At 38.9% G+C, this 53,068-nt stretch overlaps 1 protein-coding gene across 3 annotated transcripts; it reads right to left on the bottom strand.

Annotated features, from left to right (window-relative positions):
- Nucleotides 1-20,672: 20,672 nt before the first annotated feature.
- LOC108695941 (sialic acid-binding Ig-like lectin 14) lies at nt 20,673-49,775 on the bottom strand. Of its 3 annotated transcripts, none has more exons than XM_041569707.1 (11): nt 49,445-49,775; nt 46,448-46,621; nt 43,145-43,513; nt 38,499-38,792; nt 31,470-31,532; nt 28,668-28,898; nt 27,503-27,544; nt 26,640-26,897; nt 23,164-23,272; nt 22,717-22,810; nt 20,673-20,842 (listed from the first exon to the last, which is right to left on the bottom strand). In XM_041569707.1, the coding sequence occupies exons 2-11, from the start codon at nt 46,521-46,523 to the stop codon at nt 20,696-20,698; spliced, it is 1,683 nt and encodes a 560-aa protein (XP_041425641.1). In that variant the 5' UTR covers nt 46,524-46,621; nt 49,445-49,775; the 3' UTR covers nt 20,673-20,695. The 3 variants fall into 3 exon arrangements, with proteins under 3 accessions (XP_041425641.1, XP_041425639.1, XP_041425640.1); XM_041569705.1 differs by having other exon boundaries at nt 20,673-20,845; nt 49,445-49,774; XM_041569706.1 differs by having other exon boundaries at nt 20,673-20,845; nt 49,451-49,774.
- Nucleotides 49,776-53,068: the final 3,293 nt, after the last annotated feature.

Below are 53,068 nucleotides of genomic sequence, written 5' to 3'. Positions count from 1 at the left end.
AAACAACTCTTTACACACACATACTGTATATACATAATGACATGCTCATATAAACTCATAGGGGCCCATTTACTTAGTTCGAGTGAAGGACTAGAGGAAAAATAGTTTGAATTTCGAATTGTCGAATATGGCTACTTCGACCATCGAATGGGCTACTTCGACCTTCGACTACGACCTTTCGACTTCGAATCGAATGATTTGAACTAAAAATCGTTCAACTATTTGACCATTCGATAGTCGAAGTACTGTCTCTTTAAAAAATTCTTTGACCCCCTAGTTCACCACCTAAAACCTACCGAGGCTAGTGTTAGCCTATGGGGAAGGTCCCCATAGGCTTCCTAACAATTTTCTGATCGAAGGAATATCCTTCGATCGATGGATTAAAATCCTTCGAATCGTTCGATTCGAAGGATTTAATCGTACCATCGAACGATTATTCCTTTGATCGTTCAATTGTAGGAATATCGGTAAATCCTTCGACTTTGATATGCAAAGTCGAAGGATTTTACTTCAACGGTCGAATATCGAGGGTTAATTAACCCTCGATATTCGACCCTAGGTAAATGTGCCCCATTATATTCAGTAGGCTACTTATTCAGCATGATAACTAGTTAGGGTCAAAACCATCAGGAGAAACAAAATCAGGAGAAGCAGTACAAATTCAGGAGACGAGAGAGTAGTCAAGGACACAGCCAAAAACCAAACAGGAACACTGTACACAATCAGAATTCAAAGAGCGATCAAGAACAGGCTAGGGTCAGGTCACACGGCACACAAGAGAGGGTCAGGGACAGGCAGGTTAAGAACAGGTTTAAACAGACTTGGAAATGTACCCAGGAACGATAGAAAATAGATACGTCGGGCAGCAGGTCAGCAAGCTCAAACCCTGTAAATATTTGAATTTTGCTGCAATGCGCGATGATGTCACGTGACGCGATGAATAAGGCTGGGGAGACCCGAGAGCCCGTGAAACTGGAAGCGGCAACATCAGGTGCGGCGCACGGAGGAAGAAGACAGCGGACGTCACCACAGTGAGTGCAGCAAGCGTCTCTGCCTCCCCACTGGACCACCAGGTATTCTTACACCCTCAGTTTATATTTTTTCAGGGGTTCAGAAAAAAAGAGTGTAAACCCCAGGAAAATGTAAAATTAGGGAAATGTGCAAAAGTGGGCATGTCACTCACACATAAAAATCTGTATAATGAAAGTCCTTAATGAATTAGTGATGAGCGAATCTGTCCTGTTTCACATCGACAAAAAAAATTGTGAAACTCCAAAAACATTTGCAAAACGGTGAAAGATTTCGACCCGCGGCAATTTAAACGTGAGTGACAATTGTTGTAACGCGACTCTTTTATCCAAATGCATTAAAGTCAATAGGGTCCAAATAATTTTGACATGAGTCAATATTTATGCGCGTGACAATATTTACAATATTTTTTCTATTTCTGAATGTAAACTTACTTGTATTTCTGGTCTTTGACAGACTGTGCAGTCCGACTAAACTAAACTTGAGTAATGTGAGTTAAAATGCAAAAATTGGTTTCATCTTAAAACTTTTGCATTACTTGTCCATTAATTTTTACCAGGGTGTGAAAAAAAAGCAACTTCAGACGTGTTGCATGTTAGATGTGCAGTATTGATGGGTCTTTTTAAAAAGAAGCAAAAGCACAAAATCAGGCATAAAATAGTAGATATCTGAATATATCACACGTACTAGCACCTATACACGGTCCTATAAAACTTCACCTAGTGCCAATCTGCCAGTTCATTCTACTTTAATGCATTTTGTACAAGGTTCTAAGGATGGGGCTCAGTGATACAAGGTAACCCTGGAATTAACACCTCTGGAAAAGTTGCTTCCATCACACGCTTTTGCGTTGCACCGACTAGTGATTGGCAAATAAATTCCTCAGACACAAATTCAGCAAATAAATTTGCGAAACTGTGGCGAAAAATCCGTCACAACAAAAAACTTGTTTTGCGTCAGAATAGTCTGGGGCATAAAATTGAAGCGTGTCAAAATTATTTGGATGCCCATTGACTGTAATGCATTTGGACAAAATAGTCGCGCATATAAAAATTGTCGCTCCCGTCAAAATTATTTTGACACCCATTGCCAAATTTTTCTGTAAATTCACGAAATTTTTAGGCGAAACGGCCCAGATTTGTCCATCACTAGCACCGACATACTCAACTGACTTGAAACTAAAGAAACACACAAAAGCTTACATGATATTTGTGATTTTAGAGGAAAAAAAAACACTACGGGGGTTATTCAAGTTTTTTTAAGTATAAAATCTGAATTGTTAGCATAAATAAAACTCGAAATCTTTTGATTTTTATTATACCCGAGGATGATAAAAGTCTGAATCTGAAAATCTGGCATCTGAGACCTGCCATGGTTGTATATGTCAATGGCAGAGGTCCCTATCCTATTTGGAAGTTTCTATGGTCAGCTCTAGAATTAGCCCTAAAAAATCCAACATCTGACTGTTCGGGCAAAAAAAAAAAAAAAAATGCGGACTATTTAGAGGAGAAAGTAAATATTTTTAAGTGAAAAAGGTGAGTAAAATCCATCCATTAATAGCCTGCAAATACATACAAGTAATACACTTTGTTAGCAGAAGCGACACATACACTTTATCTTGAACAAAAATAGTCACAATTGTAAAATTTGGATTTTGAGAAATATGTCCATAAAATGAGAATGCCGATAAATAGTCCTCCCAATGTATAAATAGATCCTGCTGCATCCAAACAGCAATAACCATGTTCCATTCTAGTAAAAGTAGAAATAAAAGTTGCTAAAATACAGACAATTGTGTATTACAGGTATGGGATCCGTTATCCAGAAATCCATTATTCAGAAATCTGATTTCTCCCATAGAATCCATTTTAATCCATTACATATTTTTAAAAGTATTTAATTTTTCTCTGTAATAATAAAACAGTAGCTTGTACTTGATCCCAACTAAGATATAATTAATCCTTATTGGAGGCAAAACCAGCCTATTGGGTTTATTTAATGTTTATACGATTTTCTAGTAGATTTAAGGCATGAAGATCCAAATTAGAGAAAGATCCGTTATCCAGAAACCCCCAGGTCCCAAGCATTCTGGATAACAGTTACCATAATATATCTCTAATGCAAGTGCTAGCATAAGGTTCTACTAGACAGAAGTTAATGAGCGTAGAATCCATATCTCAAGCTGTCTTCATCTAACAACTTGATAATGATTTCTAAAATCAAATTAACTGCCCACTATTGCCCATTTGGTGGGAATTTATTGAATTAAATAAAACTATTTAACATATATACAGGTATGGGATCCGTTATCCGGAAAACCACTATCCAGAAAGCTCATAATTAAGGAATGGCTGTCTCCCATAGAACAACTCAACAAAATCTGATGGCACACAGGACTAAAGGAATTCTTCCAAATTTTATTTTGAAGAAGCCAGATCCAATAACACTTTCTTTGGAGTAGCAGCCTTTTACTGTCCTTGCCTAGCAGTGACTTTCTCTAATATCTGCCATCTGACTTGTGACACCTGATGTCCTTGAATAAAAAAATGTTTTATTTATTAATTGAATAATTTATCTGTCTATATGTATGCACTTTTTTTCAGAATTCGTATGCTTGACAAAGGGGTTTTATTCCCCGAAATGTTGCATTTGCATTCCGCTTTGAAATAAAATTGGGTGGGAAATTATTGAATTAAATAAAACTATTTAACATATATACAGGTATGAATTCCTTTAGTCATGTGTGCCATCGGATTTTGTTGAGTTGTACCCTGTTGTGAGGTGGCCGAGCTCTACCCTTGTGCACCAGGGGTCTCTGTCATTCTACAGGGTGCGCGAGGTCCTGCACTGCTTTGAACCTTGTCTCCCATAGACTCCATTTTATCCAAATAATCTACATTTTAAAAATGATTTCCTTTTTCTGTGTAATAATAAAACAGTAGCTTGTACTTGATCCCAACTAAGATATAATTAATCCTTATTGAAAGCAAAACCAGCAGTTTGGGTTTATTTAATTTTTACACGATTTTCCAGTAGACAAAGTATGAAGATCCAAATTACCTAAATATCCCTTATCCGGACAACCCCAGGTCCCAAGAATTCTGGATAAGAGTCCCCATACCTGTAACATAAAACATGTTTTTTTTAGGTTAAAAAAAGGATTTTAAGACCCAGTCTGAGCAAATAGGTTGGAGCAAATTAGCTTAGTTTTGAAAATACATTTAAAAAACATTTGCATAAATAAGAACTGCGACTATTTTCAGGAAGAAAGTTTGTTCCCTTTCCCTATTGACAAAAAACCAACTGCATGAGAACTAATCAGCTCTGACTTTGTTACATGGGAGTATTTTTCTCTCATTGTTTCTACTCTCTCTCCTGGACATGATGCTCATCTTATTTTTTGGATTAGATTTGTATTGTCTCACTTTTATCTTCTCTAGCTTTTTCCCCTTATTCTCCTGCTTCTCGTATATCCCCCAAATAATATCCTCACACTTGAGCTCCCTATGTATTATCTGATCAATGTAAATGCAGAAGAAGGGCAGTAACCACTGTGTTCATCACACATTCATTCCACTAACTGCTCCGGAATCAAGTGAATGATTAAAAAGAAGAACTCACTCAGCAGATGTTGCTGTATTTATAATAAGGAAGTGCCAGATCTGTTCCTGCAAAAGAGTCAACAATTTAAAAGTTGCTTAGTGATGTCTTAACAAATATGCCTTTTTACCAATTATTTGGAAAAAACTAAGTTATGGTTAAAAAATATGGTCATTCAGTGTTAAAATTGCACTTTCCACTTGCATTTGTAAATGACCCCTTATGACTCAGTAAATAAAAGCATCATTTGTTCAAATTGGTATATAGCCCTGGCATATTACCATGTGTGTGTGATAAAATCTACTCACCCTGGTGGTCCAGTGGTGCGGTGGGGATGCCCGCCACGCCAGTCTGTTTCTGCCGTCATTGTGGTCTCTTAGGGTGCGCGCCCGCGGCTCGTTCTATTTATTGACGCGGACGCGCACAAAAATCTGACTTTATAAAAAGCTCAGTGGGGTTTCTAGACCTTGCCCGTGATAGGATCTGTTTCCTGTGGTTCCTGAGCTTAAAGCTATCTGTTATTCTGTCTGATTCCTGTTTTCTCCCCTGCCTGGCTAACAACTATTCTGAACTCCTGTTTCCTGACCATTGCCTGTTATATGACTACCTCTTCCGCTGAATCCCGTCTGATTGATTACCCGGTTTGACCCTTGCCTGCTCGACTATGCTTGTTCTCTGCCTGCCCCAACCCAGCCTGATCTGACTATGATTCTTCTTTACACCTTGTACTGTGACCTTCTGCCCAAAGACTTTAGTTTACGGTTGTGCCCCTTTGCCTGTTTAGAACCTCTTGTCTTACACCTCTCGTTTTAAGACCTGGCGGCATCTGAATAGCTGAGGGCTCCTCCCAAGGCCAAAGGCGGCTGCTAAAGGCAGAAGTATGAGCCGAGACTAAAGTGCTTGGCATTGGTTCTAGATTTAGGGTGCCAACCGTTACAGTGTGTTTTTAATATCTTTTGCTCTCTCTATATAAAATATCTAATTCCTTTTACCTGTTCAATAATGGATTGTTCCAAATTTTATATATATATATATATATATATATATATATATATATATATATATATATTATATTGTGGTGAGATCACTATCAGGATACCTGGCAGCTCAAGCCACAGTGGAGAGCCACATGTAAGCTGCTGCTCACTGAGAGATTTTTAATTGCTACAAGGTTACAAGGTAGAAACAGGAAATTTCTAAATTTGGTTCTGTACATTATCACAATGAATTTTAAATAAAACATCTCAGATGCAGTTGAACTGCAGACTTTCAGCTTTAATTCAGTGGGTTGAACAAAAAAGATTGCATAAAAATGTGAGGAACTGAAGACTTTTTTTTAACGCAATCACTTCATTTCAGGGGGTCAAAAGTAATTGGACGAATTAAAAAAAATTAGAATAAAATGTTCATTTCTAATACTTGGTTGAAAACCCTTTGCTGGCAATGACAGCCTGAAGTGTTGAACTCATGGACATCACCAGATTCTGGGTTTCCTCCTTTTTAATGCTCTGCCAGGCCTTTACTGCAGCGGCTTTCACTTGCTGTTTGTTTGTGGCCTTTCTGTCCCAAGTTTAGTCTTCAACAAGTGAAATGCAGCTCAATTGGGTTCAGATCAGGTGACTGACTTGGCCATTCAACAATATTCCACGTCTTTGCTTTAATAAACTCCTGGGTTGCTTTGGCTGTAAGTTTTGGGTCATTATGAAACGCCTCCCAATCAATGTGACTGCATTTAGCTGGATTTGAGCAGACAGTGTCTCTGAACAGCTCACAATTCATTCTTGTGCTTCTGTCCTGTGTCACATGATGAATAAACATTAGTGTCCCAGTGCCACTGGCAGCCATGCACACCCAAGCCATCACACTGCCTCCCAAATGTTTTATACATCATGTGATATGCTTTGGATCATGAGCTGTTCCACGTCTTCTCCATACTTTTTTCTTGCCATCATTCTGGTAGAGGTTGATCTTGGTTTCATCTGTCCAAAGAATGTTTTTCCAGAACTGGCATTTTTAGATGTTTTTTTAGCAAAGTCCAATCTAGCCGTTTTATTCTTGATTAGTGATGGGCGAATTTGCGCTGTTATGCTTCGCCGAAAAATTCGTGAATTTCCTGCGAAATTCGCGAAACTGTAAAAAAATCTCTAAATGGCGAAAAATTCTCAAAACTGTGCCGGAGACTCGTTTTTTACACCGACGCCAGCAAATTTTCTCGGCCGTTTCGCTAATTTATTCTCCGGCAACGAATCGTCTGGCGAATAAATTCGCCCATCTCTTTTCTTGATGCTTATGAGTGGCTTGCACCTTGCAGTGCTCCCTCTGTATTTACTTTCATGCAGTCTTCTCTTTATGGTAGACTTGGATATGGAGACTCTACCTCCTGGAGAGTGTTGTTCACTTGTTTGGCTGTTGTGAAGGGGTTTCTCTTCACCATGGAAATGATTCTGAGATCATCCACCACTGTTGTCTTCCATGGATGTCCAGATCTTTTTGCGTTGCTGAGTTCACCAGAGCTTTCTTTCTTTCTCAGGATGTACCAAATTGTAGATTTTGCCACTCCTAATATTGTAGCAATTTCTAGGATGTTTTTTTTCTGTTTTTGCACCTTAAGGATGGCTTGTTTCACCTGCATGGAGAGCTCCTTTGACCGCATGTTGTCTGTTCACAGCAAAATCGTCTACATACAAGCACCTCCCCCCCCCTCAAATCAACTCCAGGGCTTTTATCTTCTGCTATACCCTCATTCTAGGACCCATTGAAAGAAATTATTGGCTGCCCTGGTGGTCTGGACAGGCTCCTGTGTATCTTGGGCAGGGTATAAATCAAAGGTCTAATGGGGTGTTTAGGCAAAAAATAATCAAACATTTCCTTTGTGATCCAACCATTTTTTACTGCCAAATCCAATAAATTCCACAGTTCCTTCTGGAAAATGTCCGTAGAGTCATAAGGTAATTTACCATAACTGATTTCATTGTTCAATTGCGACAAGATTTCTTGCCTATAATAACTGTAATCCAGTACCACAACTGCTCCTCCCTTATCAGCCTATAGAATATTGATTGTATTATTAATTTTAAGGGAGCGTATGGCTTCTCTTTTCAATACAGGCAAATTCCTCCCCCACTTATGCTTAACTCCGTGCCAATCAGCCATGTCCATACTTAGCATTCGATTGAAGGTTGAAAGGGTTAAATGGCCAGTTGGTTTTAAGTTGCTTCCTAAACTAAGTTAGTTATCACAATCTACAAGCAAAGATGACAGAATAGGATGTGCTTCAGTATAGATTGTCACAATGTTAACAGTTAATATGACAATTGTAACTATTTTTGTTTAAGATAAAGGGGGTTATTTATTATGCTCCGAATATCTTAAATTCAAATAATTCGTAGTTTTCGGACTAAAAAAAAACTACGATTTTTTTTTTTGGAATTTATAAAGCCTGAAGGTCTTAAAAGTAAGACTCAGAAAATCCGGCATCTCAAAGCTCTTGAGGTCCTGTATAAGTCAATGGGGAAGGTCCCAGTGTCTGCATTTGCTTTCCATATTGATAGCCAATAATTTCAGGGATTTTGGACCAAAAAAAATCGCAGTATTTGCGAAAAAGTACTTTCGGGCAAAGCTCTGAAGTTATCAGATTTTTGCCCCGATCAAATTTCTTTTGACTTTTTTAATGATAAATAAGGTCCATGATAAATAAGGTCCAAAGTGAGGATTTGTTGTCGGATACTAATTCTTTTCTTTCCTTTTTTTCTAGGGCTGTTCGTGGGTGTGATGACGTCACAGAATGCGCCAATAACCGAACACAAGCTGAGGCTACTTTTACAGGTATGCAGTGGTGTTTTCTGGATAAGATCAGCATTCGTGCTGGTTGTACTTGTGAGCTGTCTCCCCTGCCTAAGCTGCAGTCTCTTGGGCAGGTTGTAAGGTAGTTGCTGAGACTGGAGGGAGTGTACTAGGTGTGTTCCTAGGGAGCATTAAGTTATTCACTGTCTGCTAATTATTGTTTTTCAGATGTCCACCCCTCCTCAGCAAGAGATTCCTGTTGCTAAGAAGCAGAGGAAATCAAAACACATTCAGTGTAGAGCTTGTGATACTCCACTTCCTGATGAATGTTTGGCGAGCTTCGCTCAAAAGGAGTTTACAGCTGCCACTACTCCTTCTACAGATTGGATTAAGGACGTTATTAAAGCTGGCCATAGACGCAAAGATCCGATCGTACGAATCAACGTACGATCGGACTTTCCCATCTCCCGACCCTCCACTAACCATTCAGATCAAAGTCTTTACCATTCCGATCAAATAAGAACAGATCACCCAATGTTCTGCCCCTGACAGCAATCGTACGATACTTATGTCTGACAACACTAGTGACAGTCTCCCACTGAAAATCGTACGATCGGCAATACACGCAGAGATATTATCGGCAGCCGACAGAAATTTTCTAACCTGTCCGATCGACCAAACGACCGATCTCCGACGGACGAAAAATGTCGGGACTCCCCACACATGGTCCGAAAATCGTACGAATCCACGATTCGTACGATCGGATCTTTGCGTCTATGGCCAGCTTTAGAAGAGATTTTAGTCCAGATGCGGGTTGATCCGAATACACAGTGCAGTGCTATTGCTGAAGCTTCTTCTCCCCTATCCAATCAGTGGCTTTTGGGGGATACAGAGGAGGATTCATCATCAGAGGAGGAAGATGAACTAGCTTTTTTCTCTGCTGAGAATACGGCAAAATTAATTATGCTCTGAGCAGTGAGACTGACACGGACTACATGGCGCACAGGACACACATTACAGCGAGGAAGTGTAAATTGTAACCCGGATCTGCCAACACTTGCGTAGGAAAAACAATCCAAAATCACAGGGGGTCGCTTTATCGGTACTAATGAACAAATTGTGCCCATCGCTCTCCTGTGCACAACACTCTTCTACGCGCAAGTGCTGGCAGATCCGCTTGTAATGTGTGTCCTGTGCGCCGTGTAGGGATGTCGCGGACTGTTCGCCGGCGAACTTGTTCGCGCGAACATCGGCTGTTCGCGTCCGCCGCAAGTTCGCAAACGTCGCGCGACGTTCGCCAATAGGCGTTCGCGTCAAAATCGTTCGACCATGCGACCATTCGATCGCTAAAATCGAACGATTTTCGTTCGATTCGAACGAAAATCGTTCGATCGAACGATTAAAATCCTTCGATCGTTCGAATCGAACGATTTTCGGATGTTCGAAGTTCGCAAACTGTTCGCGAACTGTTCGCAATTTTTGCCGATGTTCGCGAACGGCGTTCGCGAACACATTATCGGCGGTTCGCTACATCCCTAGCGCCGTGTAGTCCGTGTCAGTCTCACTGCTCAGAGCGACAAGGAAGGAAAGGAAACATCTCCGCTGGGACAGTCAGAAGGAAATCGTCCTGATCCTGCAAAGAAAGAGTATGGCATAGGACAGCACACGCCGATTTCCTGCCAACCATGACTGCTCCATAGACCAGTACCAGCTGTCAATCTTGCCGGCAGAGAAGAGCGCTCCAGACATAGGGCGGCCAGGAGAGGTAGCCAGGGAGAAGAAATCAACTGCTGCAGTATGGATGGTGGCCGTGTTGCCTTTTCTCAAGAGGACAGGAAGTGGAGTTTCAGTGAGTTATTTTTTAATAAAGGCTTTGCAATTTAAAAGTTTAACTTGTGTTTGTGTTTATTTTTCGATGTATACTAACCAATTTTTTTTTAAAAAAAATGTTGGTGTTACTGGTCCTTTAAGAAAGTAAAGTCTACTATGGATATTGCTGATTCTTCTTCAGCTAAAAGATCAAAATCTTTCCCTGTTCATCCTGTCATGAAGAAACTTATGGAAAGAGAGTGGAAAAATCCTGAGAGCGCTCCATCTATTACAAACAGACACAAGTTATTGTTTCCTATCCAAGAAGAGGAGCTGGAGAAGTGGGAATCTCCACCAAAAGTGGATATTGCGGTAGCAAGGCTTTCAAAGGCAAGGCTTTCCAGTCTAAAAGACCCTATGGATCTGAAAGTGGAAAGTTTGCTTAAATGCTCTTATACAGCGGCAGCAGCTTCTTGTAAGCCAGCTTTAGCAGCATCAGGGGTAGCTCGCGCCTCAATATTTTGGCTAAGACAGTTCCATGAAGATATATGTAATAAAGTTCCTAGAGAGGAATTACTTGAATCACTATCTAAAATTTCTACAGCAGTGGATTTTCTGTGTGATGCTTCTATTGAAGGGATAAAATTAGCAGCCAAGGCTATGGCATTATCAACTGCAGCCAGACGGGCTCTATGGCTGAGAACATGGCCAGCAGATGTCACTTCAAAGAAAAGTCTCTGTGCTATGGCTTTTGAGCCAGGCCATCTTTTTGGGTCAGAGCTAGACAAGCTTTTAGAGTCACTGTCAGGAGCCAATGGTAAACGTTTGCCTCAAGAGAACTTGAATAGAAGAAAGAAAAACTATTTTTTTCAGAATAGATTCTCCTCACCGAGAAGAGATTTTTTTACAGAGGGATAAAAAGAAAACAGAAGTTAGTTCTTTTCGTCCCTTCAGAGACAGAGTCAACAGATACAGAGGAGAGAATAAGTCTGCAGGGCAGAAAAAGAAAACATCCCTCTGATGCCAGAAGTTGTCTTCCTGTCGGAGGAAGATTGAAGGCCTTTTATCAAGAATGGGAAGAAAGAATTTCAGATGTTTGGATCCTGAAGTTGACACAAGAAGGATACAAAGTAGAATTTCTTTGTTTTCCTCCACACAGAATTCTCATAACGCCAATTACATCGCCAGTAAAACAAGAAGCTTTAAAGAAGGCAATAGCAGAATTCCTCGCCGCCATGGTTCTTGAGCCAGTGCCTCCATCACAAATTTTTCAAGGCACCTACTCAAGGGTTTTTTTGGTACAAAAAAAACACACAATAATAGATTTGAGGTTTGTCAACCAGTTCATCCGGAAGTTGGCATTCCATATGGAAAATATCAAATTGACTTTAAAGGTCTTAGATCATGGAGACTATATGGCTTCTTTAGACCTCAAAGACGCCTACATTCATGTATCACTTTTCAAGGACCACAGAAGATTTCTTCGAATAGCTCTGTACATGGGAGGGGAGCTTCGTCATTTTCAATTCCAAGTCCTGCCTTTAGGTATAACAACAGCTCTCCCGGGTATTCACCAAAATTGTAGAAGCAATAGCAGCTGTATTGAGGGAAGAAGGGATTACAATAATCCCCTATCTGGATGATTGGCTTGTCACAGCAATATCAACATCACTGCTTCTGAAACATTTGGACAGAGTGATTGCCTTTCTTCAACAGCTAGGTTGGATAAAAAACTGGGAGAAATCATCATTACTTCTATCCAGGGTGATACAATTCAAGGGGATGGAAATCAATTCATCCAAGATGAAAGTTTATTTACCACCAGAGAAAGTTCTCAGGCTCAAGCAATCAGTGCAACATATCATTGCCAGACCTCACTCCTCTCTCAGAGAATTAATGAGGGTGCTAGGTCTGATGACAGCAACTATAGATGCTGTACCATTGGCGAAATTTCACATGAGGCCTCTTCAAGCGGAGGTTCTCCTCAGATGGGATCGCCAGCTTTTCTCCTTGGAGAAAAATATTTTTCTCAGCAGAGAGACAAGACACTGGCTTCAGTGGTGGCTTCAAGATCACAATCTTGCACAGGGATTGTCCTTTCAGCAGATAAATTGGTTGGTTCTGACAACAGATGCTTCCCAATCAGAATGGGGGGCCCATCTGAACCAATTCACAGCGCAAGGTGTCTGGAGTCCAATGGAAAGGACTATGTCCTGAAACTTCAGGGAAATGAGGGCAGTCTTCAAGGCAATCTTGGAGTTAGAACGGTATCTGAGAGGAAGACATCTGAAAATCATGTCAGACAATTCCACCACAGTGGCATATATAAACAGCGGGAACCAGAGCTCCCTTACTGAGCAAGGAGATATGGAAGATCATGGAGTGGGCAGAGAGCAATGTGCCCAGTATTATGGCAGTGCACATAAAGGGAGAGAACAACATGTTGGCAGATCATCTAAGCAGGAATGCATTCAGACTGGGGGAGTGGTCTCTGAATCAAGAAATATTCTTGAAAATTATGAGACGTTGGGGACTTCCAGCTGTAGATTTTATGGCGACCAGGAAAAATCAAAAGCTGAGAACGTTCTGTTCCCTCAACAGGCAAGATCACCCAGATTTCTTAGATGCGATGTCAATCAGGTGGAATATTCACCAAGTCTATATATTCCCACCATTTTCCATGATCCACAGAGTCATTCAGAAGATCAAGAAGGAACAGATGAAGACCATCTTGATAACCCCTTTCTGGCCAAGGAGAGTCTGGTTCTCGCTGTTGATGAGGATAGCCAGGAAGGAATATTTTGTCCTTCCTCAAGTTCCGGAACTTCTGACTCAAAGACCAATTGTCTGCCACGACCTTCCCAGACTTTGGTTAACGACCTGGAATCTGATAGGTCCATTCAAGAGTCACAGGATATTTCCCCTGAGGTGATCGATATCCTTGTACAGTCTAGAAGAGATTCTACGAATTAGATTTATGGCAGAATCTGGAAAGTCTTTAGAGCCTGGTGTAGCGGGAAAAAGATTGCAAGTGACCAGCCTTCAATTCCTAACTTGCTAAAAAATTTTCAGAAAGGTTTCGACAAAGGGATTAGCAGTTAATAAAAAGTACAGACTTCGGCTCTCTCTGCCTTTTTGAGTAAATCCCTTACTTCTATTCCACTTATTAAGAGGTTTTTGAAGGCCATATCTAAGATTCGACCTAAGATTTTTCAACCCCTTCCCTTGAAGCTTGTCCTTAGGAAACTATGTGATTCTCCTTACGAGCCATTAGAGAATTGCTCAATAAAATGTTTATCCTTCAAAGCTCTCTTCCTAGTGGCCATCACTTCAGCCAAACGAATTGGGGAATTACAATCTTTATCGTCCAAAGAACCACAGTTGGTTCTTCTTCAAAATCGTGTAGTTTTGAAACCTCTTCCTTTCTTCAGACCTAAAGTGGCCTCTTTATCCAATATTGACCAAGAGATTATACTAACGTATGTTAACCAAGATGTACATGTTGTGCACTGTATGAATAAAATGAATCACTGAACTATTATCTTGGTTCTCCGGAGTTCTATGTTATAATTGAGTAAGTCTGCAGGTCTGGCTGGGCCCTGACTCTGAAGTGGAACCAGACACAATAACGAAAAGGATTACATCATCCATAATAATATATCTTTGGAGTAACCCAAATACTTTTGTGCAACACTACAGGGTGGACATCTTAGCTGCTCAGGAAGCTTCCTTTGGCGGTAAGATTCTCCAGAGGGCGATGTCACCTTGAAACCCGCCCTTATTGCTCACTAGCTCTCATGGTTGCTGCAGTACAAGGACGTAAGGGAATGAGTAAGTTTAAATTTACCATAATTTACATTACCCTTAGTCCTTACGGCAGCAAGAATTTCCCTCCCAAATAATAAAAGATATTAAGCATTATAGGTGATACTCATTGTTCACTGGTGATCTCTAGGGGGAGTGCCTATTTATGGTGGGGTTAATTAACCTTTTCTCTTCATTGCCCTACATAGCAGGTTGCAAAGAATAAATCTCATGGTTGCAGCCGTAAGGACTAAGGGAAAAGTAAATTACGTAAATTATGTTGTTCAGTTTGGTTTGAAACATAACATACTATTTTTCACCTTACAGAATCTTAATCTGTGTCTGAATATGCCTTCAATACACTTACACCCATGTGAGTAAGTTGTATCCTTCATTGTCTGCTTGTAATATGAAGTATCTGTATTGTATATACAAAGTTTCTATTTAAGGACAATTTGATGGACATTTTTGAGCACTGAGTGGGAACACTGGTGGTGTGAAGTGATATTACACTTAATATCCTACAGAAAAAGCACTGGAACCTAACAAGCTTTGTATTGACACTTCTATATGGACATATAACGTCATCAGGGCGCCAAAAACCACTAACGGGGGTGGGTATTTAAAGGCCACTTGGCTAACACATTATATCCTTGAGAAAGGTCCCCAGGAGGGACCGAAACGTCGGATTAATATGTAACGCTGCACGCAAATAAAGCCTTTCTTCACTTCAACTACAGTGTGTGCTGATCCTCCATCTGCTATATATATACAGATGAAGCCAGAATGGATTGTACATCAAGATAAACGCGCTGGTCGGGTTAAGTGCAGGGAAACACGCTGTGCCGATGTTTTGAAATGATTATAGTGAATATTAAAATAGGCGCAATTCAAGTAATGGACGCTTGAATAACTTTTCCATTCTAAGCGCAAGGTATTGCTATAGCTACCGGCTTGCTTTAGTGATTCACAATGAAGAAAGATGGTGGCATGCTCTCAATCTAGCCTGGAGAAAGGGGGCTCTTCATGTGTTCAGAAACAGGTCAAAATTATTTAAATAGAAGTGTGATTTTGTGTACATGGCTAGGAAAGAAGATCTGCAGAGTTTAAGTGCTGAGGAACCTCTAAAAAATTCATTAAAAAAGAATTTAAAAAATATATAAATAAATAATCAAAATTAATTCCCAATGCCTCCTCCATCCACCCCTATTTTTTTTTTTCAATGTGTGAATTACATCACAGATAAAGGAAACTTCTGAACAGGCAATTATCAGTGGTACTGTGGTGGTGCATTTAGTAAGGCATTTTCTTTTGCTGCCCAAGGTTTAATACCCATCTATACCCGAAGTCTCACAATTTTCTGTAATTGATATTTAAAATTATAATGTACATTTTACAACATATTAAGCCCAATCATGGTGTATTACAGAAAATAAGGAATGAAAAGACACCGTGCCACCATCAATTTGGTTCAAAAATTTCATAACATTTATCCCCACCAAAAAAGTCCATTCCTGGATTATCAATAATTCGATGGTGCCACTATATCTTTTCATTTCTAAACTGCTTAATATGTCATAAAATGAAAATTTTACATGTTAAAACTAATAAGAGAAATGAAAAAAAAATCAAGGCAGAAAAAGGAATTGAACTCATGATCTCTTATTTTAAAAAAAGCAAACACCTAAACCATTTGGCCACCAATAACTTAACTGGTGGCCAAATGCGAATTTTCGCGCCTGTTTCGCAAATTTATTCGCAGGCAGCGAATTGTGCAAATTTGCCGCGAATTCGCGCCTGCCAAACCACAATACCTGTAAAAACTTAATCCACACATAAATGAATCAACAAAGAGAAACTTAATGTGCTGCTAATACTTGGCCAACTACCGTGTGTACCGTATATACCCGAGTATAAGCCGAGGTACCTAATTTTACCTCCAAAAACTGGGAAAGCTTATTGACTCGAGTATAAGCCAAGGGTGAGAAATGCAGCAGCTTCTGGTAAGTTTCAATCTCGTTTTTAAATGACTATTCTTAGGCGAATATTCTTAGGCGCCGGCTACTATTCTAAGGCGCCGGCGAATATTCTTAGGCGCCGGCGACCGTTTTTGCGCTTGACCCGAGTATAAGCCGAGGTAGAGTTTTGCAGCATATTTTGGGGGCTGAAAAACTCGGCTTATACTCGAGTATATACGGTATGTGGAAATGCTGGTGCTGAAATTTTAAAAATTACTGTTGCCACTGTTGGTGTTTTATTCCTCACTAGGGACAGGCTTTACAGAAAATTTGCAAAACAGTGGGTGAAGCTCATTGAAGTCAATGGCCATTCTTGCGGGTGACTTTTTCCAAACCACATGACTTTTTTTACTGTATATTACAGTCTGTGAACATTTTTTCATGACAAAAAATTTCCCCCATCATTTTTCCTCAACTACTGTATCATAAAATGTTTAATACACTCCACTGTGTCTGTAAATAAACAGCGGAGCGTAGGTTGACCCAGAATTTTGATCAATTATTTTGCAAAGACGCACTGACATAGTGTAAAACTGTCATAATTTTAATCACTAGAAAATCACTAGAAAATGATTAAAATGATGACGATTTTACACTATGTCAGTGCGTCTTTATAGAGCGGTGGAGTTTGGAGCTGCACGGAGAGGCTACTGCTAAACATTTCCTTAATGCTCATTCCTTCTTAAACGTTTGTGAGTACCCCACCACATTATTTACTACACTGCACGGATCAAAGTAGTGTAATAAGTGGCACACAGATGAAATAAGCGCAATCAAAAAAAGGGCACCTAACTAATGATATCTGAATTTCACTAGGGGGCTCATTTACTAAGCTCGAGTGAAGGATTCGAATGAAAAAATCTTCGTATTTCGAAGTATTTTTTGGGTACTTCGACCTTCGACTACGTCTTCGATTGGAACGATTCGAAGTAAAAATCGTTCGACTATTCGACCATTCGATAGTCGAAGTACTGTCTCTTTAAAAAAAAACTTCGACTACCTACTTCGGCAGTTTAAACCTACCGAGGTACAATGTTAGCCTATGGGGACCTTCCCCGTCACTTTTCTAAGCTTTTTTTGATCGAATAAAAATCCTTCGATCGTTCGATTGCTTAATATCGTTCGAAAAACGTTCGATTTTAGGATTTGCGCTAAAATCCTTCGAATTCGATATTCGAAGGATTTTACTTTGAGGGTCGAATTCGAGGGTTTATTATTCCTCGATATTCGACCCTTAGTAAATGTGCCCCTAAGTGTTGTACCAATACTATTGATAAATACTACACTAAATTGGAATTATCTCTTTTGTTTCCTCATTTGTCTAACCTCGTGCTGGTGAGCGATGTTTTTTTTCCAATATTTATTGGATTTTACTACGAGTCTGAGGGAGAAAAAACAACATTTAACCGGCAGAGGAAACGGACTACCGGAATATTAAATATCCTTTTTTACTGTTTAGCAAAAAGTCTTCCCTCAGGTGTAGGTGGGTTTTTTTATCACATTTAGTAATAGATGTTTTATGCTTCCCGATCCTCACTGTTACCGTACATGAAAATTGTTTTAGTAACAGTTTATCACAGGGGCATTTCAATACATACAGATGAGCCATCCCAATTCACATTTTGTTCCATCATATCCAGACACCATATGGGACCTATTATCCAAAATGCTAAGGACCTGGAGTTTTCCAGATAGGGGATCTTTCTATAAGCTAGATCTCTATGCCTTAAAGGAGAAGGAAAGATAGCAAAGCAGTTTATTGCCAATAGATTAGCCACAATAGTGCAAGCAATAACACTATATTTATTCTGCAGAATGTTTACTATACCTGAGTAAACTGCTCTAGAATCTCTCTCTGTTTGTTTAGGATAGCAGCTGCCATATTAGTTGTTGCCTGAGTCTCTTCCTGCTCGCGCATAGCTCTGAGCTCAGATTACAGCATGGAGGGGAGGAGGGAGAGGAACAAACTGAGCATGCTCAAGCCCAAGCCCTGGAGGTATAAGCTGAAAACAGGAAGTCTGATACAGAAGCCCATGAGTACACAACAGAAGGAAAGAAATGTGGTGTTTCTTTTCACAGAAGTCTCAGAGCAACATTACTTTGAGGGTTTACTGGTGTATTTATATAGACCTTTCTGATAAAGCTTACTTAGTTTTAACCTTTCCTTCTCCTTTAAGTATAATTTAATTATTAAATAAACCCAATAGTACGGTTATGCCTCCTCTTGGATTTATTATTACAGAGGAAAAAAGTAATCATTTAAAAAAAAATGTAGTTATTTGATATAAAACATTATTTATAGGTCTGTTGGTTGTTTCTGTTCTACACAAAGGATCTAACAGATTTTAGATCTGTTTCAAGAGCTATGGTAACTTTTGTTTGGGCCCTATACATTGTACATTGCAAAATGGGGGCCCCCTACCTTAAAAAGGGGTCAGCCATGGCTGGTGGGCACCCATTACGGTATAATTTATAAGCACAGCCCTTGCTGTAGAAAGCAGACATACTCACACAGTTGTAATGAACCAAGGCACACTTTATTGGTAGCTTCCTGCAGGGAAGTACAAACCGGGGCACTGGCAGCCAACTCAAAGGTACAGTTACACAAGAACAATATTTCTGCAGATTCCCCCTCTCTAACAGCTTTTCTCACACACTCACAGCTTTTCTCTCTTGAAGCCTCCAGGACCCCGGTCATGAAGGAAATGTACAGGCAGAGTGCTGTTAATAGTACAGGGGCCTCCTCTTACTGTAATCCTCCTCCCCCAATTCTTTTCAGTGACCTCTCATACAGTGCCCAAGCTTCTCCCATACACCCAATTCCCTACCTGGCGCACATACGTCCCAGGGGCTCAATCCCAGTCTAATCACTCCTCGTTGAGACTAGTGATGGGTGAATTTATTCGCCAGGCACAAATTTGCAGCGAATTTGCGCGATTCGCCACGGGTGAATTCATTCGTGAAACGGGCACGAAAATTTGCTGGCGAGAAAACGGACACTGGCGTCCAAAAAACACATTTTTGCCGTTTCGAGAATTTTGCTAATTTTTGGCGAAACGGCGCAAATTCGCCCATCACTAGTTGAGATAACAAACTGACCTTTCTCACTAGGCTAACTATCTTTCACTACTTGATTGAACTCATACCACCTTCTACCACTAGCTAGCCCTGAAGGAGTCAGTCTACCAAAATTGGTCCGGCCACATTGGTCTTGGTTCTGCCTCTGGATGTTACTAGACTGAAGACGAAGTGCACAGTTCCTGCACTAATTTATATAGGTTCCTGACTACTGAGGAATTCTCCTATAGTCCAACCTTAGTGGATGGCGCCAGCTGCTGGCTGAACTGTAACATTACCCAACTATTTACATAAAACTTATTTTTCACCTTTTTACAACATTCCTTTGAACAGATTGTCAATATTATTTCAGCAATTGAAATGTATTTAAGGAAAACTATATCCCCCCCCCCCTGAACAATGTAGGTCTCTATAAAACTATATTGCATAAAACAGCTCATATGTAAAACCCTGCTTCATGTAAATAAACCATTTTCATAATAATATACTTTTTTAGCAGTATGTGCCATTGGGTAATCATAAATAGAAAATTTACATTTTAAAAAAAAAATAAGGGCCGCCCCCTGGGATCGTAGGATTCATGGTGCACACAAACATACCAACAAACCATACATGTTAGGTCACATGAGCCAATTAACAGACAGAGTTCTGTCTTTTGCTTCAACACTTCTTCCTGTTACAGTTACAGCTGCAGTATTTCTGGTCAGGTGATCTCTGAGGCAGCACCCGGACCATCCCGAAATGATGGTTCAAGGCAAGAGATACAAAAGGACAATATTAACTTATATATACCAGTATGGTAAGATTCTTTTATATGCCACTTAGTATGATATAAACTATTTTTTGCTTAAATATTAATTTTGGGGATAAAGTTTTCCTTTAAAGGGATATTCATTAATATTCTGAGCTGCAGTTGCAGTATCAATATGGTCACATTAGTGGCACTTCAAACAAATATACCTTTGCACATGCAAGCTTGTTAATTATGGAATTCTGTCCAATTATCCGTTCCATGAACAGTCACTAATTAACACTGGATCTAAGTGATCTGATCAGAATCCCATTCTAGTTATGACGCTATTGTACATAAAACCCCAGCAGTGTTGAAACACTGAAACACATCTGTTAGCACATTTGTTTTTCTATTGACGCTTAAATATTTTGCCTGGGTAATTTTTCAATTGAAATGCAAGGACTCACATAAAATGGCAATCTGCCCACTTGCTATAAATATGAGAGGGGTAAATATGCCTAATAAAGAACGCACTTTTACAGTCTATGAACAAAGATTATCAAGAGTAAAGATCATCAAACAGAAAGTTCCCAATATCATTACGGCTTGAAGAAAGATCCAAATAGTCCGTTTGCAGGTTCTTGTCTTATGCCAGAGATCGGTACAAACTTATAAAGATTGAATTACTTTTTCTTGTGAATAATTTGTAATAGTAAATTGTTCCTGAGGCTAGACTGTTCTCTGTCATGTAAATACGATTTATGGCAAGTACAGATCATGGTATCATTAACTACAAAATTCCACTCCTGAGCTTTTTCTCTAATACCACTCATTCCTTGTGTTAGTTTCGTCTGACTTCTGAATATAAAGTCTCTTGTGGTTCTCGAGACGTATTTGGTTTTGATCTTGAGAAATCAAGGGTCACATATTGCAGGTCTTCTTCACGGTTTTTACATTCATTGGGAGAGCTGAGACTTGTATTGGGTTTCTGCTGGAATGTAAAAAATATATTATGAGTTATATAATGAAGGATGTAGGGAAAGCTGGTATGTTGTACTAGCTCGGTGAACACTAGGGGGCACATTTCATTAGCTTGAGTGAAGGAATAGAATAAAAAAACTTTGAATTTCGAATGTTTTTTTTTGGCTACTTCGACCATCGAATTGGCTACTTCAACCTTCGACTAAGACTTCGAATCGAACGATTCGAATTAAAAATCTTTTTACTATTCGACCATTCGATAGCACTGTCTCTTTAAAAAAACTTCGACCACCTACTTCGCCACCTAAAACCTACCGAGCATCAATGTTAGCCTATGGGGAAGGTCCCCATAGGCTTTCTAACAAATTTCTGATCGAAGGAAAATCGTTAGATCGATGGATTAAAATCCTTTGAATCGTTTGATCAAACGATTTTTCCTACGATCGTTCGAGCGAACGAATATCGGTAAATCCTTTGACTTCGATATTCGATATTAATTAACCCTCGATATTCGACCCTTAGTAAATGTGCCCCCAAAACTTGCTCAGTTAGCACTTTAAAGCTTCCATTTGGCAAACACTATACAGTCAAGCTAAAATGAAATCATGTGACATTTCTCAATTCAATCAGATTATGGACCATATTAGAGCTTCCTAGATATTCTAGAAGGTTAATGTGATAAAAAGTGCAAGCGATGTGTAAAATCACATTTTAGCGAATGTTTAGCTCTGCTTGCAATGTAAAATCGTCCGCTCATTATTGCTAAGCACTTGGTTAGCATGAATACCTGATCTGAAGTTTTGTTAAATAATTTGTTGCAAAAAAACACTTTGCAATTGTGAATTTTTATTGCATACACTGTGCGTGTTCACAAAAACAGTTTTGTTGCAAATTTTGCAACAGGGGTCGTTGACTTATGAAATCAGTCAAAAAGGACTCAACCAATGAAAATGTCGGTCCCTAACATTCGCAATGGCCTTTGCCAACTTTTTTTGCTCTAATGAAACATATTACATTTCCCCAAAACTATTCCTAGTTTCTGTTTTACTGGACCACCTCTTATTTTCAATGTCAAACCCAAATGTGCATTTTCAGATCTATCAAAATCCCTAGATTCATATTTCTGAAAATTAAAACCATACACAGTGATCTGGCCCGGAAACCACAAGAAGCTCCCTAAATTCTATCCATTTCTAGGCAAACTCCCCTCCGTGCCCCAGTTGGGAGGTGATTTACTAGATTTAGGGATGGCTATAATGGGGTTTGCCAGGCTGAGAGTGCTGAGCAGATTTCATTGGAATTTCCAAAATAAATTTGACAAAAAAATGTATAAATAGTCTGTGAAAGGATTTGAAAATACATTTTGTTAAAATTCTGGTTTGCCAGGCTGAGATTGCTGAGCAGATTTCATTGGAATTTCCAAAATAAATTTGTCAAAATTTTTTATAAATAGCCTGTGAAAGGATTTGAAAATACATTTTGTTAAAATACATAGTTTAGATGAAATATTACTTGTAGATGTAGCTGGGATAGGGTAGCAGGAAAATAGTCAATTTAACTATTTCCATTATATGAAAAATGTATCACGCAAACCCCTTCAGTTATGGGCAATTCCCTATAAATTGCAAAGCATACAATAAAGCATTTAAACTAATTACCCTAGACGCTTGTTTGTAATACTCATGTCTCATGACAAAATATATAGGCCAATATCAATAGACTCAAGTGCCATTAGCACACAATATCTACACTAGTTTTCACCATTTCAGAGCTTCAACTCAGTGGTCCAACTGGCCTGCAAGAATTTTGTTTTAATCCATGTTTGGTGTATTGCTAAACATAAACGATTAAAAGGCAGAAAGAACAATAAAATAATCTTACTTCTATATTTCTTCTTTCTATATTGGAATAAACCACTTCAGAATTATTTGGTGGTGAGCTTTCATTTTCTTTGGCCTGCTCTGGTGGCCTTCTCCTGGCAAAATGAATCCAAAGATGTATGTTAGTTGATTAGTTATGATTATTCAGAATTAAAAAGTTAAATTATGCTTTAAATCCTCAAAATAAAAAAATTCTAATTTATTATATTATTTCATTTAAATATACACTAGACTTTTTTTGAGTTATCACTCTATACAGATAATAGACAGACTGAAGGGTATTGTTCCTGACCTTAATTTCTTGAAATATCAATATTTTAAAAAAAATAATACTAATGGCACTTGCAACTGAAAGTAATTCTATTATCTACAGTATTTTTTTCAGAACATACAAGGGTTAGCAAACCCGAAGAACATTGTATTTATGTCATCAGGAAGCAGGACTTACCTTTGCTTGCATTTCTTGACCATTAATGCTGTAATAACTATGACAGTGAGGAGTAAGACCAAAATGCCACAAAATGATCCTACAAGATGGAATGCATCATTTGTGGGAGCTAAAAAAAATACATTAACAAATTAGGAGGAAACCTTAAAAAAAAAAAATTTAGAAGGATAAGCTAATTCAGAAACTGCATGCCTTATGTCTTTCTCCAAAGAATAAAGATTCTCCCAAGAAGGAGAATTCAAATGACTTTAAAAAGTAACTTTGTTTCCTTGTATACCAGGAGGCAAACAGCTAATTACATTGTAGTTTAGGACAAATGTTTAACCCTTCGGGCATGTAACGCTTTCAAAACAGATTCAGGGAGGCAAAAACAAAAAAACCTCGAAAATTTCTCTAATTTCTTCCTGACTCTAAAATTAAACTTTCCCAACACAAGATATTGACAACCCAATTGATTGCTTGTTTCGATCCTCTACGATACAGCCCTCCATCTAACTTATATATAGAATTATAAAACCTTCATTATCGGACAAAGACTTTGAAAGAGGTATAGGAAAATGGCTACACTAAATTCCAGATCTTACGCTAGATAAGATATTCACCAGCATTGATGGGGTGGTCTGATTCTGATGCATGTCCTAAGTGCCAAGCTCAAATAGCAGACATTTATCATTGTTCATGGTCTTGTTTATTAATCAAACAATTGTGAGAGATGGTCATTTCCTACTGTAAGCTCACACTAAACATCCAGGTCCACCTTACACCTTAGTTTATAAACAAAAGTTTAGGTGGTATTGAAAAAATCTTAGCAGAACACATCAATGCCCCCTTTCCACATTCTACTTTTTTAGGCATAAGAAGTCTGACATGAATTGTACTATATAAAACCAGGCTGGTAATATGTATACAGAGTATCAGAAATAATTACATATAACTGGTTTTGGAGTGCCCACTATAATAAAAATATTTCCATTTTTAATAACCCACAAGTCTTAAACCACATATTTTTATTGTCAAAAATATACTGTTTCGAAATTTCAAAATGTTTTGAAATTTGTCTTTGCATGTGAGCCAATCAATTCCTCATCAATGACCTGTTCCCTCTGATTTGTAGATTTTACTCTTGTAGGTGAGCTACAAGAAAGGAAGTTATTTTAGCTTTAATAGGTTCCTCATTCAGGACCAGCATCAAGGGGAAGAGAAAGCAGGGTTGTCCTGGCCTGGTCTGATTCTGTGCTGTAGGGGGCCCAGTTGCATAGCGCAAAGTTGCATAAATTGTGTAGGTAACATTTAGGGGCCCATTTACTTAGATTGAGTGAAGGAATAGAGGAAAAATAGTTCAAATTTCGAATGGTCAAATATGGCTATTTCGACCATCGAATGGGCTACTTCGACCTTCGGCTACGACCTTCGACTTCGAATCGAACGTTTCGAACTAAAAATCATTTGACTATTCAAACATTCGATAGTCGAAGTAATGTCTCTTTAAAAAAAACTTCAACCCCCTAGTTCACCACCTAAAACCTACTGAGGCCAATGTTATCCTAAGGGGAAGGTCCCCGTAGGCTTCCTAACAATTTCCTGATCGAAGGAATATCCTTCGATCGATGGATTAAAATCCTTCGAATCATTCGATTCGAAGGATTTAATCGTAGGAATACTGCAAAATCCTTCGACTTCGAAATTTGAAGTCGAAGGATTTTACTTCGACGGTCGAATATTGAGGGTTAATTAACCCTTGATAGTCGACCCTAGGTAAATGTGCCCCTTAATATTGAAATTAACTACATATTATAGAGTAACACCATATTTTTATATTGGGATGTATTTACTGAATTATATGAGCTATTATCTACATGAACATTTACTAGTGGAATGATTAGTTATTGGACCCCACAACAACCTCATTGGGCCCCCTAAACCTACACAATTTATGTTAATTATGCAAAACCTTCCAAAACTTCTGTTTAAATAATCAGAATGAAGAGCAGTGTGATGGGTCATGTAGGATTGTAGGGTTTAAATTTAGGACAAATTCCACTGCCCCAATATACTGTTTGCCTCATTAGCACATTAATTATTGAAACTATTTATATGAACAACTTATTATAGAGTAACATCAGCTGTTTATATTGAGATCTACTGTATATACTGAATGATATGAGCTATCATGTACATGCATTGTCTAGCAGTTATTGGGCCCCACCGCAAACAAATTGGCACCTATACTTTGGGAAAAAGACATTTTCCCTAATCGTATATTGCAGTAACTTATCGGTCACTGCCACTGGGCCCTAAAGCAGTTACATTTTCTGTTTCCTCTGTAGAAATACCCTGCTTTTCAGTAAAATTATTCATGGGCTTGTATCACAGTTGTGTAGAGCACACAACGAGCATAACCAAAAATATTGATTCTACACACTTTTGTTCATGGGGGGTCCAGATAAATAACTTCAACTAGGCATAATGTTTCTGATGGCAAATTGTCCCCATTTATCCATTGATACACAGCTTCTGGTTCTTTTTACTTTGCTCACGCCAAGGGCAGTTGAACCCTGATGAGAATTCAACGACTGCATTGTATTAAAAAGATGACATTTTGACGTTTGTGCTCTGTAGTTTAAGACACTTAGGGGCCGATTCACTAACTTCGAGTGAAGGATTCGAAGTAAAAAAACTTCGAATTTCAAAGTATTTTTTGTGCTACTTCGACCATCGAATGGGCTACTTCGACTACGACTTTGAATCGAAGGATTCGAACTAAAAATCGTTCGACTATTCGACCATTCGATAGTCGAAGTACTGTCTCTTTAAAAAAAACTTCCACCCCCTAGTTCGGCAGCTAAAAGCTACCGAAGTCAATGTTAGCCTATTGGAAGGTCCCCATAGGCTTTCCTAAGTTTTTTTGATTGAAGGATATTCCTTCGAATAGTTAGATTTAAATCCTTCGAATCGATCGTTTCGAAGGATTTAATTGTTCGATCGAAGGAATAATCCTTCGATCGTACGATCGCAGTATTTGCGCAAAATCCTTCGACTTCGATATTCGAAGTCGAAGGATTTTAATTCCCAGTCGAATATCCAGGGTTAATGAAACCTCGATATTCGACCCATAGTGAATCGGCCCCTAAAGATGTGTAAGATGTTTACCAAGATACTTTCACTCCTCATCATGTAATAGGCTAATTTATAACGCATAAAATCATCAAGTGAGCCATGTTTATTAGTTTACCAAGCTTTTCCAGAATTCCAACTAGTGATGGGCGAAATTATTCGCCAGGCGCGAATTTTGCGTGATTCACGAAACGTGTGCGAAAATTCACTGGCGAAAATTAGCCGGCGTCAAAAAAAAATTGCCGGGCGCCATTTCACAAATTCGCCCATCACTAATTCCAACATATTTTTGGACACCAAATAAATCTCTTCTATATGGAGCCTTGACTACACCACATTTCAGAGATGTATATGTAACTTACATTTTATAACCACAAAGATGGATTTACTTTCATTTCCAACTATGTTCATCGCCCTGCAGGTATAATTTCCCCCATTTTCAAATGCTGCTTTGGTCACATTTAGGTGCAATGTGGGTGAGGTTTGGATGACTGTGCTGTTCTGTGTATGTTTTATCCAAGACAATTTTGCAATTGGGTTACTGTCAGCTTTACATTGCAGGTACAAGGAATTTCCTTCAAAGACTTCTACTGAAGAATGTTCATCATACACAGAGCAACCTGAAATGAGAATTCACCATTTTATTAAATTATTGTCTCAATTGTTGTTTTTAACCGTAAACAATTCTTACATGGGCTGTTGTAAAAATGTCATTTTGTTAAGGAATTTTGTCTTATTGGTTACACAAGCCTTTTTCTTCTTTGTTGCCTTGCCACTAGTATAGTGTTTCACCAGACAAAAAGGTAGTAACCACACCCAAATTCCTCTCCACCCTGTAATATTTTTGAGTCTGTGACTAAGGGAAAGCTTCGTAATGATTTCCCACCCAAGATACCATGAGATTTTTCATTGACCAAATGTCAAGTTCATGCACATGAGTGTAAAATGTATTTCATCATTAACACTGGTTTCTTAATCTGACTCCTCTCTCCACTCATATTCCTGGAACCCAGGCCATGATATTTTATACTGAACCACTCACCCAACATCAACTTCCAGTTTGTGAATTAAGACTTTGAAAGAAATCTTAGTCTATTAGCAGGTTGAAGATTCCCACATTTTATTTAAAGCCTGCCTTGAACCATAAATCTACAGTAACCCCAGAAAGGTGGGAGGTCAAAGTGCTCAAAAACTGAAATATAATCATTATATAAGACATAATTACCATTTATGTTGCAGGATTTAATAGTTAGTCGCTTTGGGGCATCTAGAATGAGAAAGAGAGAATTTTAAAAAAATGTTTGCAATTTTAACATTGTTGCATTTGTATTCTTTTTTTTTTTTTTTTTAAATATACAGAAAACAATGCCAGATTTGGGATTCCTTTAAAAACGATAGGCACTAACCCATGCAGATATGTTCTCTAGGAATTAATAAAAATTGGGAAAAAAACCCCATAAAACATTTGTATTTGAAACACATACAGCAAGTTCTCCCTGTAGTACAATGATTAAAGTAACTATATCTAAAACCTCAATTCAAATCCCCCTTGGTAACTTTCTTGACCTTTTGTAAAATGTCCTGTGGCGTTACTTGCTAAGTAAATGCCAAAACAATTCCACTTGAAATTAAATTAAAAGTAAAGTTTAATTTGGTGCAGTTCAGCAGGACACCATATTCATCCACAAACATAAAGTTTTGGGTTGGTGTGTAACTAGATTCCCTTCCTCTGGTATTGTAATGAGAATCACTCCTTATTATAAGATCGGTATAGGTGGAAAATATAAAAAATGTTTTATTGGGTGAAACCATTATCTTTTGAAAAAATATTTAGGAGGTTATTTACTAAACTCAGAATTTATCTTGTCTGAGTTTTTGGGGCAAACTCAAATTTTTCATTTTTAAAAAAAACCTTGAATTTTTTGAGATTTATTAAAGCCCAATGCTGCAAAAATCCTGAATCTGAAAACCCCCTATCTCAGACCTGCTGAGGTTGTGTATACGTCTATGACAGAGAGCCCTATTCTATTTGGAAATTTCTGTGGTCCACGCTGGAATTAGCCCGAAAATCCAGCCATTTCGGGGTTTTCAGGCAAAAAATCAGGCTTTTTGTGAAAAAGTTTGAAAGAAATCAAGCGATTAGGGAAAACCCCCCGAAAAAATAGTATGTTTCCAGTTTTCGCTCTATTTTATCGAGTTTGTACCCAAACCGATTTAAAATAATATTTTTTAATAATAAATAAGGTAAAATCTGGTATGGGAGTTTGGTCTGGGTTTTTTTATTCAAAAAATTTGATCAATTCGGATTTTACTAAAAAAAAAACCTCTCCAATATGCTCTTTTTTATTATTCTTTGCATGAAAAATTAAGGGTATGATTAAGTAACTCACAAATAATAACTACTGTATTTGATAATGTTGAACGTCCATGTTTATTTTTTGCCTGGCAAATATAATCTCCCTTATTATCAGTTGTTACATGAGAAATTTCTAATCTCCCACTTGAGGAATTTAGGGGGTCGGTGCTGTTCTGTTTTGCCCAGGACAGGTTGGCAGGAGGGTTACTTTCAGCACAGCAGAGCAGGGACAGGGAGGTTCCTTCTATGACTTCAAACTGGCAACCTATAGACACAATCACACATAAAAATTACATCAGAAAGTATCATAGTAAAAGTACATTTCAGAGTCCCTTTTTTACCTCCACCTCTTTGGCCTACTGTACTTATTTGACAAAGACTTTGGGGAAAAAAATATATAACAATAAGTAATTAATTTACTAATTCACATAAATGTCGACAATTCTCCAGCCACAGAGTAAGTATGACTAATTAAAGAGATAAGTAGAAGTAAGAGCCAAATAAATATGCTCAACTCTCCACATGGGGAGGCCCATTTACAGTATTAGAGGTCAAATTTTAGATAGGTATTAGAGCTTTTTGAAACCATGACTAAACTCTATTTCTCTAAAATCACGATTTCCATGAAGGTTATTAAAAGATCTCGAATATAAAAAGTATGAACGGGAAAAAAGTGCAAATGACCTGAAAAAAAAAACCACAGATATCTCTAAAACATCTAAAAGTTTTTCGCACAAAGTGAAAAAAAACCAAAAACCTCCAAAAGTTTGAATTGCTAAATAGAGGTCCAATAAGATCAGTGCAGATCTCAACTGCTTTTACTTGGAGAAGTTTTGTATTCAAGTTTTTTGTTGTTTTTACACTTCAGAAATCACACTGTTTCAATCTCGAGCTTTAAAGAAATTTAAAAAAACAAACGTTTTTTAAGAGAAAAAATATGATTCATGAAAACAGAGGAAAGCCAAATGTTAATAAATAGACCCCGTAAATTCTTGGCACAGAATACGAAAAAGAAATATTGGCTCATACTCACTGGTGAAATCCCTTGTGTGGGGCCAAATACAAAATGTAAGACTGCTTTACATCTTATAATGAGCAAGTGTTAACATTTGTTGGCAATTTTCTCTCCATTAGGAATAAGCAAATCTTTTTTTGCCTAGTACAGAGTCCCAGTGAAAGTCATGGTTTTTCCAGCAGCAATTTTTGTTTCCATTTGCCTGTGCTAAATGCGGTGTACAACAAAACACCTTAACCACAATGTAATTTCACCTTCCCATTGGCTCCAATGAATTTTTGTGAAATTTTGAGGTTAGCGTCTACTTGCTTCCCCCCTGCCCATCCCTTGACTCAATGCACAATCCCACAGTCAGAAACGGAGAGCAGAGGCCTGAGGATATTTAAACAATGCACCCACCCAGTGGGCAAAATGCAAAAACATGTCTGATTACTAGGGTTGCCACCCGGCCGGTATTTTACCGGCCTAGCCGGTAAAATACCTGCCAAGGCCGGGCCGGTATTACAAATCTACCGGCAATGTAACTGCCGGTAAATTTGTAATACGATTAAAAGGAGCCCTCGGCCTGCCCCCAATCCCCTGGAACTTACCTTTAATTTGACTTCTTCTGGCGTCCGTGGCGAGGCCCCGCCCCTTTTGACATCACAGCCCGCCCCTTTTGACATCACGGCCCGCCCCTTTGTGTCCCCACCCCCCAGCAGCCGGTAAAAGATTTTTAAAAAGGTGGCAACCCTGCTGGTTACAGGCTGTTTTGCACACTGTCTGCGGCACTGTGAATTAGTCCTCTTCTCTTTCTGAGTTTGATACTGGTAAGTACCCACTTATGATGACGGGGCAAATTTACTTATGGTGTAATATTGAGGGTTAATTAACCCTCGATATTCGACTGTCGAAGTCAAATTCTTCGACTTCGAATATCGAAGTCGAAGTATTTACCGCAAAAATCGTTCGATTGAACGATTAAATCCTTCGAATCGGTCGATTTCGAAGGATTTTAATCCATCGATCAAACGATTTTTCTTCGGCCCAAAAAAGATAGCAAAGCCTATGGGGACCTTCCCTATAGGCTAACATTGACTTCGGTAGGTTTTAGATGGCGAACTAGGGGGTCGAAGTTTTTTTTTAAAGAGACAGTACTTCGACTATCGAATGGTCGAATAGTCAAACGATTTTTAGTTCGAATCGTTCGATTCGAAGTCGATGGTCGAAGTAGCCAAAAAAACATTCGAAATTCGAAGTTTTTTTTATTCTATTCCTTCACTCAAACTAAGTAAATGGGCCCCTAAATGTCCCATTTCTCAAAATGAGAACATAAAAGCATTCAAAAGTTTACATCAAAGAAGTATCATGTGTGTGACTTAGCTTAGCTTTCCACAGATAATTAATATATGAATAACAATGTGAGTACCTAAAGGGTATAAGTATGTAGCCATTCAAATGACATTCTATGTCCTAGCCCTTTCCTGGTTCCATTGTTAGGCTCATAAAGAATGGGCGAGGGACTAGGTGTATTTCAGCTAATGTTTCGCAGCTCCCAGGGAGTCCAATGTTTATAATAAATAGTTTTAATAATCAGAATAGTCTCAGATACGGACACATGGAAAATGTTGGAAGGGAGATTACACTTGCATGTAATATTGGAATTGCTAAAATCAAAATTAAATGCTCAAATGCTTTCTTAAGATCTGTTATTAAAAAGTAGCTGCTGTTTCCACCCTCCACTAAAAATCAATAAAAATACATGTTTTTTAACAATTTTTTTTTTTTAATTCAAGAGCTGGATGAAATAGGTTATACATGAACAAAATAATTTAATATTACCCGCTGATGTACAATTCATACTCGCTGATGTGTAGTTCGAAATAGTTGGACTTATTGGGGCATCTGAAATAAGAATAAAAAAAGAATAAATTGACATTTTATATTATTTTATGCCCTCTGGACAAAGTATAAACATATTCCCACTTCTATTCAATATGACAGGCCTAATCCTCAGGGTTCATTCATACCTGCAAGCACAGTGAGCAACAAGCTCTTTTCCCTGCAGTGATTTGCTCATTAAACCTCAGTCATTAGGGCAGGGGTCCCAAACCTTTTCTACCCGTGAGCCATATTCGTAAAAAAAAAATCGGAGAGAACACAAACATGAAAAAAGTTTGGCAGTGCACCTGGTTTTTCTATTAACTAAAACTTGCCTCCAAACCAAGAATTCAAAAATAAGCACCTGCGAGGTTGAGGCCACTGGGAACAATATCCATGGAGTTGGCGAGCAATGGAAGAATTGTTACCCAATGCAACGCCTGTTGTATAGGGAATGTCGGTGTATGAAGGACTTCTTCTTGTTGAAATATATTGAGGGGCCGATTCACTAACTTCGAGTGAAGGATTCGAAGTAAAAAAACTTTGAATTTCGAAGTGTTTTTTGGGCTACTTCGATCATGGAATGGGCTACTTCAACCTTCGACTACGACTTTGAATCGAACTATTCGAACTAAAAATCGTTCGACTATTCGACCATTTGATAGTCAAAGTACTGTCTCTTTAAGAAAAAACTTCGACCCCCTAGTTCGCCATCTAAAAGCTACCGAAGTCAATGTTAGCCTATGGGGAAGGTACCCATAGGCTTTCCTAAATTTTTTTGGTCGAAGGATAATCCTTCGATCGTTGGATTAAATTCCTTCGAATCGTTCGATACGAAGAATTTTATCGTTCGATCAAAGGATTATTCCTTCGATCGTTCCATCACACTATTTGCGCTAAAATCCTTCGACTTCGATATTCGAAGTCGAAGGATTTTAATTCCCAGTCGAATATCGAGGGTACCCGATCGAACGATCGAAGGAATTTAATCCAACGATTATCCTTCGACCAAAAAAACTTAGGAAAGCTTATGGGGACCTACCCCATAGGCTAACATTGAGCTCGGTAGCTTTTAGGTGGCGAACTAGGGGGTCGAAGTTTTTTCTTAAAGAGACAGTACTTCGACTATCAAATGGTCGAATAGTCAAATGATTTTTAGTTCGAATCGTACGATTCGAAGTCGAAGTCGTAGTCGAACGTCGAAGTAGCCCATTCGATGGTCGAAGTAGCCAAAAAAACACTTTGAAATTCGAAGTTTTTTTTCTTCTATTCCTTCACTCGAACTTAACGAATGGGTCCCTGAATGTTGGAAGTAGATGTATAAACAAACTCATAATCCAAATTTAATTCAGGAAGAAAAAAGTTCTCATGGTTTATCACATGAAAACGAATGGAAAAAAAAAAAACTTTTCTCCAAATTCAGTTCCAGTTTTTTTCCTATAGCCTTCAATAGAGTTTTCAAGTGATAAATCCGTTTTTCTGAATTGAATCTCAAATTGAATCTCGTCCAAGAGTTTTCACGCTATAAACCTTTTGCTCACTGAATTGAATTTGGTCCTTTTTCTGATCCAACTTACATTACAGTTATGGGGATCAGATTTTGTAGGACCTTATAAATTCTTGTGCTATTGTTTGGCAAGATTTTATCTGATCAAAATCTCCCGTATAGTTTAAATTTTAGCCCTTACGAAACTTGCATACACTTCCATATAGATGTGCTTGGCGCATCTCAGTCCTTTCTGCCTTCTGTTCCAAATTGAGCACTGGTGCACCTGTTGATACAGGATTCCCTTCATGCCCAATGTCAATAGGCACAGCACAATTGCACCTAAATCATGGGAGGTCACTCAAAAACCATAGTTAAGTTAATTTTGGTTTATCGCAAATGCATTAGATGCAATGCGCCCTTACACCCACAATGGAGCCAGAATTCTAGGTAAAAAGCACTGCATTATGGGAAAAAACTGGATATTCTGCTGAAAATTGCACTTTGTTCACTGAACTTGCAGATGTAAATGAGCCCTATTGGCTTCCTTTAATGAACTGTCACTTAATTAGAGCAAAGTACAAGTGAAAATTATAAGCAGGAAACCTGATGCTATAACTTTATCCAGTTTAAAGGGCTTAAATATATCAGGATTAATCTTTTCCCTAACGTAAATGATAAGGATATTAGAAGTCACTGAGGGGTTGTTCTGTGACCATATAAAGGCACAAGGCTGCAGGCTGAGTTATACAGGGAACTGTGAGTATCACTCATGTATTATAAGGGAAAATGTACCCCCTACTGTAAATGATAAGGATATTAGAAGTCGCTGAGGGGTTCTGTGACCATGTAAAGGCACAAGGCTGCAGGCTGAGTTTCACTCATTATCTGAGAATCACTCTATAATAAGCAATAATGTTTCCCTTTCAGTAAATTCAAAAAATATTACTGTTTGTTTTTAATAAAATCTATTTTTTTCCTCACAATTTTAATAAAAAAAAAGTCAGATCAAACTCCCATCCATGATTTGACCATATTTATCATTAAAAAACTCGAAAAATTTGGCTTGAGAGAAAACGCGTCGACTATAATTTCTTCCAATTGCAAATGGGACCTCTGCCATTTATTTATACATGAACTTGACAGATTTCAGATTACGTATTTTCGGATTCGGACTTTTAGCAGCCCCAGGGTATAATAAATCTCGGGAAAAAAATTCCTCTAAAAATTCAAGTTTTATAGTGAAAAAAAACTTTCATTTTTCTAGATTTTACCATTCAAATATAAATTAATTAGCCCCTAAGTCATGGAAGAGGTTAAGGTAGACAACGTCACACTATTTGCTTTTATACAGGCCATGGAATTCAAGGGTGTCTTACTAACGTATTTATTTATTTAATATATACTGTAAAAGGAGCCAAATAATCGAACCCGATAGGTCTAGGTCTTCCTACAATTATAGAAATATAAAAAAATGGTTTAATCAAGGACAGATACGCACTAAAACACACTTTAGAATTCTCATTGTTAAATACTGAGTCTGGAACACAGATCACTTGTGCATTATTATTACTTACATTCTACATTGATAGTAACAGTAGCAGTGATGGATCTGTGAGTATTCTGGGCAAAGCACTTGTAGGTTACACCATGGGGCAAATTCACTAAGATTCGTAGTTGCGTCAGGCGCAACTTCGCCGCACTTCGCCGCACTTCGCCACACTTCACCAGGCGTAGTTTCGCCAGCGCTCCGCAAATTCATTAAAATCCAAAGTTGCGCTCAGGGGTAGCATAAGGTTGCGAAGTTGCGCTAGCGTTGATTCGCTAGGCGAAGCGAAGTTACGCTAGCAGCACTACAAGTGCCTGGGAAACCTTCTAAACATCAGATAAAATTTTTATTTTGCCCTACACATGTGCCCACTGTATAGTTAAGTTGCCATGAGTTAGGAAATGTAGGGGGGGAGGAGCGGAGCCCCAAAAAAAATTTCGATCTTTTTCAGCCTATCGCCCATAATATAGAAAAAACTTTTTTTGAAGCAATCCCTATCTACTCTATTGCGCTTCGCCTGGTCTGAGGTGGCGAAGGAAGTCTGGCGTAAAAGGTAGCGTTCAGTACACTGCGCGCGTTAGTGAATTTGCGTAGTTACGTCCGTTGCGAAAATTCGCCAGGCGTAAGGGTGCGAAGTATCACTAGCGAATTTACGCCAGCATTCGTTAGTGAATTTGCGAAGTAACGAAAATGCCCAATGCTAGCGAATTGACGCTAGCGTTAGGTGCTTCAGTGCTTAGTGAATTTGCCCCCATCTATGCTATTGTGATAGATGCAATGCCCCAATATACAATAATGATGCTGGAGCTGTGAGATAAGTGCAGGCGCAATGAGAAAAGTGCAGTTTTGAGCCCAATCACAATGTTTTTTTTCTGTAGAATATTGCAGAGACATCGCGGTTACCAGGGCAAGTTCTGGCTGAAGAAATTGCAGCCAATGCATTAAAATAAGCACATTTGCACTCACACTTTAACACAAATTGGATGGCTGGAGTCAGGGCCGAATTAATATTTTTGACAAAAATAAAATGTCTCCCCAGATGCCACCTGAGTTTTGTGAGTAAATCAGGCAACTGAGCTGGCTCGAGGGGTATCAAGTACACATAGGGGCAAATTCACTAAGATGCGTAGTTTCGCCAGGGCTCCGCAAATTCACTAAAATCCGAAGTTGCGCATAGGGGTAGCGTAAGGTTGCGGAGTTGCGCTAGCGTTGATTCGCTATATAAAGCGAAGTTATGCTAGCGAAGGCTAATTTGCATACGGCGCGAAATTCAAATTTCAATGGAGGAACACGTATCTGCACTACAAATGCCTAGAAAACCTTCAAATCAGCAAATAAAAATTTTATTTTGCCCTACACATGTGCCCACTGTCTAGGTAAGTTGCCATGAGTCAGGAAATGTAGGGGGGAGGAAGGGGAGCCCCAAAAAATTTTCGATCTTTTTCAGCCTATCACCCATAATGTAGAAAACACGCCAGCGTTTTTTTGGGACTTAGAAAAAAAATGGACTTTTTTTTAAACAATCCCTATCTACTCTATTGCGCTTCGCCAGGTCTGAGGTGGCGAAGGAAGTCTAGCGTAAAAGGTAGCGTTCAGTACACTGCGCAAGTTAGTGAATTTACGTAGTTTCGTCGCTAGCAAAGATTCGCCTGGCGTAAGGTTGCGAAGTAACACTAGCGAAACTACGCCAGCGTTCGTTAGTGAATTTGCGCAGTAGCGAAAATGCCAAACGCTAGCGAATTAACGCTAGCGTTCGGCGCTTCGCGGCTTAGTGAATTTGCCCCATAACGTCCTCAAATGGTCCGGTGACTTGGGTGAAATCCAGTGCTAGTTGGCATCATGTCTGACATTTAGCATACGAGTGACACGCACACTATGTTTTAGGTTCAGCTCTACTGCTTTGATTGACACTATGGAAATTCCGGAGTTGCCACATATGGTGGAGGAGACACCATGCATCAATAGGCACAACTGCACTTGATTTGGAACAGACCATAGAATGGCCTCACTCGGGCAAAGTACAATTATATGAAAGTGCAAATACAGCCTTTGACAAATATAACTTTAAAGGAAAACTATACCCCCAAAATGAACACTTAAGCAACAGATAGTTCATATCATATGAATTGGCATATTAAAGAATCTTATCAAACTGGAATATATATTTAAGTAAATCTTGCGCTTTTACATCTCTTGCCTTGAACCACCCTTTTGTGATGGTCTCTGTGCTGCCTCAGAGATCACCTGACCAGAAATACTGCAGCTCTAACTGTAACAGGAAGAAGTGAGGAAGCAAAAGACACAACTCTGTCTGTTAATTGGCTCATGTGACCTAACATGTATGGTTTGTTGGTATGTTTGTGAGTACAGTGAATCCTACGATCTCAGGGGGCGGCCCTTATTTTTAAAATGGCAATTTTTTATTTATGATTACCCAATGGCACATACTACTAGAAAAGTATATTATTATGAAAATGATTTATTTCCATGAAGCAGGATTTTACATATGAGCTGTTTTATGCAATATCTTTTTATAGAGACCTACATTGTTTGGGGGGTATAGTTTTCCTTTAACTAATGGTATTTTTTTTGTGACTCAATGGTAGTAATGGGTGAATCTGACCCGTTGCGAAAATTCGGTAAACTTCAGAAATACACCAAAATACATTGAAGTCAACGGCGACAATTATTTTTTTGACTCACAATAAATTCAACCCATTGGAGTCTATGGGCGTCATTTTCGTGTGAAACCTCATCACTACAGATTGATTTATGTTTATAGTTATCTATGTAAGAAACCATACAATTTGCAGCTATAAAGGGCCATTTATACAGTGCAGTGTGGACTGGGGATTGTATTGCTTCCATCATACTGAGTTGCAAGTTTGATTCTTTGTAATTTCAAGTCTGCTGCATTCTAGAATTAACATCACATTCAGGGTGTTGGTAGTTCCAGAGTTCTCCAGTGTCAATAGTTACACTTGCATCACATCTAGGGGGGTTTATTTATTAAAGTCCCAATGCCAATAACTCAAAAAGGTTTTACTAGAAAATCTGAATTTTTAGTGGAAAAAAAAAAAATCTGGCATCTCAGACCTGTCGAGGTTGTATATAAGTCAATGGGAGAAGTCCCGATTATTTACTGATCTGCGCTGGATTTCATGTAATAATCTGAATATTTTTCGGTTTTTCGGGCAAATATCCCAAAAAATCTGAGTAAAATAAGAAAAAATTTGTACAAGCTGATTTTTCCAAATTTTTTTCAACTTTTTTGCCGCACAGGAAATTTTCAGGAAAATGTATTGATAAATAAGGGGGGAAATCTGTGCGGATTTGGTCGGACTTTTTTACAGAACATTATCAGAATTTTGTTCAGATTTTGATAAATTAGGCCCCTAGTGTATGTGTCAGAAATGACATTAATGTCCTATTTGCAGCTCTCAGCATGCCTTAGCCTTTATAATATGTTAAAGTATTCTGGGATTTGTAGTTCAACAACAACTAATATGCGGTTGAGCAGTGTTATCAGGATGTTTAAGTACAAATAGTATTTATTTAGTACAGGTATAGGATGCCTTATCCGGAAACCCGATATCCAGAAAGCTCTGAATTACGGAATGGTCGTCTCCCATAGACTCCATTTTATCCAAATATATTTTCTCTGTGATAATAAAATAGTAGCTTGTACTTGATCCCAACTAAGGTATAATCAATCCTTATTGGAAGCAAAATCAGCCTATTGGGTTTATTTAATGTTTAAAGGAATTTCTAGTAGACTTCAGGCATGAAGACCCAAATTACGGAAAGATCCGTTATCCGGAAAACCCCAGGTCCTGAGCATTCTGGATAACAGGTCCCATGCCTGTAATATGATTTTTGGTAATGCAATGCAACAATAGAAATGGTAACAATACTGTTACACGGGGTGTGAGGAAGAGGAAGAGAGGAAACTTACACTCAACATCCAGGGTGATGCTGCTGTTAGTGGAGACCCCACTGTAAGTCACTGTACATGTTAGTGAGCTCTCGTGATCTCTCTGGGATGGAGTAAAAGTGATGTTTGATATGGAGGTGACTTTCCCAGCCTCATCCTTCCTCTCATAGTTAGTTGTGTTCTCTATGTTTCTCCTTCCTTCCCATGTGATGATTCCCTTGCACCCTTGAGGTGCTGGATGAGACGTACAAGTCAGTGTTATTTGCTTCCCAGCGATCAGATTCCTCACAGGGGATATAGTCGGTTCTGATAGATCTATGACAGAATTGGGAGATACAGATGGAGCAGATATTTAGGAGATGTTTTGCTCATACAGTGCTTTCCTCTCACCATTCATATTATTAAGTAAAACAGTGTACACCTCTCTAAATTGGTTGCTATGGGCTACTGCCCCTGGTCAAACTTAGGGGCAAATTCACTAAGGCGCGAAGCGCCGAACGCTAGCGTTTGGCATTTTCGCTACTGCGCAAATTCACTAACGAACGCTGGCGTCGTTTCGCTAGTGTTACTTCGCAACCTTACGCCAGGCGAATCTTCGCTAGTGACGAAACTACGCAAATTCACTAACTTGCGCAGTGTAGTGAACGCTACCTTTTACGCTAGACTTCCTTCGCCACCTCAGACCTGGCGAAGCGCAATAGAGTAGATAGGGATTGTTTTAAAAAAAAGTCAATTTTTTTTCTAAGTCCCAAAAAAACGCTGGCGTGTTTTCTACATGATGGCTGATAGGCTGAAAAAGATCGAAATTTTTTTGGGGCTCCCCTTCCTCCCCCCTACATTTCCTGACTCATGGCAACTTACCTAGACAGTGGGCACATGTGTAGGGCAAAATAAAATTTTTATTTGCTGATTTGAAGGTTTTCTAGGCATTTGTAGTGCTGATTCGTGTTCCTCCATTGAAATTTGAATTTCGCGCCGTATGCAAATTAGCCTTCGCTAGCGTAACTTCGCTTTATATAGCGAATCAACGCTAGCGCAACTTCGCAATCTTACGCTACCCCTGTGCGCAACTTCGGATTTTAGTGAATTTGCGGAGCCCTGGCGAAACTACGCCTGGCGAAGTGCGGCGAAGTGCGGCGAAGTTGCGCAACTTCGCATTTTAGTGAATTTGCCCCTTTGTGCCTTTTATTACATAACCCCAATAACGAGAAGCAGTGATATGAGCAGTAAAGCTGTGGACAGATGCAATCTTGGCTCAACTTTAAAGGGGGGGGGTTCACTGTTAACAGTGTCGGACTGGCCCGGCGGGACACCGGGAAAAAACCCGGTGGGCCCCGACCCTCGTGGGCCCCCGCCGGGCCAGGCCCCCTCCCCCATGCTTGTTTTTTGAAGAAAAAAAAAAAAGGATCTTCGTGGATGCGCAGTGTGCGCATGCGTGCAGACGCAGCGCCGTGCGCGCATGCGTGCAGACGGAGCGCCGTTCGCGCATGCGTGCAGACGGAGCGCCGTTCGCGCATGCGTGCAGACGGAGCGCGGTGCGCACACAGAGGGGGCCATCGTGTGCGCATGCACACTGAAGGGCGCCGCACGACGCGTTGCAGCAGGGGGAAGGGGGCCTGTAGGGGGGCCCTGGACTGGAGTCCCGGTGGGCCCCGGGCCCCCCAGTCCGACCCTGACTGTTAAAACAACGTGGTGGGCCTTATTTATCAAAATCGGAAATTTTCCGAGTATTTTATTAAAAAAGTAGACCGACCGACCAAACTAGAATCCACAATTTGACCTTATTTATTATTTAAAAAAAGCATGATTTAATTCGATCAGGGAAAACCCAAAAAATCTTCTGAAAATCCAAATTGTATGATTTTTTCGCATTTTTTTTTCCAGATTGCCCGGGTTTTTGGTGTTTTTTCCCGAAAAGTCCAAATTTTTTGGATTTTGGCCCGAAAAGCCCGAAATAGTCAAATTTTCAGGCTAATTCCAATGCAGAACACAGCAACTTCCAAATAGGATAGGGACCTCTCCCATTGACTTATATTTTCAGACAGGGACTTTTTGCAGCATTGGGCTTTAATAAATCCTGAAAAATTAGTATTTTTCCACTAAAAATTTGGATTTTATAGTAAAAAAAACCCTCAAATGTTTTGATTTTTTTGCATTCATACATTAATAAATAACCCCTTAAGTATATTTTAGATAGTTTTAGAAAGTAACTTTATTACTTTTAAAATATTTATATTTATTATATATGAAAACAGGTAGACTAGGAAGGTAAATAATGCCAAACCACACTGAAGACCATTACATTTACTGTAATATTGTAACTTTTTACAGTAATTTTCAACTGGTCTTCAGTGTGGTTTGGCATTATTTACCTTTCTAGTCTACCTGTTTTCAGCCTGTAAGTACAAATGGTCGCTGGTTGACAGGGTCACTGACCCAAGCAACCAAAAAAAATCATGTCAGTTTTGCAGCTTTAGTTTTATTGCTTCCATTATGTTTTCTATTCCATTCCATTCTTTTATATTTATGTATTCATTTTCACGTTTGCAAGCTGCTGCAAGTTGGCTAATAAATTTTGCCCCAGTAACCACATAGCAGTTGAAATTCTGAGTCTGAGAGCAGCTGATTAGAATAGAAGATATTTTAAAAACTACTGGAAAAAAGTGCTGATACTGACTTCTCCTGTATTCCCATTTATAGAACTGTTAAACGTCAGATTAGGGGGGCCTAGGGTACCCCGGGGCTGCTGCCTCAGAGTTCACCACATCCCCCGGGCCCCTACCCCAGACACAAAGAGGCAAATTCACTATGCGCCAAAGCGTCAATTCGCTAGCGTCGGGCATTTTCGTTACTTCGCAAATTGACTAACGGATGCTGGCGTAACTTCGCTAGTGTAACTTCCCACCCTTACGCCTGGCGAATTTGCGCAATGGACGTAACTACGCAAATTCACTAACGCGTGCAGTGTTCTGAACGCTACCTTTTACGCCAGACTTCCTTCGCCACCTCAGACCAGGCGAAGTGCAATAGAGTAGATAGGGATTGCTTCGAAAAAAGTTCACATTTTTTCTAAGTCCCAAAAAACGCTGGCGTTTTTTCTATATTATGGGTGATAGGCTGAAAAAGATCAAAAAAATTTTTGGGGCTCCCCTCCTTCCCCCCTACATTTCCTGACTCATGGCAACTAAACTATACAGTGGGCACATGTGTAGGGCAAAATAAAAATTTTATTTGATGTTTTGAAGGTTTCCTAGGCATTTGTAGTGCTGATACGTATTCCTCCATTGAAATTTGAATTTGGCGCCGTATGCAAATTAACCATCGCTAGCGTAACTTCGCTTAGCGAATCAACGCTAGCACAACTTCGCAACCTTATGCTACCCCTCACCGCAACTTTGGATTTTAGTGAATTTGCAGAGCGCTGGCGAAGTTACGCCTGGCACAACTACGAATCATAGTGAATGTCCCACAAAGCCCCTGCAACCCCTCTCCAGCTCACCTGCGAGGTGCAATCCAGTTATAAATATATAATATTTCATCCTTATGTTAAATTGGATGTTTACCTTTAGTCTGTTATAACTGGACCAAATTGTCCAGTTATAACACTTTGCCTAACAATGGGGGTCACTTTTTTCATCCACCTGTGCTGAGCTCTGTATCAACTAATGGGATTCCAGTCCAGTGAGTCCAGTCAGGCCCAGATGCAAATGTTTTTTTTTAAAATGATCTATTGCCCTATTGGGGGAATGTAACAAAAGTCACAATGTGAAAAACAATTTGCACCAATAAGCTTAAAAATTAGCATTTTGCAATGTAATATTCTTCCTTAAACTATTATTGCACTAATAGGGTTATGTAATAAAAGGCACTAAGTTTGCCCAGGAGCAGTAACCCATAGCAACCAATCAGCAGGAAGCATTTACTGGTCATCTGTTTAAAAGCAAACATCTTATTGGTTGCTATGGGTTATTGCTCCTGTGCAAACTTAGTGACCTTTATTACATATAGGGGTTAGAATTTTAATAGAGCATTTTTAATAAGTGCTCAAGGTGTCTTAATTAGCGATAAAAACCTTTTTTCGCCAGCCATATTTTTGCAGCAAAGTTCCTTAATTCTGCATCTGTGTTTTTTTTTTTTTTTCGGGAAACCGACAAAGACAAAAATGCCCATTGACCTTAATGCTTTTGGAGCGAGAAAGAATTGTCACGTGTAAAAATTGTTGCCTATTTACTTCAACGTGTTTCGCAATTTTTTCGCCGTTTGCAAACTTTTTTTTGCAGTTTCACAAACTTTTTGGTAAAATGAAAACGGGACAAATTCATCATCAATAGTCGTAATCTTTTGGAGCAAACATCAACTTTTTCAAATAGAGGTTTTATTACATTCACTTCACCAACTTGTCCAAACTATAAAATTCACAAATTTTCTTCCACTGCCAGAAGTGGTCGCTAAACAGTTTCTGGGTTTGCAAAAGTGATATTAAATGCACACAAAGCAAACTTTGTTTGTGCAAAGGCGTAACTTTTTCCCTTACCAACTTTTATTACATTCCCCCCAATAGTGCTCAAATGAAGGTTTTGGTGTGAAAAATCTTTCCATTTGAAGGATTCACAGTACATCCCACTGTACATCCCACCTGCAATATTCACTGGTTTTCTCTTACTCACTTGTCACTGTCACATTGAGCTTGTTCCAACTATAGGAATATTTAATGTCTCTGTCTTCAATTCTAAATACATAGGTCCCTTGATCCTCTGGTTGTGCTTTGCTGATAGAGAATGAACAGTTTCTTTCATGTACTTTCCCAGTCAAGGTGAATCTGCCTTTTGTTCTCTCAGAAACCTTAGAGGCATCTGTAGAGGCTGCAACAATGTCACTAATGTCTGTTCTACTCCAAATCCCTGTGACACTTGTAGATAAATTTCCATTGGCAGAAATGTTAAATGTACAGGGAATTTCCACACAGAGACCAGATGCCACTGACACTGACTCCTGGGTCTTCAGTTCATAACCTGGTGTTTGGCCGTTAACAGCTCCTGTAGAAAAAAACATGCTGATTTGTAACTGTGTGTGTTTGTGCCAATGAAAAGGAACAACGAAAAGTAAATTAAACACAAAAATATATTTCTGGTCTTCATTTTATGGGTGTTTGAATGATTTTCTTCCTACTGGCGCTTAAGGGGAGATATGATAACTATGTATAAATATATAAGGTGATCATATAATAATCTCTCTAATGATTTATTTACCAGTAGGTCTTTCCAGCTGACACAAGGTCACCCATTCCGATTAGAAGAAAAGAAGTTCCGCCTAAGGGGTATATTTATCATAGAGTGAAGTTAATAGTGAAGTTCCGCCACCAGAGTGAAATTCCGCCACTCTCCATTCATTTCTATGGGATTTGTATAGGCGTATTTATCAAAGGGTGAACTTTCACTTTCACCCATTGATAAATACGCCTTTCAAAATCCCATAGAAATGAATGGAGAGTGGCGGAATTTCACTCTAGTGGCGGAACTTCAGTCTTTGATAAATTTACCCCTAAATTTCGGAAGGGGTTTGTTACAGTGAGAGCTGTGAAGATGTGGTACAGGCTGATACACTAGATAGGTATAAGGAAGGGTCGGATGCTCTATTCACCAGTAGCTCCTCCCAGCAGACAGGAGGGAGCCAATGAGATTAGAGGAGGGAAAGGGGTGTTACAGGGAGAGCTGGGAAGTGAATCAGGGGTACAGGCTGATACATTAGATAGCTTTAAGAAGGGGTTGGATGGTGTTTAGCAAGTGAGGGAATACAGGGTTATGGGAGATAGCTCATAGTACAAGTTGATCCAGGGACTGGTCCCATTGCATCTTGGAGTCAGGAAGGATTTTTTCCCCCTCTGAGGCAAATTGGAGAGGCTTCCTCTGGATCAACTGGCAGATAGGTAGTTGATTAAAAGAAAAAAAACTCGATGGACATGTGTCTTTTTTCAACCTTACTTACTATGTTACTATGTTACTATATTTCTGCAGCCTGCAGGGTAAAAGTATTAGTCAGTGGGGGTCATTTCTAAAGTTCCCGCAGAGCATATCTATTTGCAATTGGTTGTATTGGCCATGAAATATTGCACTGCTCTGCCCGTCTTTCCAGTTTCTATGAATTCGTCTTGCGCACAAATATATTCGCAAATAGCTCCCAAATGAGATGGGTGTTTGCGGCCACTGTGCGAGGTTGTTGTATGTGAAATAGAGGCCGGTAACAGTACATTCAATTAAATAAGTAAATTAGCAATACTGTTTTGCGAATACTTTCTCCGCCGCCAAAGTTGTGGCGTAACTCAAACGCAGAAATATTAGCAATTTGCGATTCATATTTAAAAAGCCTGCAGAATGAATAAAACATCACCATTTTGTTTGCACATTAAATGCACTACTCTTTATAAATATAACCTGTGCCAACCATTCTGCCCTCGGCAAATTTTTTATAAATAAGCCCCAAAATTAGTTTTCTGAGTTTACAAACTGATGCCTGGTTGCTAGGGAACGAAGCCTCAGCAGCCAGAGAATTGGTAACTGATGATAAGCAGAGCACAAAGGTTGATTACAAATTAATTTAAAGGAGAAGGAAAGATTAAAACTAAGTAAGCCTTATCAGAAAGGTCCATCTAAATATACCAGTAAACCCCCAAAGTAATGCTGCTCTGAGTCCTCTGTCAAAAGAAACACCACATTTCTTTCCTTCTATTGTGTACTCATGGGCTTCTGTATCACACTTCCTGCCTTCAGCTTAAACCTCATTGCCCTGGGCAAGAGCATGCTCAGTTTGCTCCTCTCCCCCCACCCCTCCCTTCTCTACTGTAATCTGAGCCCAGAGCAGGGAGATACTCAGGCAGGAAGTGATGTCACACCACATTAATACTGCAGCTCCTATCCTAAACAAACAGAGAGTTTCTAGAGCTTTTTACTCAGGTATGGTAAAAGATTCTACAGAATAAATATAGCATTCTAGCTTGCACTATTGCAGCAAATCTATTGGCAATAAAATGCCTCCGTAGCTTTCCTTCTCCTTTAAAAAGTAGAACAATTAATTTTTTTCTTAGAATAGGATCCACAGAGATACCAAAAGTTATACAGAGACACTACCTGCACCAAGCCTAGCCACCCAATCCTACAGTTACTTCATTGGGTTTAGCATTCGTGTACAATACTTAATGCTGAATGCTGTATAAAATGAAACCCGTAAAAATGAATTGATGGAAACTTACTCAGGGTGCTTGCAAATGACATTAATTTTTATATTATTCGAGGTTTCTGAGATATTTTCTATGAATACAGGAAGTTCATAGAACGTGTACTGACAGTTAGGATCACTGACACTCTGGACTTTTCAGAGCTGTTGAGCCAAGCCCGCTACAAACGGTTCCAAACTGCTAATATCTTGGAAACACTTACATTGACCAGTAAAATAAATTGCAAAAGTGCTCAGAGGACACCTCTGGGGTTTAGATCTGTTTAAAGTTGGATTTTCCTATGAAAGCAGTTTCCATGGGCAGATGTTTACTGCAAATGCAGCTGGGGCCAATATAACAATCTTGGAGTCCTAGCAATTGAATAATAGTCCCCCATGAGCAGATAAACAGCCGTTTCGCCGAAAAATTTGCGAAATTCGCCCTTGCAGCTTGCCATAGGGCCTACTTGGCTCCCTTGACTGTCCCTCATGAATACAGAGCTGCCAAAAACAGGCAACATTGTATTCATGGGCAGGTGACCTGTGGCCATAGACACTGCTGGTGAGGCAGGCTGCAACAGTCATCATTATATGAGCCCTCAAATGTTTAACCCCTTGCTGTGCTGTGTGGCATAGATCAGAGAGTAACTCTAGCAGTGGTTGCCAGCTGCCCAGCTCCATATAGAATCTTCAGAAGGCAAATGGTTAATAAAACTGAACCTACAGGGAGAATTTAATAACACATAGCGTCTCATACTCACCATGCCCAGGCAAAGAAAAGAGAAGAAACACAACCACAAATCCATGTTGGCAAATCTGAGGCTGTAGGTGCCGCATCCTGATGTTTATTGGTGTTCCCAATGCAGCGAGGAGCCAATCAGATTATATCTATTAGATAATACTGGGCTGAGCGGAATCATTAAATCCTTCTCTGTCTGTGTATGAATAGATCACATTTATCATTGTGTACAAGTTTAATATATGTGCAATATTAATATTATTTAAGGCTGGTTAACAGTAGCAAGTGAACTTGCACCCGATGAAGGATCATTAGTTATCTAAAACATGTTGTGCCGGAACCTAAATTATCTTAATGCACTGATAACATTGTTACTGTGGTCTTTTGTCGTTTGGTTTATATATATATATATATATATATATATATATATATATATATATATATATATATATATATATATATATATATATATATATATATATAGATATACATTTGTTCCAGAGAGATCCGCACTCACAGGTCTTGTAAGATTCAAAAAAATTATTATTAAATAATTGTTAAAAGTTATTGCATAGCGAGCACTGGGCTGACGCTTCGGCCTACTCCAAAGCCTTTCTCAAAGTGTCCATTGATCTACAAACATGCCTTAAATATACAAGCTGACGGGAAAACAGACAGCCGTGGCTATGGCAATGATCATTAAACACAGGTGACTGACTAAAAAATCACAGTCTCAAACCTCTATTGCACTTCAGCTATAAATTACAATGTATTACAAACAATGTTTAAACTGAAACAATGTTAAAAAAGTTAAAAACCCAACATCATGTAGCAATCACTCCTTAAAGGGGACCCATCACCCAAAAAAATTATTCAAAATCCTATTTTATCACATTAGTCAAGCAAAATGAACTTTAATTACACTATATCAATTATTTAATCCTTGCTTCCTTCAGTCTGGGAATTCATAATTATAACAAGCAGGCAGCAGCCATTTTCTAGACACTGTTATTAAGACAAGTCTTTAGTCATCTTAGAATCTTGTTTGTGCACCAGAATGGGGGACCTGATGTCCATCCCCATGTCCTGGTTACACAATTAAATGATAAAGAGAACTGGGGGAATGTGGGGAGAGCAGTGACATGTAGGAAGTGCTGAATGGAAAGTTAAAGTAATTGCCTAAGGCATAGAGGAGGGGCAGACAATATTTGATTGACAGCTGAGATGTTTAAATGAGCTTACAACAGCTATGAATGCTTTAATAAAAAATAGAAATTGGATTTCATGTTTAATTTGAAAAGGACTTTTATTATACAAATTTTTGTGTCTGGGTGACAGGTCCACTTTAAAATAGTACCAAACAATGGTTGCCCTATTCATAATGTGTTAAAGGTTGAAAAAAACTCTTCAGATCTACCGGAAGTACTATAACCTGATGTAATAAGTTTTCTTTTAGGCTATTGTCGGTGACTTAATCACTTACTCCGTTACCCCTGTTAGCCTTAATAAATACCCCTTATTACATTCTTAGTTTGCTTATCTATCACCTCTTATTCACTGTATCAACTTATAATATAGAAATAAAAATAAATATGATGATATACCGTCCCCTATTAGTATTGTTATGTGGGAGAACTCACTGTGGAACTATAACATTACACGGCATCAAGTGACTAGACAACTGATAAGCTGTCGTTCTATACAACGTCCTGAATGGAGGGATCATCCCATCAACAGAAGAAAAATCCCCTTGGAACCAAAATCGATAAGTCAATCCTCATTGGTAATATAAAGAATGTAAAACCTTAAATGGTGCTCTCTGTGCATCTCCCTATATGGAGACCATAGTAATAAAACATTTTTTAAAGAATTTTTTACATCAGGCTGTGGATTGTGCATACATATACTCCAACACCCGTGTACGACACACCAACAATTACCCCCATAACAGACTTCCATGTGTATTACCCATACCATGGAAGTATGTTATGGTGGTAAGTTTTGGTGTGTCGTACATGAGTACGAAAAATGGACGCCGGCGACCGTTTTTTTTGGATGCCGGCGTCAAAAACGAGAAGCATAGCTTTTTCAGCCAAGCAAAACGCGCCAAATTCACCCATCACTACTTGCCAAGCCTTTTATCCAGCATGAGGTGCAGAACACAGAATGGCCTGGGCAAGTAGTACAAGAGAACTAAGAGCAAACTCTTACACTGGTCTTTGGCAATAACCCCTTTAGTCTACAGTATGTTATGGTCAGGTTATTAGGCAAGAAAATATAATCCAAATACTCGAACAAACCTTGCAGCAGATCTAGCTGTACTTCCCCTAAATGGTGGACCGTAACCATATTGCATAGTTTTGTATGTGACATCCTATAGTTAGTTAGAAAACACTCCTGTAACTGGTACAAGCCTTGGATCTACAAGTCAAGGCAGAGACACAAGACAGCCCTTTCCTTGTAGCTTTCCATAGGCCCTACATGGCTTCTCTGGCCTGTCCCTTATGAATACAGAGCTGCCAAACACAGGCAACATTGTATTCATGGGTGGAGTTCAAGTTCTTCTCTCTGACCTGTGGCCACAGACATTGCTGGTGAGACAGACTGCAACAGTCATCAGTATATGAGCTCTCAAATGTTTAACCCTTTTCTGCTGGAGCTCTTTGATCTTGCTGTGCTGTGTGGCATAGATCAGAAGGTAACTCTGAATCACAAATTCTATTGCAGTGGTTATTCGTTATTACAATAGCCTAGTTCCCTTATACCAGTAAACACAGATATGTTTTGGAAATACAATACCAGCTACTGTACTTCCTTAATTTGCCTTTCCTTTACAAATCAGAGCAAAATAATACTGGGAATATTTAGCTTAATAGTAGCTGCACACAAAAAAAGCAAGGGAGAGTGCCTTATAAATATCAAGAAGCTACAAGGTGAAGCAAATTAGCATTATATTGTATATTGCAAAAAAAAACAAAAAACATTAGCCTAAACCAATCAGTGATAATTGGCACATTACCGTTACCCTGTTCCATGGAAGTATTCTTCTCTTTCTCTCATTGTTTCTCCTCTCTCTCCCGACATGATGCTCTTCTCTCGTCTTGACTTATATTGTATTTAGAAAAATGTAGCACCATCCAGGGATTCGATTAAAAAAGCCTTTATTTGTAACTTTTTGGCTTCATAATCCGGACAAATACATTGTATTTGTTATTTCATGTATGTCTTCTCTCCTTATTCTGCTGCTTCTCTTATCTTCCCCAAATTATATTCTCAGGCTTGAGCTGACGTCTATGTTTAGGCTGAATAAAGTAAAAAAAGCAGAAGTAGGGCAGTAAAATGTGTGTTCATCCGAAAACTACTCGGAAATCAACTGAACAACGGACAAAAAACAGCCATAGATGCTACTGTATTTGCTACAAGGAAGTGTAAAATCAGTTTCAGCAAAAAAAAAGTTGGTTGGTGGTTGAAAAAAAATGAAGTTTCCGTGAAGGACTTTTACTTTTACCACAATTTAGAGATAATTCACACACTATCACCAATTCTGAAGCCAACGTCATATTCTTTATTTAGGTTTTACTAACATTTACATTATTAATAGGTGTTATAATCCTGAATATGCTGTTTTTTTGTGACCCCCGTGACTGAACCCCCATTTTACAATAAAATCTGATTTTGTTTCTGTTCTCTTTTGGTGCAGCTTAAAGAATGGGTTTATTATTTTCACATGGAAGAAAATGCATTCTTATATTGGCAGTGTTGGTTTATGGTGTGAGTACTGCTCAGCCATTTGTTGTAACGGCCTAGAGAAGATTTTATTTTCTTGCATGTGTGGCCAGCTCATGTTGGTAGGAAACAAACTACTACTTGTTCTGGGACTTGCGTTACCCAGGCAGGCTTTAGTATAGTAGCAACACCCTGAAACTACCAGGCTTGGCTGTGGAAGAAAGAGTTAACCACTGTATCTCCACCACAAAATAGATGCTTAAAATAACTTAAAGCAAATGAGCATCTTTATTGGACAGATGGTATACACTGGAAGGGTGGGTGCTGACTTAGATGGTATAATATAAAATAAGTAAACGCTTGAAGCACTTTCTTAATCAGTTGTTACTTACACAATTACAGCTATAGCATTCACAACACCCAGAGGTAGAGGTGAAAAGTCCCTATCACTAGGCAAAGCTCAAAGTGTTGTTTTACTATAGGATTTGCTATTCCTGAGCCTGATTCATTTTGCGCTCATTTATAAACTTTGTGCAGGGCAGATTTGTTCGCAAAGTGAATATAATTGCCCTGTGCATGGTTATATTTTTAAAGCTGAATAAGGGGGTGCAAACAGAATTGCGAAATTTTTTTCACAATGAGATTACGCCACAACAACTTTGTTGGCGGATAAAATATTTGCAAAACAGTTTTGCAAACTGCGAATTTAAATTACTGTCAAAGCTATTTTCGCTCACAACAACCTCGCACATTGGGTGCGCTGGCGCAAACACCCATCTCATTTGCATGATATTTAAGAAAATTTATTCACAATGTAAATTTGCAAAAACCAGAAAGATGCGCAGAGCAGTGCAATATGTTTGCGTTCAGGAAAAAACATGCGCAATACAACCATTTGCGAAAAATATGCGATGCACAAACTTTATAAATGACCCCCATTGAGTCCCTAAACTGGCAGCATTGACACAGCAACACTTTGCTGGAGCCTCTGGCTGCTCTACTAACTACCCTTATTTTGCCTTTCATTCCTAGGGGCATGTTTACTAACATTGGAGATAAATATCTGGAGAGATTTCTGGAGATGTTGCCCATGGCAACCAATCAGCAATCAGATTTAAACAGCCACCTATCAGTTAGAAAACAAAAGCAAAGATCTGATTGGTTGCTATGGGCAACATCTCCATAAATCTCTCCAGATATTTATCTCCAATGTTAGTAAACATGCCCCCTAGAGTGAGCTATTACAAAATTACGGCAATTTATTTATGTCATGATGAAACAGCCTTACCCGATTCGTGTTCCAAACACGTAGGGGCAGATTTATCAAGGGTCGAATTTCGAGGGTTAAAAAACCCTCGAAGTAAAATCCGTCGAATCCAAATTCGAAGGATTTTAGTGCAAAAGGTTTGATCGAGCGATCGAATAAAAAACGTTCGATCGTTCGATTCGATCGATTTTAAGCAATCGATCAAAGGATTTTTATTCGACCAAAAAAAACTTAGAAAAGTGCTGTGGAAGGTCCCCATAGGCTAACATTGGACTTCGGTAGCTTTAATTTGGCGAAGTATGAAGTTTTTTTTAAAGAGACAGTACTTCGATTATCAACTTCAGATATACTTAAAAGAGACGTTTACAGCTAGGTTTATCTTTTTGTCCTACACAAACGTTTTGTTTGTTCAATACACTTGATGTAGATTTATGAGAAAGTCGTTATTGAAAAAACACTTTATTCTTTCCCCTTCTCAATCTGAGAGCTCCACTTTTGTATCTGATAGGTCCAGTTACCCCTGTCTTTCTAAAAATCTCAATAGTTTCAAGACACTTGTGGTCTCAGATATCTTACAGAGTTACAGAGAGAGATTGGTCCCAATGCAGGTAGAGTAGGAGCTAATCTTACCTTAGATGTTAAAGGAATTAAACATAAATGTGCTTTTCCCCATTCACTTAAGGGATGACACTATCAAACTGTTTCAGAAACAGGTAGAGAGGGAACTTACAAAGCTTAAACTATCCTCTGAAACTTATAAAGCTAAACTTAATCTTAATCAGTAGCTTTGGAAGAGGTACAGAATGACCAGGGCATAGTCATTCAGCCAGCGGACTGTCATTACTAGTTGTAATTATTAGTTGTAATGACTATATCAGTGAGGCCATGTGCCAATGACATGATATAACTATGTATACAACCCGTAGTAACAATCCTACAAAAGATCCTCCAAAAGATTCTGTTCCAACTTATGGACAGTGCTAAAGATAAGTCCCTCAGTACACAAGAAACAGCCAACTACTTAAAGGTACAGCTTCCAGTTTCTACCATTTACCAAAAAACCACAAGCCAGAACGTCCCCCACTGGGGAGGCCAATTATTGCGGGAATGGGATCACTAGATGAACCCCCTCCTTTGCAAATTTATATATGCTGCAGTGGGATGAGACTTTCATCTTGAATGATTCAATCCCCTTCCGGGGAGAGATACTGTCCTATGTTTGTTATATTATGATCTATTTCTCATTGGTTGGGTAATAGACGATTCAATCAATTTTATGCCAACATTAACGATAATAACCTTAACCTTAGGTTTACATTTATGAAGCATTCCATCTTCTTTTCCTTTTTAGATCTGTCTCTATCAGCTGATGGTAACACAATTGTGACTTATAACCACATTAAGGAACAAATGTACTGGATATACCTTATTGAAAGTATCATCCTCCTCCCTTATACCCAATTTTTAAGAGTGAGATATTTATGCTCAGATCATGATTACTATGTACGGAAGTCATGTGATCTAAAAGACAGACTCCTGACACGTGGCTTTAGATTAAAGCTTTCAGAAGAGCACTATATACTCCATGAGATACATTATTTATTGAAAATAGATCTTGTGAAAAAGATAACGTATCTAGTATCAAACAAA

This window comes from Xenopus laevis, chromosome 7L, assembly GCF_017654675.1.
Source record: "Xenopus laevis strain J_2021 chromosome 7L, Xenopus_laevis_v10.1, whole genome shotgun sequence".
Lineage (NCBI taxonomy): Eukaryota > Metazoa > Chordata > Amphibia > Anura > Pipidae > Xenopus > Xenopus laevis.
Note: the sequence above shows the minus strand (reverse complement) of the source record. Positions and strands in the feature narration are given on the sequence as shown.

What these genes read in the sequence shown, in the direction of transcription:
- LOC108695941 (XM_041569705.1), bottom strand. Translation starts at nt 46,523, where the DNA reads ATGCGGCACCTACAGCCTCAGATTTGCCAACATGGATTTGTGGTTGTG. An exon ending in CATCACCCTGGATGTTGAGT is followed by an intron (nt 31,533 to 38,498) that starts GTAAGTTTCCTC and finishes TTCTTATTTCAG; the next exon opens with ATGCCCCAATAAGTCCAACT. An exon ending in AAATACAGTAGTTATTATTT is followed by an intron (nt 27,545 to 28,667) that starts GTGAGTTACTTA and finishes TTCTCATTCTAG; the next exon opens with ATGCCCCAAAGCGACTAACT.